Source organism: Micromys minutus (assembly GCF_963924665.1).
Source record: "Micromys minutus genome assembly, chromosome: 2".
Taxonomy (NCBI): Eukaryota; Metazoa; Chordata; class Mammalia; order Rodentia; family Muridae; genus Micromys; species Micromys minutus.
In genome coordinates, this window is record NC_137971.1 from 26,567,056 (window position 1) to 26,639,144 (window position 72,089).

The window sequence follows — 72,089 nt, forward strand, 5'->3', positions numbered from 1 at the left end:
ACCTCTCCCGGATAATAAAAAAATGAAACAAGATTTCCCTCTTGTTTCCTCTAAAAGAAACCAGTAAATACACAGAAAGATGCTCAATATCCTTAGCTATTAGGGGGATAAAAATCGAAATGACATAAGGGTTCCCTGCCAGCTGAGTCAAATGGCTTTCATTGAGGAAACCCATGAAGGTAAATGGTGGTAAGGATTCAGGGGACAGGGAAACTCAGGGACTAGCCATTAATGCAGCCACCGTGAGACTCTTCCAGAGATGCCTTAAGATACTTAAATTAGGACCACCATAGGGGGGCACTGAGATGGCTTAGTAGCAAGCTTGACAACCTAAGTTCATACCTGTGGTTCTTTCAGGAGTGTAGATGGAGGTTGCTTACAGAAACACATGCTATTTATAAGCAGCTACACTGCCAAACATGTCTCACCCTGGCAATCACTAACCACCTGTTCTTAGGGCTGGGTGGGAACTCTCTGCATCTTGTGTACTGACTTCTGAGCTACTTGTGACCCTCTCATGCACCCCAAATACCTCCCCTCATGAATTTCTTGTATGTGGTCTCTTGAGCCCCCAATGACTTAAGCAGAGCCTCCTGGACTTTCTTTAATCCCTTGTGTGCCACCCTTTAAGCCCTTCATGAACTCCAAGCCCCGATCCCTGAACTTTGCCTTTCTTTTCCTTTCACAATGGAACACTAGGGGCCCAGTCTTATGAGGATCTCTTGTGGGAATCAAAGCTGCTCTAATATGGAAAGCATAATGGCCTTGCCATGCTGGATAACAGTGTTCTACAAAATATATTTGAATATATCATATATATATGTATGATATATAGGTCTATATTTAACTCATAACAGTATAACTTGATATATATAAAGATTATATATAAATATGTAACTATGTAACTTGATGCCATGTGTATACCACAAGCCTGATTTTCTTGACAACCATAACTTACAGTGTTACAGCTAGGCAATGGCCACAATATATTTACTAAGTTTGCTTAATCTATTATTCCACTATTTTATTTGTCCTGAACCTTTTATTATTTGAATTATGCCATTTAATTTCACTATACCTAAAGAATGAAAATGAAAAAAAAGGTAGTTTAGTATTTTCTTCCATATCAATTCATTTTCTTTATAAAGGCCTGTGTAATAAAGGAAAAAGATAAAATGAAGTATGGATTGCTAAGTTAGAAATTCATCTTTCACAGGCTGCATTAAGTAGAGAATTGTTGTGGTAAATATTAAAAAGGCTGGCAACCAGTTTCAGTATGTCACTGCTTCACACTACCCCTAGGTACTTGCTGACCTGGGTAGTCTGTCTGAGAGCCATTCCGGCATGGCCCCTTGCGATGCTGCTCCCTGGCCTTAGTTCAGGCACTGGAGGGCTATATAGAACTAACATTAATTCATCTTGGCGGAGGTCTCTCCCACATTAGTTCAGGTACTGGCGGGCAATATAGAACTATGGTATATTTATCTCAGCTGCTGCTGCCCTCTGGTTAGTATCTCGCCAGGCTGCCTCTCTGCTCGCCGTAAACTCTGCCCATACTCCAACCAGCCGGACAAATTCAAAACTCCAGAAACTTACACTTTATCAATGGCTTTATCTCAGATTTACTCAGTAAATTTTACTCTCCATAAAACGTCCACACCATAAACTCAGAGCCTAATGATATAATTTTCCCATCCAGAGAAGACAAATTATACTGTACAAATTCATCTCTTATAAAAGATTCATAACAATATGTATTTGAGTAGAGATGTGAAAAGAAGATCATCTTCATCTTTCTCCTTCCTCCTCCTCCTCCCCAGCTCTGGCTTCCTCCCTCTTTCTCAAACTTAGTTTCTGCCTAACCTTCCTTCCCGTCCAATGACAGACATCGTTTTATCCTGTGCCTGCCTCCACCTGCATAAAGACAGCTTACAGAGACTTTCACCATTTTGGAGGCAGCTGCAGGTGTCCTATTTGAATCTGACTGGAAAAACCAAGTCAAGACTGTAACATTCTGTGAGACTCTCCCACCGCTCCCAAATATCCTTTGACTAATAAAGGATTTTTTTTTTTCTTCTCTATCTCCGATAGCTAGAAAAAGGTGAAACTTCCCGAAGAATCACTGCCTCCTGAATTTTGGTTTTCACACTGTTAAATATTTTATACAAATTCTGGTAGATTATATGTAGGGATCTTTAATAACAAAACATTTAGCACTGACAGAGATATACAGAGATGATTGGATTGAGGACATTCACTTAAGAAAAAAAAAGATCAGAAGCAATAGAGAGTCAGATTTCTGTGTTTAATTGCTCCATGATCAGAACTGTTGGGCTTATTGACAAGGGGTTATAAGGAACTTGAATAATGTTCTTGATTAATTCGTGCCCCAATTCCCCTTAAGGGAACTCTCACAGTGTTCATAAATCAAGATGAAAATGGCAGAAAACATGTGGGCACTGAATCCTGCAGAGGTCTTTGTTTGGAAAGCACACAACGATTGGTATATACATATGGTTCTCAGATCAATGTGTTTTCTTATTGGCAAAGAAAACTAATGACAAATTTTACACAAGGTTGGGGTCAAAGGTCTGGATTTTTTTTTCTACAATGGCCACGGCAGTCTACAAGTTTTAGATCTCAGACTTGAACTTCAGAGAGCAACAGTGACCATTGGATATGACCATGTTTTAGATCTCAGACTTGAACTTGAGAGCAACAGTGACCATTGGACATGATTCCTGTGCTCTCAGCATATTCTGTGTTCAAACCAGTTACATGTCTAAGATAGGATGTGTTGGTTTTTCTCTATTATTAATTGTGTTACTCTTACAGTCAATTTAACTTCCTTGTCTGTGTCATCAGGATCATGACTAACACCTACATGGAGACTTAAGATAATGCATCCTGTTGTAATACAGAGACGAAAGACAGTATCTGCAAAACATTGAACAATGCTTGCCTTTCAACAAGTGGTCACTTGTTATGTCACTCAGTGACTCTTTCAGATGTGTATATCTTGGCTCTTCAGCTGCTTCTTTGGTTTCTTAAGGAAATATAACCTTTATATAGAGAAACTTGCCTGTTTAACCCATAAATTATGTATGGACTGAGCTAAGTCATTAGTATTGTTATTTTCCCAGAGCTAATAAATGTCAACTTAGCATTCAGACAAGATTACTCAATTTTGTTTTCACTGAGTCTTACTCATAAAATTTTTCTCAAGATATTAACTGGTGTTAGACTGAATATCATGCAACACATTAGAAAATGAAAACGGAGGAACAAGATAGTCATAACAGGTTTGAACATAAAATTCAGTGAAAACTGAAAGATACAGGGTTTGAAGATATGGAAGCATTTTTTTTTTGTGTGTGTCTGTCATTATAAAAAGTCACTGTGAAGGCACACAAACTCAAGTCAAATGTATGGATGACAGCTTCCTAGCCCAACCAAGTTCAAAAACTGATATGTATGAAAAAGGGAACAATAATTTGATCTTTCTAGTTATTGACAAGTTACATCCCCCTTCCTCTCTCCCTTGTTCCCTCTATTCCATTCTCCCCCTTTCTGTTTGGTTCCCCCCCTTTGAGACATAGCCATGAAGCTCACTAGAGCAGCCCAGCCTCAAACTTGAGGTTTTATTGCCTCTATCTGTTGTGTTTGGATTACAACAGGTATATTGTATATATACCTGATTGATATTTTCTCCCTATGAAGAAAGAGTAATTTGAAGAGAGAGAGAGAGAGAGAGAGAGAGAGAGAGAGAGAGAGACAGAGACAGAGAGACAGAGAGACAGAGAGACAGAGAGACAGAGAGACAGAGAGACAGAGAGACAGAGAGACAGAGAGACAGAGAGACAGAGGCAGAAACAGAGAGAGGATGAAAGGAAAGAAAGAATGAAGGCATGAAGTAGGAAGGAGGGAAGTAGGAAAGAGGAAAGGCAGAAAATAGGAAGAAAGGAGGAAGGAAGAGGAATGAAAAGAATGAAAAATTAAGGAAGAAAAGAAGGAAGGATTGGTTATATTAAAACAACAGAAGTGTAGGCAACCTGGATGCTGGTTGTTTTTCAGTTCTTGGCTTGACTACGTCTGAGTAATTCCCAAGTTGAATACTTGGTAAAGGTGTTCCCATTAGACACAAAAACCCTTGAATTATTTATATGTCTATGCATCTCCCAAGAGATGCTGGCAGAAAGCACATGGGTACATTTTTAGCTGATTAAACTGCATTACTATTTTCATAACTTCATATAACAGAGGGCATAAACTATTCAATAATTTAGCATAATCCTACAGGAACCACAATAAGATATTAGCCTAGATAAAGAATAATAATAATAACAATCAAAGATTATAAAACATACTTAAACTATGTTAACATTGAAGCCCACTGGCCTGCTTTAAATAACACAGTCTAAACACCAGGGGTAATGGGTTGAAAGTAAAAGGTGTTAAATACACCACATAAAGAGTGACCCTAATGAAATGGGTGTGTTTATAACAGACAAAGCAGGCTTCTACACAGTCTTGTTAGAGATATGTCATAATGTTAGCCTACAAATGAAAGACAATAGTGAGTTCATCCCAAGGACAACGAAAACCTATACATAGGCATCTAATAATAGACCTATAGAAGTCATGACGTCTGACAAAACTAAAGGCATCTGCTTCTCAGTATCTTATCTTTGTTCTACCCTGAACCAAAGCACAGAAACCAAAATTCTTGCCTACAGCAGGTCATAGAAATTAGAAGACCTCTGTGAAACAAGGTACAAAGGAAAGAAAGACCTCTTTGTCCATCTTTCTCCTTTGTGGGTGATTATTCCAAAGAAGCCCTACCATGAAGGAAGGAATCTGAGAGGCCCAGAGGAATGTCCTCTAGGCTTTACTGGGGGTTTCCCCCTGCCAATCAGCCTGTTACCATTACATCATGCCCTGTGTCAAAACACCTTTCTACATAGATGTTCATTTACCATAAAATTCCAGCTTATGGTTTTTTTCTGTGTACTGAGCCCTTCATATTTCTCTTGTAAATCAGATATTCATACTCAGTTGTACACAAGGTGTGTGCCTGGAAAGTCAGAGGAGACCTTATGTGAATCATTCTTCCTTGGCACCATTAGGGTGTAGGGATTGAGCTGAGGTCACCTGACATGGAAAGAAGTTCCTCTACTTGTGGAACCATCTCAGTGGCTTGAGCGGTATTCATTTCTGTCACACAAAATATTGATGAAATAAATCCATATGCTTTTCTCTTGTCAACTTGTCCCTTACCATAAGTTCCAATCCCCTCATGAAGGGTGAGGAGCAGTGTTATACCTTTCTAGTCCCTAAAGCATGTTTGATATTCCACTTAGAGTGGTAGAGGCACCTGACTGGTTTAGAGTTTCAGATGAGATTGTGAAGCAAATGGCAAAGCCTAGCAGGAACATAAAGTTTTACTTTGCTTGTCTATCCAAACCGAAGTATTGCCTCCACCTGTAATGCTTCATCAAGAAATTCAGGTAACTTTCCTTCATCTCCTTCTCCCCTGATAAACACAATCAGAAGAAAATCATTGATTGAACTAGTTTCTGGCTTCTGACCACCTTGGTGACAGTTTTGGTATAGAATCAATATATTTTGCCGTTCTGATGGAGTTGTTACCTGAGACAGTTGTTATTTTCAAATTCTCTGTTTTCTGATATTTGTTCCAAAAAGAACCATGGGGCAAAATTATAGGCATAGGGCCTTATATACCTGAGGAAGCAAAGCTGTTGTAAGTTCACAGCTTTTACGGGGGGGTGGGGAGGCGTCTATTTTCCTGTGCCACTCTTTTCCTGTATCATGCTATTACCAATTACTCTGAGCTGCAAAAACATCGGAGGCACTCTAAGAGATGAAAAACCCTCACAGTTGACCTTGGGAGAAGAAAAGATGTCAATATAATACTTAATATTTTCCAATGGTAATTGGCCTGCTAATCAGTTTCTGCTTCTTTACTCTAACAGAAAAGTTGAAAGAAGGTGTCTTTGACTAGTTAGCAGGCAGATCACAATCTTTCTAACTCCCTGGCCCTCACTCCCTGGCCCTCACTCCCTGGCCCTCACTCCTTGGCCCTCATTTTGTTTTTCTGTATAGCCAAGGCTGGCCTTAAACTCACCACTGAACCCAGTACTTTCATTGATGCATTGCAGTATGCACACAGCTTCGGACAGAGCTTCAGACAGAGTTCTCGAAAGTAAATGGCTCAATTTGAACAGAGCTGGACACCACTTACGTATATTCAGACAATGGAAAAGATTAATGAAGAAATTTTATGGTGAAAGACGGCAGGTGTAAAACTTCTATGAAATTTTCATTTTATTAAATAAAGTGTTTTATTTTTCCCAGAAGAAGATATAAGGCATCAAATTACAATCTGCTGCAACAATTTAATTTTAAATTACTAAGATTAGGCAATGTACTATAACATCTATCCTTAGCTGCTATTTAAAATTATAACAAAGTGTTATGCCATTCTAAAACTAGACAAGCACTTATCGTTTTGAAATTTATAGATTAAATAACAAAAACAAACTTTAAGAAGTTCTCACAAAATCAATAAAGTTTTATTATTTTAAATGTCCAAGGCCAATAAAATGGTGAGATTTTTCCAGAAGCCTGGAGTAATCACTGTAAATGATGACAATTATATTTGGTTATTGCATATAATGTTCTTTCTTCTTTCATCAATATAATCATAGGTTGAATATTTCTCAATAACTTTATTAGTTTGAGTTACTTTCAAAATAAAATGCCATTTAAAATATCTGGATGTCAATGTAAAAACATAAACTTACCTTAAACCAGCAACCTCCGAAACTATCTGTGTGTGCACGCATGTGTGTGGGTGCGTATTTGCCTGAGCATGTGCATGTGTGAGTGTGCGTGTGTATGTGTGTGTACTTGAGCATGTGTTTGTGCAAGTGTGTGTATATGCATGCATGTATGTTTGTACAACTGTGTGCCCTGGAGCTTGTGCATTTGAGAATAATAGAGAGAGAGAGAGAGAGAGAGAGAGAGAGAGAGAGAGAGAGAGAGAGAGAGAGAGAGAGAGAGAGATATGTTCTGGATATATATATATATATATATATATATATCCTCAGCCCAGCCCTCTGTTTCTTATTATAAAGTGAAGTCTGTGAAATCTAGCACTTTGACCCTGTAATATTCACTTCAGTATTTCCTGATAGTGTTTATATATTTATTTGTAATTTTTTTGGCTTAAGTACAAATGTTTGAGTTTTTCATATATTTGTCTGCCACTTATTAGAATGTCAAAGAGGTATTAGTCTATCTTATAGTCCTTTCTTAACCCCAAAGGGTCTGTAATTGCAAGTCCCAGTAGTATGTAGCATCCTTTAGTGTCAGGTATCATGAGCTATTTTTTTCACTCCCCAGTCAGCAAGACTATTGCAAAGAAACTGGAAATACTGCCATAGGCTTCCTAAATGTCAGGAAAACATTCACAATTTTTATAAAAATGAGACAGCAGACCTGACCTTCACCCGTCAGTGAGACCCACATCTCCTGTAGATAATCCCTGTAATATTCATGCCAAGGCCTTTGAGATAGGCAATACAAAATTTTTGAAATCAAAACATGCAATATTACTAAAACACCATTTTCTAATCTCTACATGTACAACTCTGAGGAAAATGCAACTGAAATACCTACTAATACCTTTCACTGAGTAGAGAGTTGCTGAGTTTCCTCTTTCCTTTTGAGTTAGTTCTCTCTCTCCCCTCTCTTCCCATCTGGTTTTTCTTTTCGTGAATTAATGATTTCTATTAGCACATGGAAATGGCTTACACTGCTATGTTTTCATAGTCATCTTCTATATCTTGCTTAACCTGACAGACTCAAACACATCCTTGCTTACCCATACTTAAACTCTGGTCCCTCTAAGACCGCCCATGTCTCACTGACATACCGTCCACCAGTCCCTTCAAACACATATTACCAGATCTCAGCTCTTCTGAGGGTCAGTCTTCAAGTGATGAGAGAGCATCAGATTGATTCCAGCTCCTTCAAGAGTTTCCTATCAGTGAAACATTCAGAAGATGTTGCAATCAGAAAATTTCCAAGCAGAGGCAGGTTAATTATGGCTTCAATCATGACGGATGCTACCGGGACAATCTTGCTGGGTGAGTTCTAAGCGATGCATGACAACTAAGAAGCCTGCTCCTGCCAAGCCGGACTTTAAGTGCAGGGCCTCAGGGAAGGAGTGGGCAGGCAGTTTCTCAGCAGAATGCACACTCCTCACTCTGAAAGCACTTTTCACTCAAGAAAGGCGACTATGTATTGAGCCATATAAGCATCACCATCACAGGCCTGGTCCTCTTGGACTTCTGTTTGCAATACTATAATGTTATAAGCTTCCCAACCATTTTGCTGTTCCTACCTTGAGTATTAAAAGTGTCAAGAAATGCAGACAAGGTTGTATCTATTTTTTTAAACCGCTCCTGGGGAGATAATGCATGATTCAAGATCTTCGGTGAGCTCCAATTTGTCTCTTCCTTGTCCCATATGCCATTTATGCACTAAGTGGAGGCTTGGTGTTATAGAGACCATTAGGCATTAAGAGGTTTAGGGCTGAGTATATTTCTATTTTCAGCAGCGGCCTTGCATTATGAAAAGTTACAATTATACAGGTCTAGGCTGGTTGAATATATATACATATGTTCATGTATATATAATTATGCAATATGTATATATATGTATAGGTATATATGTGTGTATATCTCTATCTCTACATCTATCTATCTATCTATCTATCTATCTATCTATCTATCTATCTATCTATCATCATCATCATCATCATCATCATCAATTTTACATTCTTGAAAGTCTTGATGTGCTTACAGAGGTCAGAGAGGTTGTCAGAGCTCCTGGAGCTAGAGATACATGTGGTTGGCAGCCTCATGATGTGAGAACAAGGGAGTAAACCCTGGTCCTCTGCAAGATCAGTACACACTCTTAACCCCTGAACCACCTCACCAGACCCCCAGTTATGTGTTGTTTATATGCATCTTATACGTTCTGAGTGTATGTAGACATGTCTGAACTATGATAAATGTATACAAACTTATTCAGGAAGGGTCTTCCTGAATTTCAAATCTCTGGAAATGAAATAACTGGAAGGAGCTCCTATGTTAGCCACTGAGCACTACCTTTTCTCACGGTCACCTGCAACAACAGACTGTCAGTAACTAACATCTAATACACTCCAGAAAATACAGACATTCTTAGGCAAAGTAAATGAAAGCGTGTTCTGTAGTTGATCTTGAACTCTGTTACCAATGGTTTTCTGCATCACATACCTTGAAAACTTATGCATTGCAGTCAGCAGCACCTTTATACCAATGGAGTCATTCTTCTATTGAATGGTTCTTTGCTGTCTGGTTCATTTTTCTCTTAGTTTAATTTTAACTTTTGTTCCTAATCTCAAATTGTACTTAATATTCTAAAACATGAACATCTTCCTGTAATGTATGTAGCATGTACACTTTCATGTCATTTCGCGTATGTAACCATGTGGCCAACTCTTCTTACTCTACAACATGTTTTCAAATAGGATTTGGAGTTGTTGTTTCTGGAGCTCCTTGGTGAGAATTATTTAAAACTTCTCAATGGTAACAGGGGCGTTTCCTCCCTCCCTCCTTTAAAAATTTTATCCTTTAAATTTTTTTACAGTTGTGTCTTTATTCTCCTCATAATTCCCTCTCTGATTGTTGCTTATTCCATATCTTCTTCCCCTGTCTCCAAGAGTATGATCCCACCCTTCCACCCCACCCTACCAGACATCCCCATTCCTTGGAGCCTCAAGTCTCTCAAGAGTTAGGTGCATCTTCTCTCACTGAGGCCTGACCAGGCAGTCCTCTGCTGTATATGAGTCAGGGCCCTCATATCAGCTGGTGTATGCCACCTGGTTGGTGGCTCAGTGTCTAAGAAATCACAGGGGCATCCAGATTAGTTGAGACTGCTGGTCTTCCTATGGGGACTCCTTTCTCCTCAGGTTCTTCCAGATTTTCTCTAATTCAACCATAGAGGTCACCAGTTTCTGTCCATTGGTTGGGTGAAAGTATCTGTATCTGACTCTTTCAGCTGCATGTTGGGCCTCTCCGAGGGCAGCCATGCTAGGCTCCTGTCTGCAAGCACACCATAGTCTCAGTAATAGTGCCAAGCTTTGGGGCCTCCCCTTGAGTTGGATTCTACTTTGGGCTGGTCACTGGATCTCTTTTCCCTCAGGCTCTTCTCCATTTCCCCTGTAGTTTTTTAGACAGAAACATTTCTTGCTCAGAGTTTTTGACCATGGGATGGCAACCCCATCCCTCCACTTGATGCACTGAATTTCTACTGAAGGTGGATTGTACAAGTTCCCTCTCTCCACTGTTGCACATTTATTTCATCTAAGGACCCTCTCTTTGAGTCCTGATTGTCTCAGGTCTCTGGTACATTCTAGAGGGTCCTCCACCTTCTACTTCCCAAGGTTAGATGTTTCCATTTTTTTTTGCAGACCCTCAGGGCTTCAGTGCTGTCCCCCCAGCCCAGTATCTAAATGTTTCCTTTCCTCTTCCCTGTCTCCTTTCCCACCAATGTCCCTTCCTCCCCCCGGAAATGATTGCTTTCTTCTCCCTCCCAAGTGGGATTGAGAGTCCTCACTTGAGGGATTTGACTTGTTAATCTTTTTGAATTCTGTAGATTGCATCCTGGGTAATCTGTACTTTTTGGCTAATATCCACTTATTAATGAGTCCATATCATGCACGTCATTTTGGGTCTGAGTAAACTCACTCAAGATGATAGTTTCTAGTTCCATTAATTTGCCTGCAAAACTTCTTCTTAATAGCTCAGTAGTATTCCATGTGTAAAGGAATCACATACTAAGTTTTTCTAAACACAACACCATAGCCCTGCCTCTGAAAACACGGGGAGTTTCACCATGCTCACAAGGTTTGTACTGTAGTCATTTCTCAAGGAGTTATACATTTTGACCCTTCCAGTATTTTGTCCTATGGTCATTTTATTCTCTGCAATTCCCCACCATGATTAACACCATTAGGGAATTCTGTGAGAATTACTTTATGATATGAATCCAGACACAAGATCGGTTCACCATAGATCACATAGATGCTAACTTCAACTATCTTCTGCCATATTATTTTAGACTATGTAGTGTGTTTCCATCAGCATGGTGAGAGAACCTATGTGCACTTCACTACCTGTGATATGCAAATATCTCTCACAGTATGTCTTTTTTCTAATCATTTCGTTTATGGTTTAATTCATTGAACAGTCATCTCTGTTTTTATGTTTTCTTTTTTATACTAAATGTTATTGGAGGGTCCATATTTAATTTACTTCTCTTCGATTCCTCAACATACTACAGGACAGGTGTTTTATCAAGGTTCCTAAGGATCTATAAGGAGTTTGAGCAGAGCAGGAGAAAGTTAGAAGAACAAGCTCTACTTTGCTTATATTGCAAATATGGTGCAGTCATGGTATTTACTTAACTGCATGTGCTCAGAGTGTTGGGAAGTACTAAAAGATTCATATCACCTAGTGGCTTAGATCTAGGGTTCTCAGATTTTATGCGCGCACACACACACACACACACACACACACACACACACTCATATGCAAACACACACATGCAGACACAAAATGTGCCTAACTATAGATAGATAAATGCTTGATGAACTATCTTGGGTTGGTTAGCTGTCTTCAAAGACCCTCCCATGAAGAACATATTTCTGAGTAATCTTGTAGACATCTCTGTGTTGAATACCTCTTGAGAATACATGTGCATGGATATATCTGTTCTCATAAAGATGTTCTGTTGAAGATTGTGTTTGAGAGGAAAGCAAAACTCATAATCAAATGAACTTCTTCCCCATGTTAATGACTGTAACATCTCATCTATAGGGATTTTCTTAGAATAGTCTTAAAATGTAATATTTTATTGATTTCAAGGTGTTCATTTTTATAAATTATTTCATTGTATATTGTATGATTAGGAAACATAACAATTCTATTTTTGAGATATCACCAATTGTATAAAAGAATTAGAGTATAATTTTAATGTGCAATTATAAGTCAGTAAAATACAGTCTGTTACAATGGTAGAACAATAAATCTAATGATAAGACAATGCTCTATGATTCAAATTCATCTGTCAGCTAAACACTCCCATGCTATAGATTTTATGCAATGAAGGTTCCTAATGTTCTCCACTTAAGGATCATAATCCTTTAGGTTTCTTTCTTTTTCCTTTTTTTCTTGGATATTCTCTGAATTTACATTTCAGATGTTATCCACTTCCCTCAATCCCATCCCCCTTTTCCCTCCCATTGCCTCCATGAAGGAGCTACCGCTCCCAACCACCCTCTCCCACCTCAACACATTGGCATTGCCCTACACTGGGAGAACGAGCCTTCACTGGACCAAAGGCCTCTCCTTCCTTTGATCCCAAACAATGCTATCCTCATATACACCTGGGGTCATGGGTCTCTCCATGCAAACTCATTGGTTGGTGTTTTAGTCCCTGGGACCTGTGGTAGGTTTGGTTAATTGATAATTTTGTTCTTCCCATTGGGGTTGCGCATCCTTTCAGCTCCTTCAGTCCTGTTTCTAGCTCTTTCATTGGGGACCTCATGTTCAGTCTGATGGTTAGAAGCAAGCATCTTCCTCTGTATAAGTATGGCTCTGATATAGCCTCTGAGGAGGCATCTATATCAGGCTCCTGTCAGTAAGTACTACTTGGCATTAGCAATAGTGTTTAGGTTTAGTGGGTGCATATTAGATAGATCCCCAGGTGAGGCAGTCTCTGGATGGTCTTTTCTCTAATCCCTGCTCCTCTATTTGTCCCTTTATTTTCTCCCATGAGCGTTTTGCTCTCCCTTCTAAGAAGGACTGAGGTATCCACCTTCTGGCATTCCTTTTCTTTGAGCTTCATAAGTTGTGTGAATTGCTTTTTGGTATTCAAGCTTTTTTGTGTTGTTATTCACTTATAAGTGAGTACATACAATAAATATTCTTTTTGTGACTGGGTTACTTTACTCAGGATGATAGCTTCAAGTTCCATCCATTTGCCTAGGAATTTAATGAAGTCATTGTTTTTAATAGCTGAGCAATACTCCATTGTGTATATGTACCACATTTTCTGTATCCATTCCTTTTTTGAAGGACATCTGGGTTCATTCCAGGCTTCTGGCTACTATAAATAAGACTGCTATGAACATGGTTGTGCATGTTTCCTTGTTAGATATTGGAGTTTCTTAATGATTCCATTCATTTGGATCTCAAAAGATACCTCCTTCCCGGTTACCCCTCCACAAGCCCTCCACCCCACAACTCCCCCCTCCCCTTTGCCATTATGAGGGTGTTTCCCTACCTATGCACCCTCTCCTACCACACTCCTTCAGCATTGCCCTATGTTAGAAAGATGGCATTTCTTCTCCCGTAACTGCCCAGCTTTTTTCTTTTTCCTCCTTTAAGAAAATGGATATTTTCTTTATTTACATTCACATGTTATCCAGCCCACTGAGTTTCCCTCTGCACCTCCCATCCAATTCCCTGTCCCACTGCTTCTATAAGAAATATAGAAGCACCCACCCACCCACTTCCACCTCACTACCCTGGCATCCCCTACAGGACCAAGGCCCCTTCCACGATTGATTCTCAACAAGGTCATCCATCTACACATGTGGCTGAGCCATGTGTCAATCTCCGTGCACTCCTTGTCTGATGATCCAGTCTCTGAAAGCTCTGGGGGGTCTGGCTGTCAATACTGTTGTTCTTCATATGCAGCTGCAAATGCTGTCAATTTCCTCTCCAACTCCTCCACTGGTGACCCTGCTCTCAGTCTAATGGTTGCTGAGAGCATCCACCTCTGCATTTGTTAGGGTCAGGCAGAGCCCCTCAGGAGACAGCTATATCAAGCTCCTGTTAGCATGTACCTCCTGGCATCCACAATAATGTCTGAGTTTGGTCACTGTATATGGGACAGAATCCCAGGTTGTGCAGTCTCTAAGTGGACTTTCCTTCAGTCTCTGCTCCACACCTTGTCTCTGTATTTCCTCCTATGAATATCTTGCTCCTCCTCCAAAGAAGAACTGAAGCATCCACACTTTGGTTTTTCCTTTTCTTGAATTTCAAGTGTTCTGCCAACCCCTCTGGAAATCAGTCTGGCAGTTCCTTAGAAAACTGGACATAATACTACCTGAAGACACAGCTATAACACTCCTGGCCATATACCCAAAAGATACTCTAACATATAACAAGAACACATGCTCTACCATATTTATAGTACCCTTATTTATTTATTTTTCATTGAAAAGCTTTCTTTTAAGAAACTAAGATAAATGTACATTTTTGCATAGAAGTATACAAATACATTTTTAAGGTTGTAATTAAGTATTTGTGAGGACATATGCATACACATATGTATATATGTAACAATAATATAGGAAAAGAGGGTATTAGTTTGACGAGATGAGAGAGAAACTGGGAGGGGTTATAGGAAGGAAAGGTGGATGTGATACAGTTCTATTTTAATTAAAATATATATTTTTTTCTTGAACTTGACACAGTCTGTGAGTTGTTTCTAGGGTGTTCAGAGCTTTCTGGGGTTAGTATCGATTATCAGTGACTGCATATTATGTCTGTTCTTTTATGACTGGGTTATCTCACTCAGGATGATATTCTCTAGATGCATCCATTTTCTTAAGAATTTTGTTAAGTCATTGTTTCTAATAGCTGAGTAGTTCTCCATTGTGTAAATGTACCAAAATTTTTGTATCCATTCATCTACTGAAGGACATCTGGGTTCTTTCCAGCTTCTGGATATTATAAATAGAGTTGCAATAAACATTGTGGTGCATGTATCTTTGTTGTAAGTTGGAGTGTCTCTGGGGCAAATGCCCAGAAGTGGAATAACTGGGTCTTCAGGTAGTACTATGTCCATTTTTCTGAGGAACTGCCAGACTGATTTCCAGAGTGGTTGTATCAGTTTACAACCCCACCAACAGTGGAGAAGTGTTCCTCTTTCTCCACAACCTTGCTAGCATCTGCTGTCATCTGAGTTTTGGATCTTGGCCAATCTGACTGGTGTGAGGTGGAATCTCAGGGTTGTTTTGATTTGCATTTCCCTGATGGCTAAGAATGTTGAGCACTTCCTTATATGTTAGGAAAAAGAGAGAGTATCCAAATTAACAAAATCAGAAAGGAAAGGGGAGAAATAACAACTGAAACTGAGGAAATTCAAGAAATCATCAGATCCTACTACAAAACCTATACTCAACAAAGCTAGAAAACCTAGAGGAAATGTATGAATTCCAAGACATACAAGATACTAAAGTTAAATCAAGACCAAATCATCTAAATAATCCCACAACACCTAAAAAAATAGAGGCAGTCATCAGAAGCCCCCCAACCAAAAAAAGCCCAGGTCCAGATGGGTTCAGTGCAGAATTCTATCAGACATTTATTGATGACATAATATCAATACTCTCCAAACTATTCCACAAAATAGAATCAGATGGAACTCTACCTAACTCATCTTTTTGAGGCTACAATTACCCTTGTTCCTAAACTAAACAGAGACCCTACAAGGAAAGAGAACCTCAGACCAATCTCACTTATGAACATTGATGCAAAAATACTCAACAAAATCCTTGCAAACAGAATCCAAAAACACATCAAAACAATCATTCATCATGATCAAGTAGGCTTCATCCCTGGGATGCAGGGATGGTTTAACATATGGAAATCAATCAGTGTAATCCACCATATAAACAAACACCAATAAAAAAACAACATGGTCATCTCAATAGATGCTGAGAAAGCATTTGACACAATTCAGCACCCCTTCATGTTAAAAGTCTGAGAAAGAACAGAAATCAAAGGCCCATACCTAAACATAATAAAAGCAATATACAGCATACCAACAGCCAACATCAAACTTAAAGGTGGGAAACTTGAAGCAATCCCACTAAAATCAGGGACTCCACAAGGCTGCCCACTCTCCCCCTACATATTCAACATAGTACTGGAAGTCCTGGCTGGAGCAATTAGACAGCAAAAGGAGATCAAAGGGATACAAATTGGAAAGGAAGAAGTAAAAACATCACTATTTGCAGATGACATGATAGTGTACTTAAGTGACCCCAAAAATTCCACCAGAGAACTCCTACAGCTTATAAACAAGTTCAGCAAAGTGGCTGGATATAAAATTAACTCAAACAAATCCTATATTCAAAGAACACACATGTGGAGAAAGAAATTAGGAAAAAGATACCTTTCACAATAGTCACAAAAACCATGAAATACCTTGGTGTGACTCTAACTAAGCACCTGAAGGACCTGTATGACAAGAATTTTAAACCTCTAAAGAAGGAAACCGAGGAAGATCTCAGAAAATGGAAAGATCTTCCATGCTCATGGATTGGAAGGATCAACATTTTAAAAATGGCCATGTTACCAAAGGCAATCTACAGATTCAATGCAATCCCCATCAAAATTCCAACCCAGTTCTTCATTGAGTTGGAAAGAGCAATGTGCAATTTCATCTGGAATAACAAAAGACCTAGAATAGTGAAATCCATCCTCAACAACAAGAAAACGTCTGCGGGAAACACTATCCCTGACCTCAAGCTATATTACAAGGCAATTGTGCTGAAAACTGCATGGTACTGGTACAGAAATAGGCATGTGGATCAATGGAATAGAATAGAAGATCCAGTAATGAGCCCTCATGTATATGGTCACCTGATTTTTGACAAAGGAGCTGTAAACATTCAATGGAAAATGGACAGCCCATTCAACAAATAGTTTTGGTCCAACTGGCACTCAGCATGCAGAAGAATAAAAATAGACCCTTTTTTATCTCCTTGTACAAAGCTCAAGTGCAAGTGGATCAAAGATCTCCACATTAAACCAGGTACACTGAAACTATTAGATGAGACAGTAGGGAAAACCTTAGAACTCATAGGCACAGGAGAAAATTTCCTGAACAGAACACCAATGGCTCAAGCTCTAAGGTCAACGATTGACAAATGGGACTTAACGAGATTGCAAAGTTTCTGTAAGGCTAAAGACACTGTCAAGAAAACAAAATGGCAGCCAACAGAGTGGGAAAAAATATTTACTAACCCCACATCAGATAGAGGCCTAATATCCAAGGTATACAAAGAACTCAAAAAGCTAGACACCAGAGAATCAAATAACCCTATTAAAAAATGGGGTACAGACTTAAACAAAAAGTTCTCAATCAAGGAATATCGAATGACCAAGCAGCCTTATTTATAATAGTCAGAAGCTGGAAACAATCCAGATATCGTTTAAGAGAGAAATGGATACAGAAAATATGGTACATTTACACAGTGGAGTGCTACTCAGCTATTAAAAAATGACTTCATGAAATTCTTAGGCAAATGGATAGAACTAGAAGATATCATCTTGAGTGAGGTAACCCAGTCACAAAGAACACACATGGTATGTACTCACTGATAAGTGGACATTAGCCCAAATGTTTGAATTTTTTTTAGGCTTTTAAGAGCTTTAAGAAACCAAAAGTCTTAACAAGAGAATACTGAAACAGGAAACTCATTGTCTTTAATTGTCACCTGATTTAAATGTGAAGATAATTACATAAATAGAGAGAACCCAATATACTGGGAATTTAATTTTTTGAAGACATAATTTTGAGACAAAATTGAGTGGATATTTTCAGACAGTGCAGAAGCAGTGATTAAGTGTGTATGGTAGAACATCAGTCCTAGAAAACGATGCCATAAAACTGGGTTTTTTTTTTTTTTATATAAAACAACTTTATTTTACAAAACAAAGATAAATGTACAGATTTTAAACATTTTTTGCTTAAAATTATACATATTTTTGTCAGTACTTTTTTCATATTTTAACATAATTTTTACATAGAACTATATGAATATATTTTTTAGTCAGTACTTGATTTTTTTCAAGGTTTGATTGTATGCCTTGAAAACTTAATAGTTACAATGAGCTAAAGTACATGTAAAACAAAATGTAACATGGAAATAGTTAAAGTTTTCTTGTTTTGTAAATATTTTTTTTGTTTTGTTTTGTTTTCTTTATTTCTTGGACTTCATACAGTCTGTGAGTTGTTTCTGGGGGGGTACAAGCCTCTGGAGTTAGCATCCCACTATCAGTGACTGCATATTATGTCTGTTCTTTTGTGACTGGGTTATCTCACTCAGGATGATATTCTCTAGATGCAGCCATTTTCTTAAGAATTTGGTTAAGTCATTGTAAAACTGGGTTTTTTAAACAGTATAATTCGAAACCCCATTCATCAAGAAATTTTGACTTGACCCACATATGTAAGTAAATAAAGAAGTTACACAATTCAAATACTGTTGCTATCATTAGTTTATTTTAAAATATTTTGTATATAGCATCATGCCATTTACTAGTATTGAAAACATTTATAATTTGATTATATGGATTCCTTATTTCTTCTTATATAAATAACCAAAATTAATTGTATTTTTGATTTTTCAGTATATAGTATCTTCAACATTTTTCATAATCAATACTTCCTTTTATAATTGTTGGTGGTGCTGACAATACTGCTTCCTATAAATGCAACATACATATTAGCAGAAGTATCTTTAGTGTAACTTCGAAAATTATTGAAAAATTTGTCTTTATTCTAACCCACAATTTATTAAATGAGTTTAAATGAGAACTCATGTCAGTAACTAAAGATCAATACTTTAAAAAAAGTCAAGCATTCTAATACCACAGAACCCAAAGATACATTTAATAGATACTTATATGGCTTGGGGATTGGAGCCAAGGTGGCTCAAAGTGCATTAATTGGTGGTGCTTGGTTAACAGCTTGCCCAGTATGAAATGCACATGTGAACTCAGAACCAAAGCTACCGTGAGACTTAGTGGTGCAGCATGGGTCTACACCAACAGAAATACCTTTGATTCTTTTACATGTTTAATTTGGAATTTATTTTAACTCACTGCATTCTTAGTAACATTTTGTGTCAAAAGGTTTCATGATCCCCACATTCTGTGGCTCCTGCGGCCATGTAAAGATAGGTTTGGACCCACAGGAACAATACACTCATGAACAAGAGTGTTTCAAACATTTTTGGCCTTTTTTTCAGAGATCCTTTGTGAATATTATCTGTCCAGATGATTCTTGATAATGGAAAACTTTATTGTGAAATTTAAGCATCAAGAGAACACATGAATATATTTGAGAAAAACATAAAAGAATATAAACAAAATATGAATAGGATCTCAGCACACTTAAAGGAGGTGCAGATTATAGTCACATCAAGTCACATTTCTATTAAAGTGTATAAAATAATTATTTTTCAAAATGTGTAAATGTATGTGTGAATGAATGCATATATGTTCATGGGCATGCATGTTAAAAGATGAGCATATGGACTTGATTCTCTCCCACCACGTTGGTCCTTGGATATAGATGAGGTAGTCAGGTTCGATTTTCGGTTGTTAGGCTTGATAGTGCCTTTACTTGGTGAGCCATCTTGCTGACCTCATAAAAATGGTTATGTATTTGACAAACTAGAATAAACATAGGATTAAAAATTTAAAAGATACTTACTTAGAAATTGTGAAATTAATACAAAATAAAGACCTACAAATATATTCCTCAAAGTCAGGAACTCAATAGATTGAAAAATTTATCACACAAATACATTTAATATCAGAATATGAGAACACAAAATGGATTAAGATTGATTTATTATGGGCAGATTATTTTCCAGATGGCATTAGCACAGCTAGCTAACTATTTGTAACAATATAAAGCTAAACATCTACCTCATGCCAGACAGGAACAGAAATTGCACATAAATGAGGATTTAAATATTAAGCAAAATAACATAAAACCAACAGAAATGCAGGCGAGTGTTTTTAGGTTATTTGGATGAGGAAGGGATTTTCAAATATGACATCAAAGGCAAAAGTAACAAAACAAATCATTAAGCCATATAAGATTTTAACATTTCTCTTTCTTCAAGTACCACAAGAAATGTTTTCAAAGGCGACTCAGCTGATAGTTATGTTAAAGTTTTCCTTCACAGTTTGTGTAGCAAATATTTAAAGACGGTAACTATTTACCCTTGTTATAGCCAGCATCAGTGAGCCATAAGGCATTTGTGGGGGGAGGGTATTTTCATCTCAGTTGCCCTCCTGTCTCTCTGCCATCTGCTACTCTCTGGTCCCAGAAGTGGTCGCCCTTCTGGCTCACTGCCACTGAACTCTCTGGTTCCGGTCTCAATCTATACGCCTCTGTGACTAGTTCTATCTATCTTGCAGTTCTCTTCTGTGGACCCTGCTCCCATTCCCAGCAACCTGGTAAAATCAAGACCCTAGCGATCCCAGCAGCAGCTGGTCCCCTACAGCTCTGAGACACACTCTGGTCCCAGCAGCTGCTGCCCTTTTCTGGCTCCCTGTCATAGACTCTGCCCACACATCCAGCAACTGACCCCTATGGTCACCATCACAACTCACTCCAGCCCAACAAAATCAAAGCTCCAGAAACTTGTAATTTAACCATCAGTTTTTTTCTCAGTAAATTCTCACTCCACAAAATGTCCACACAATAAACTCCGAGCCAAATGATATGACACAATCGGCCCACCTAGACAAGACAAAACGTTCTATACTAATCCGTACCTTATAAGATATTCATAGCTACCTGCAGCTATTCAGATCTGCATGAAGATGGGTCATCTTTGTCCTCCTATAACTTGCTTTGCTTCTCCTCTCTCTTGGCTTCTCTCCCCTTTCTAAACCTATGTCCCCACGAAACATTTTCACTGCCCAATCACAGACCTTGACTTATTTTTCCAATTTTATTAGATATTCCCTGTATTTTCATTTCAAATGTTTTACCATTTCTCCACTCCCCTCACGCCTCCCCTGCAACTTGCTTCTAAGAAGGTTCTCCCTCTCCCAATCACCCTCTCCACTTCAGTGCCTTGTTTGGTTGATGATGTTGTTCTTCCCATGATGTTGCAAACCTTTCAGCTCTTTCAATCTTTTCTCTAGCTCTTTCATTGGGGTCCCCATGTTCAGTCTGATGTTTAGCTGAAAACATCCTGATCTGTATCTATATGACTCTGGGAGAGCCTCTGAGGAGGCATCCATGTCTAGATCCTGCCAGTAAACACATCTTGACATCAGCAATAGTGCTTGGATTTGGTGGCTGCATATGGAGCGATTCTTCAGGGGAGGCAGTCTCTGTAGATTTTTTTTCTTCAATCTTACCTCCTCTATTTGACCTTGTATTTCCTCCCCTCTTTTGTTCTCCCTTCTAAGAAGAACTGAGGCATCCACATTTTGGTCTTCCCTCTTTTTGAGCTTCATAAGTTCTGTGGATGGTTTCTTGGGTATTCTGAGCTTTTTTGGGGGGTGAGGGAGACTAGTATACGCTTATAAGTGAGTTCATACCATGAATGCTCTTTTGGACTGGGTTACATCACTCAGGATGATAGCTTCAAATTCCATCAATTTGCCTAGGAATTGCATAAACTCCTTCTTTTTACTAGCTGAGTGGTACTCCATTGTGTAAATGAACCACAATTTCTGTATCCATTCCTGTTGAAGAACATCTGGGTTCATTCAAGCTTCTGGCTATTATAAATCAGGCTGCTATGAACACTGTTGAGCATGTGTCCTTGATAGATGTCAAAGATACTTTTGGGCATATACCCAGGATTGGTATAATTGAGTCCTCAGGTAATAAATACTATGTCCAATTTTATGAGGAACTGCCAGACTGATTTCCAGAGTGGTTGTACCAGTTTACAACCCCACCAACAGTGGAGGAGTGTTCCTCTTTCTCAACATCCTCACCAGCATCTGCTGTCACCTGAGTTTTTGACCTTAGCCATTCTGATGGGTGTGAAGTGGAATCTTAGGGTTGTTTTTATTTGCATTTCTCTGATGACTAGGAATGTTGAGCATTTCCTTAGATGCTTCTCAGCCAATCAATATTCCTCTGATTGTTGAAAGTCTCTGTATAGCTCTGTACCCCAGTTTTAATGGAATTATTTGATTCTCTAGAGTCTAACTTCTTGAGCTCTTTGTATATATTGGATACTAGCTCGCTATCAGATGTAGGATTGGTAAAGATCTTTTCCTAATCTGCTGGTTTTAGTTTTGTCCTTTTGAGAGTGTCCTTGTCCTTACAGAAGCTTTGCAGTTTTATGAGGTCTCATTTGTTGATTCTTGATCTTAGAGCATAAGCCATTGGTGTTCTGTTCAGGAAAATTTCCCCTATTCCTATATGTTCTAAGTTCTATCCCACTCCCTGTTCTGTTAGTTTCAATGTACCTTGTTTTAGGTGGAGGTCTTTGATCCACTTGGACTTGAGCTTTGTACAGGAGATAAAAATTGATCCATTTGCATTCTTCTGCATGCTTGCTGCCAGTTGAACCAGAACCATTTGTTGGAGAGGCTGTTCTTTTTTCATTGAATGTTTTTAGCTTCTTTGTCAAAAATCAAGTGACCATAGGTGTGTAGGTTCATTTTTGGATCCTTGATTCTATTGCATTGGTCTACCTGCCTGTCTCTGTGCCAGGCAGTTTTTATCACAATTGATCTGTAATACAGCTTGAGGCCAGAAAAGGTGATTCCCTCATTTTTTTTTTTTTTATTGTTGAGAATGGTTTTTGCTTTCCTGAGTTTTTTATTATTTCAAATGAATTTGCAAATTGCTCTTTCTAACTCTATGAAGAAGTTGGAATTTTGATGGGGATTGAATTGAATTTGTAAATTGCCTTAGGCAGGATGGCCATTTTTACAATGTTGATCCTTTCAATTGGTGAGCATGGGAGATCTTCTGAGGTCTCCTTCAATTGCATTCCTCAGAGACTTGAAGTTCTTGTTTTGCTTTTTCTGCAGTAGGCTCTCTTTTTTTAAAATGATGTCACAAACTAAAGGTGCATGCAATTGGCCTAAAAAAGCACTTGATGGCTAATAGATAAGTATCAATTAATAGCACTTTCTCTCTAGATGGGGTCAATATTACATATTTAAATATGGTCAGAAAAATAACTTTAGAAATTTACAAGAATTGGGTAAAAGGGCAATTTGGGGAGCCTGTGTCTTTAAGCATCTATTTCTCTGCTCTTCTGGGTCTGCCCCCTTTGCTGGTGTGTGTGTGTGTATGTGTGTGTGTGTGTGTGTTTGTGTGTGTGTGTGTTTGTGTGTTTATGTGTGCGTGCATGTGTGTTTGTGTGTATTCATGTGTGTGTGCATGTGTGTGAGCCTGTGTGTGTGTGTGTATGTGTGTGTGTGTGTGTGTGTGTGTGTGTGTGTGTATGTGTGTGTGTATTCTGGGAGTAGGGTAGTATTGTGACTGGTAGCCATAATCTCTTACTATTCTTCCATGGAACTTGGTGAGATTGGTCATTAAAAATTCTCTAATCCTGTAGCTTTTCCTCTCCACTGACACCATCCCTACTCAACATCCTTCTCTTACTCTTAGTTCATTGCCTAAATCCTTTGTTTACAAATTAATTTTTATATATAATTTTATTTTCTCAATATATGCGCTGTCTTGCCTGCATGCTGTACGTTCATCAGAAGGTATTAGTGCCCTTGGAACAATGGTTGTGAGCCACCATGTGAATGCTTGGAGCAGAACTTAGGCTCTTGGGAAGAGCAACAAATGCTTTTAACTGCTGAGTCATCTCTCTAGTTCTGATTTTTTAAACCTTGATGTCTGGGTCTTCCCTTCCTTCCTTCAGGAATCTATTCAGTGCCATGGTTCATAAGAAAGTTTGAACTGGTTTTGGTTAGAGTTGTCAAAAATGGGATTACAACTGAGTATGTTTCCTATAGTTTTCTAGAACAGTCCACATTAGATTGCAAAAACATCACAGATCAGTATCTGATGACCTAAATAGATGCAGCATAGCTAATGTAGCCATCAGATTATCAAATAAGCTAGGGTATCTCAAAGATCTTGTTGAAGTGCAGTTTCATGAGCTTCACTCCAGACATACTGAGTCAGAGGCTCTGAACTTGGCTTTGTTTGTTTGATCAAGATCTCTAGGTTATAGCAGCAGCTGAAGTTGGTTCTAATCTAGAGAAGCATTTTTATATTAAATATGTTGTAAGTTTTAAATACACAACTTAGATGTTAACACTTAGAGACCCTTATTAACCACATGCCGCATTGGCTTTATGAAAATGAGAATGAACACTTCCTTCTATTCAGCAAAGGTGACATATATCATCTCTAAGTGGCAGACCACACCAGACCATCACCCTGCCTCCTACAGTCTTGTGTCATGAGTTATCTGCATATCTTCATGTGTCACTTCTCTATACACACTCGGTTGTGATAACAGAAAGAGCTATAGATGTGAAGAAAATGTGACACTGAAATTTTTCTTACAATCAGATTAGTCAAAATTAGTCCTGACCCAACATCTTTCCACAGCAATGGCATTTTCACTACGGAAGGGGTGAGTCATACTTAACATAAACAAATGAATTGTAGAGCATGTTATTCTTCAGTTCTAGCTTAGCTTAGTTAGTCCAATAAGTGTCTATCCTTATTCAAATCTGACTGACCAAAAACCACACTCAAGAGTTTTGCAGCCCCGTTTCTGACTTTCACTGTAGATTTTTTCCCCATGTATTAGATTCTCTGTTGGTTAGTTAGTAGAGGCAATTTTCTTTGCCCTCTTAAAAGAAATACTTAAGTTTAATATAAGAAACAAATAGCACCATGTCAAAGGAGAACTCTTAGAAGATGTAAGGAAAAAATAATATTTTAAAATCATCAAATTGAATTTTTTTTTTTACTTTGGTGCTATTTCAAATTGTTTCATTTCATCTTGAGGAATGACATAGGAATTCATCAGCAAAAGGTGAGATGGATTCTCTCCTGGAGTTTCTGTCTGAGCTCCTTGAGACTTTGAAAAACTTGCAGGTGATTTCAAAACTCATCTTTGAATAGTCACAGTTACACTACGAATAATAAAAATGGAAGTTATTTATGGAGAACTGCATATTACTTACAGGTATCGATGACATTGAGTAAGATGGAACAGTTAACATTTTTAGAGTAAATAACCTGGGAAATTGTTCAATTTTTGAAGATTATTGGACAAGTTTAATGAGACTTCAACCACAATTCTGTTGATTTTTTTAAACACTGAAAATGTAATTTTTTTCAAGAATGAAGGAGTGACTTATAGTGAGCCAACCCCTGGCATCATTAATGATACTTTACTATGCTTGCAGACAGGAACCTAGCATAATTGTCCTCTGAGAGGCTTCATTTAGCAGCTGAGGGAAACAGATTCAAGGAGCCAAACAGTAGGCAGACCTTGAGAATTCTGGTGACAGAGCTGGGGAAAAAGGATTAAAGAGCTGGAGGACTCAAAGACACCACAAGACGACCTACAGTGTCAACTAACCGGGACCTATCAGGGCTCATGGAGACTGAATTATCAACCAGAGAGCATGCATGGAACAGGCCTAGGCTCCTACACGTGTATAACAGCTGTGCAGCTTGGTCTTCATTGGGTGCCCTAACAAGAGGAGAGGAGCAGTGATTCTGACTCTGTTGTCTCTCTTTGAACCCCTTTGCCTATGCTGGGCTGCCTTGTCTGGCCTCAGTGTGGGAGGATGAGCAACTGTCTAGTCCTGCTGTGACTCGATGCGCCAGGGTGGGTTAGTAGCCACTCAGAGGAGAGGAAGAATGGAGGATGGGGTGTGTGAGAATGGGACTGGGAGGAGAGAAGTTAGAGAGGCTGTGATCTGTATATAAAGAGAATACATTAATAAATAAGTGGAAAAGAGAAAAAATACATTCGTAATGTTGGGCTGTAGGCAGACCTATAAGACATTTTCTTATTTCGTGATTGATAGATGAGGGCCTAGCTCTATTTGGGTGGGGCCATCCCTGGACTGGTGGTTCTGAGTTCTCTAAGAAATGAGTTTGAGCAGGCCAGGAAGTAGCACCCTCCATGGCCTCTGCATCAGCTCATGCCTCCAGGTTCCTGCCCTGCTTGAGTTTTTGTCCTGATTTCTTTTGATGATTAACTGTGATCTTGAAGCATAAGCCAAATGAACTTTTTCTCTCCAGCTTCCATTTTTGTTATAGTCTTTCATTGCAGCAATAAAAACCCTAAGGCAGTTAAAAATAACCATACAAGCATATTTAAGAATGTAGATTTGATGCAGAGTAACAAGACTTAACCATATTGTAAAACTGATTCTAAAATCTAAAGTGTTTGGTTCCATGTTATGTAACTAATTGACCACAGTCTATAAAGGAGAACAGACAAAATGGTAAGAAGAAATTACTGCATAACATGTGATAGAGACTCGATCATTTTGAGGGTTCAAAGGGGTTGCAACCTGTCTATTGAGAACTACTGATACAGATTCTATAAACATTGCCTACTATGAGATTTGTCCCTCCACTTTTATTTTTCCCTTCTCTCTCTCTCTCTCTCTCTCTCTCTCTCTCTCTCTCTCTCTCTCTCTCTCTCTCTCTCTCTCTTTTCCTAAGATGTTAATCCAGTGTTAACATACTAATGATATTTAAGATAAGGTTTTATCACATAAGAATTTCTGAATGTTTGGTTCATCTGATTCCTTAAGTACAGCCCTTTCTTCTCAAACCACAGGCCTCTTCAATGTGTTTCTTCATGTGAGCATTTAAAACTTAACACTTTCACAGGTGTCCCATATCAAATATCATGTACATCAGATACTTACATTATTATTCATAACAGTGGAAAAATTAGTTATGAATTAGCATAAAATAATGTTATGCTTGGGGACCCTAACAACATGAGGAACTAATTAGAGGACAGCAGCATTCGGAAGGTTGAGAAGCACTACACTAAACTCGTCATGACTTTAAGATCAACAAGTACCTTTAAATGTTTTATTAGTCAAATTGTTTATTTCTATTAATTTTATTTTGAATTAGGTGTTTGTTTCTGAGTATCTGTGTAGGGCTATAAGCATGTGAATGTAGGTACCTGAGAAATTCAGGAAAGGGAGTCAGATTCCTTGGAACTGGAGTCATAGGCAGTTGTACACCCCTGATGTGGGTGCTGGGAACAAACTGGGTCCTCTGGAGAAACAGTGTAAAGCTCTTCTCCACTAAGCCCTCCAAGTTTTAGCTGCAATGCCAAGGTTCTAAAGAGTTTTGAATCATTGATTTCCTTTCAGGGTAGCAGTGTCATTATCTAGATTAGTAGTTTCCCATCAATGGATTTACCAATCCTATTCAGTTTGGCTTTTGTGGGTTATATATTGGGCTGATGAGATCTAAAGTACAAGAGTATGTTTTAGGAGGGAGATTTGCCTTAGCAACATGGAAGCAAATAAGAAAGACATCGTGTAGTGGAGTTCTTGCAGAATCTGCAGTGAGAGCTTCGCTTCTACATCAATGACCTCCCTGTTCTTGAGGACCACAGCCACTATGGATGGAAATGCCTTTCTGACTTAAACATGCTGCCTATTCATGGAATACAATGAGGATTCCAGAAGGAGCTTTTAATTGTTAGGAGTGGTGCCCATGAGAACAAATCCTGACAAAGGCAACAGAGTAATCAAACAAGTCCAGGAAGAAGAGTCACTTCACTGTACACTAATTACTCCTGAAGGCATACCTTGATACTTTGATAGGAGTGTAGGAATTGAGGAAATTGTAATGCCTTCCTTGATGCACAAAGCTTTTAGTGATAAAACTCTGTCCTAGAACAGCATATGAATATTTTTCTAAAGAAATTCAGAAGTAAGGTAAGTTCTACTTTAGTAATCAAGCTCCCTGTAATCTATATAAGAGCCTCATTTGTTGACGTTGACCAGGGGAGATGCTGTGACAAACCAGTGCAGACATTCCAGCTCTCATTTAAACAGTTGAGTCCAGTCTTGTGGGTTGATTGGAGGAGGATATGGGGTGTGGCATATTATTGGGGATTTAGTACTAGCACAGATAGATTGAATGCATTCTTTAGTTACATATGAACTGTCTTCCTGACAGGCTTAAGTATTAGTATTTGATCTCCAGGTATTGTTGTGAGTTTAGAAGTTCACTGAGACTTTATGAGGTAGGAACTGGCTGGCAGAAGAAGGTGGGTGGGAACAGGTCCTGAGTCAAATCTTTGGCCTCTTCCTGTTTCTGGCCTCTTCTGTTTTCCATCTTCAGGGAGGGAACAAAGCTTCCCTGCCACAAGCTCCGACTTCAGTGATATTCTTTTTAGGTGCCTGGAGCCAAGTGGCTGTGGACTGAAACATCTGAAGCATGGGCAGAATTAACCTTTCCTTTAAAACATATTTTAGATACAATAATGTAAAAGTGATTGATCCAAAGCCATTTTGAGAGAAATCTCTTAAGGGTTGAAAACATAGGTACAAACTTAACAGAACAGATGCTCTTAGAGTAGAGGAATCGCTAATGAAGAAAATGATATGCCTCTGAGGCATTCTCAAGGACAGATTATGCTCTCCAAATGGAGGGAGGGAATAAGTAAGTAAGAGCAAGGAAAAGAAAACGAACAAGAATATAGTCTTAAGATACTCATAAACCAACGTGGTGTTATGTCCTGACTAAAAAGAGCAAAAGCAACAACAAAAAAAAAAAAACAACAAAACAAAATAGCAATGCAAAAAGCACACTTAGACAATAATTACAGAGATTTGAGCTTGATTGGCCAACTTAAAGAATTGTTTTATACCTTATTTTAGTGTTAACATCAGTAGTGTGATTCCCTTTGAAATATTTGTGTTTTACCTATGTAGTAAATTGTTTCTGGATAAAATAATCTGTGTCTGGAATTTTACTTTAAAATATCCTGTTGCTGGCTTAAGTGAGGCAGACACAAAGTGAAGGTGACCATATGTTAATTATTTGGGGGCACAAGACAAATATTTAGGGCTCACACTGGTTTCTAAATCTCATGTGTTTGAAAATCATAGTAGAAACTCACAACACAAATAATTATCAAAATGATTATTAGTTAAATCAAACCCAGGGAAATGAGATGAATGTTGTATCAAGTTTAAAAGATTTTTTTGATGTGTAAATCAATTTAAAAGTATTTGCTACTTAACTATATTCTCTAGAAGAATCCACCACATTGACAAAAGCAACTTGTCCACATACCAGAAAGCATTAATTTACTGAGCTACTAAAAAACTGATTTTGTAGATACATAATGGAGAATTTCGAGTGAATAATACTTTTCACATGTGTTTGTATTCAGCAAAGGGGAACTCTACAGAGAAGCAAAATAGGATCCACTAATTCATAGATTTTTTTTTAACACAACCAGAAGCAATAATGTAACATTTCATATGGATGAGACTGGTATCTAAGAAAGCAGATGTATCAAGGGATGTGATAACAGGAGATATGTATTTGCATTAAAGCTTTGATTTAGTCTCTACATACAGAAACCTAAATAAACCGGATTTCTGGGATCAGGTAAAATTGAATTCAAATCCTGATTCTACAGCTTATTCATTTGCAAAATCTTTGTAAAATGATCAGTTTTGTAGTATTTTTTGGGTACTATTACCAATATACAAAATTCTTTGCAGTGGCCTGGCTCTTATTAAATCCCATCTATGGTCGAGTTAATCGTTTTGTGTATGTTTGTTTTACTTAGTCAATATTTTCGTGACAGTATTTTAAAAACATAGTGACTTTATTAGTGTGTATAGTTGGAGAAAATAATAAGGTTAATTGCAATGTATTCATTTTATTTTCTATGTATGGATGTTTTGCTTGCCTGCATGTCTTGCATCATATGCAATGACCAGGAAAGCCAGGAGATGGCATCAGATCTCCCAGAACTGGAGTTACAGAGTCTGTTGGCAACTCTGGAGGAGCTGGGGATTTAGCCTGTGTCCTCTACAAGAGCAGTGAGTGCTCATAACTGATGAACAGTCTTTTCAAGCCATCATTACAATATTTTTGCACATATATATTACTTTAATCATATTCACCCCTAATTACCTCAATTACGCTATCATACTTTTGTGATGACCCATGAATCATTTAAACTATCACTGAATCTCCATGTTCATATAATATCTCTAGTTTCTCTTGTTTTTGATGTCTACTCTTTTTTCCATTATAACCTAATAATATACATAAATTTGTGTTGACTCTTTTTGTACTTATTAGTGCTTATTTTATAGTCTGAAATGTAATCGATTCATTGACCAAAATGCACAGAGGCCACTGCAGTTGTGCTACAAAGGAGCCAGACACTATCTTGAGTTAGATGAACTTGCCAATCCTATCTACATGATGGTAGTATTGTAAGTTTTTCTTTTATTTTCTTTTATTTTTTTGTTATTGTTGTTGTCAACTTGATGTAAGCTAGAGTCATATGGGAAGTGGAATGCCACTTGAGGAATTATCTCCGTAATATTTGTCTATAACCAAGCCAATAGGTCATTTTTTCTTCACTAATAATTGATGTGTGTAAGTCTAGTTCACTCTGGGCAGTGTCATCCATAGACAGGTTTTCCTGGTTTGTATTAAGATAGTAGCTGAGCAAGCCATGGGAAATAAGATAGTAAACAGCATTCCTCTTTGCCCCTGACTAAGTTTCTGCCTCCAGGTTCCTGCCTTGACTTCCCTTCATCATGTTTTGTGATTGAGATTTATAAGGTATAATACCCCTTTTCTTCTTAGCTTGATTTTGGTCATGGTCTTTTTTACAGCAATAGAATCCTGACTAAGGTTGTAGGAAAGAAAAAAAATGCAAAAGTTTTAGGGTCATGGATGCTTATACAAATGTTCTAGAAAGCTGCTGAGTACATACAGTATATAGCTGTTATAGCTCATTCAAGGAAGCTCCATGAGGCCAAAATGTCAAGATGGACCCTGTTAGATATAAGCTCGAGGACTGTGGAGATGCATGGATCTTCTGTCTACTGTCAGAACCCATCTAGGAGAGGTTAAAAGGCCAGCAGATGATTTTCCTGAGATGGTTTATGGTGGACTTTGATGAATGAGTTCTTGGAAAGAAGAGCCAGGGGACTTTGTCTCAGGATTGATTCCTGCTGTTCATATGCCTTTCTTGTTATTATAAAATTGATATAACAAGCCAAGGGCATTAGCCCATCCTTTTTTCTGCAGATTGACAAAGATGTACTCTCTTATGGTGATGCTATATAGACAAATAGATATTTTCTTAATTTCTAATGATGATTCTATAAAAATCCTTAAATTTATACTAGTAACTACTGAGACCTTTGTGAACAGGGCTACAATCAGGACCCTCTGTGATATGAAAACTGCAATGAGGAAATCTGCCAGTCTTCATGTGACACAGATTAAGTGAGGTAAGATATAGATTTATGGTAAGGTGATACATTATTAAACATAAGAGAGATAGGCGGAAAAAGGTTGAGGAGCAGAAGTGTAGAGGAGAGGAGATTCTGGGGGAAAATCAAGATGAAGCACGAGAAAGGTGATCTGGATCCAGGTGGACTTAATTGGCATTAGGTAGATGTGAATATTTTAAGGGATTCTATATGTCTTTTATCTCAAATAGAAGGCCAGTTTGTGTTTTTGTCCATTGGATAAAATCCTATGGTGTGGAGGGTTTGTGGGTTGAGAATGTAATATATAAACCAAAATAAAAAGTTATTGGGCTTTTGAGTCATGTTTGTGCTGGGGTGCGGTTAGTTGTTTCCACCTGGGACAAAAACAGTAGGGGTGGTGGAATGAACCTCACCTGAGTTCTTGCAGGCTGACTGGAGTGCCAAGTGTTGTAGGGACTGAATGTGAGTGCTCAGCTCCACATGGAAGTGTCCGTGGAGTGAGATGGTGTGGTTGGAAGGCAATAAAAGGTTAACTGCAACAGTAAGATAGCAAGCAGGCATGATGCAGATTTATAAATTAGGAAGTCAGGCCATAAATTCATAACTGAAGGTTGTAAAAGGAAACAAATGTCTTATTGTAGGTGCAAGAACAGACGATAAAATAATGACTAGGTTTATCTACACAAAATTTCAATATTGAGACACTAGGAAGATGATTTGCCTTTTGATATACCATGCTAACTTAGAACTAAGAATTATAGTTTTAGTTTTTCAACGAAATTGGGAAGCTAGTGGCAGACAATAACAGGAACATACACAAACGTAGCTGTTGCTTCTTGTTCAATTTATGATTTCAATTTATATTTGTATTTGTTGTGAACTCTTGAAATAAATGAATGCTTAAAAACATGTGATCATGTGTCTCGTAAAAGTATGATAATTAAAATGATGACAATAAGTGGTAGATGCAGAAAAAGAATAGTGGAGGTGCGGAAGGGAAATAAAAAGAAGCAGAGTAGAAGCAAAGTAGAATCTGACAAGAAAACAGGACATAACAGAATATAACAGGACATTATAGAGAGATGAGAAAACACAAAGAACTGCTGAGAAAGCCGAAAGAGCAGGCAGAGTTCCTCTCAACATGAGATAGCTTCTTTCTTCACAGCAAGTTTCTTATTACTGACAGGGACAGGGCTGTATTACTAACAGTTAGAAGCTTTTTCTTTCTCTATGCAAAACAAGATTGAGTGAGATCTGTGCTGGTGCTTTGACTTTTGCTTTATATGCATATGTAAGTATAGGTGTGTGTATGTGTGTGTGTGTGTGTGTGTGTGTGTATGTGTGACTATATGCCTAATTGCTTGTGTAAGAGGTTTTTATTCTTCTAGCAAACTGTAATTCTTAGGTCCAAATTAGCATAACATGTCAAAAGGCCAGTTATCTGCCTAGTGTCTCATTAATATTGAAGTTTTATATAAATAAACCTAGTCAATATTTTATCTTCTGTCCTTGCACCTACAATAAATCACACATATGCTTTTACAACCTTTGGTTAATGTGTTTATGGCCTAAAGGAATGTATTTCTAAGTTGTAAATCTACATTGTGTCTGCTTGCTATCTTAGCTAAATTAATTGGTAATACACGAAGACTGGTAGATTCCTATTTGTAATTTTCATATTACAAAGGGCTCTAATTGTCACCATTTTTATAAAGTAAAGATAATACCTCATGCATAAACATATGGAGGATGGTGGAAAGAAAGGAAGTAAGAGAAGCAAGGTTTAAGTTCTTCACTGATAAAAGAAAATGATGCAAAGTAGAGGAATAAAGGGGCTAAAACTTGGTTATGTAATAAAATCTTTAAGGAAAAATATTTTTAAAAAATGAAAGAAAATCTGGCCCTGTGCTTATATTCCCAATTACTCATAGGAATGAGGCAAGAATAATCATAAATACAAGTCTTGCCTATCCTAAGGAGTGAATTAAGGGCTAGCTTGTGAAAATTTGTCTCCAAATCAATAGTACAAAGTTGAGAAAAAGTTCAGTAGTAGAGGGCTTACTTACTCCGTGTCAGGCTCTCAGTTCAATTCTTACAAATAAGGTAAAGATACAGAGCCTAGCATGACTGCCCTTCTGAGAGGGCCAGCAAGCAACTGAAAGAATCATATGCAGATACTTACACCCAACCAATAAACAGAAGCCAGGGACCCCTGTGGTTGGATTTGGGAAATGCTGGAAGAAGCTGAGGAGTTCGACCCTATGGGAAGACCAGCAGTCTCAACTCACCTGGACCTCTGAGATCTCTCAGACACTGAGAGATCCAACTAGATAGCATACACCAGCTGATATGAGGCCCCCACCACATGTAGAGCAGAGACCTGCCTGGTCTGGTTCAGTGAGAGGAGATATATCTAACCCTTGAGAGACTTGAGACCACAGGGATTGGGGAGGTTTTGTGGTGTGGGATGGGGTGTGGGGACATCCTTTTAGAGATAGGGGAGGAGGTATGGGATAAGAAACAGTCAAAGGGAAGATCAGGAAGAGGATAATGACTGGACTTTTAAGAAGATTAAAGAATTTTTTTTAAAGTAGAGACACATAAAAAATCATGCACATGCACACACAAAATTTGTTAAGATTCTTTTTTTTTTAGTTTATTTGTTACTAGAGTTAATTAGTTAGTTCTGTAGGCATCAGGTCATACACATAATTTATCATAGTCTATTTTGGTTTCTTTCTCTTCCCACTCTGTGTAGGTTGGTTTTGTCCAGGACTATGTTGTCCACACCAGGCCTGCACTTGCTCAATTACTTCCTTTGTATATTTCTTGCCGACCTAAATGTCCTCTGTGGCCTGTGGTTCCAGGCAGAGTCCTATTCCCTCCAAAGACACCTGCTCCACCAGTCTCACACCCCATACAACCATTGTCCAAACTGAGGTATGGCCTGACTACACAAGTGTGTGGGGGGGGGGGCAGATTACTGAGTTCTGGACTAGAGGCACAGAGCTCAGGGAATAGACCTCTCTCCCTCCCAGGCTTGGATCTCTCCAGTGCCACACAATAGTAAACTACTGAGTGGATTCCAAAAGTTTTATTAAGAACGTCAAAGACCACATGAAACTTAAAAAGAAGGAAGATCAAAGCATCAATCTTTAGTCCTTCTCAGAAAGGTAAACAAAGTACTCAGTGAAAAAATAAGGAGAAAAATTATGGAACAGAGACTGAAGGAAAGGCCATCGAGAGACTGCCCCACCTAGGGATCCATCCCATATATAATTACCAAACCCAAGACATTATTGCAGATGCCAAGAAGTGCTTGTTGGCAAGAGCCTGATATAGCTGTCTCCTGAGAGGCTCTGCCAGGATCTGACAAATACAGAGGCAGATGCTTGCAGCCAATCAGTGTATTGAGCATAAAGTTCCCAATGGAAGAGTTAGAGAAAGGACTGAAGGAACTGAAGGGGTTTGCAACTCATAGGAAGAACAACAATATCAACCAACCATAGCCCCCACTCCAGTTTCCAGGGATTAAACTACCAACAAAAAAGTATACATAGAGGTACCCACGACTTCAGCCATATATATAGCAGAGGATGGCCTTGTTGGACATCAATGGGAGGAGAGGCTCTTGGTCCTGTGAAGGCTTGATGTAGGGAAATGCCAGGTCAGGGAGGCAGGAATGAGTGAATTAATGGGAGAGCACCCTCATAGAATCAGTAGGAAGAAGGATGGGTTAGGGGTTTCCAGAGGGGAAACTGGGAAAGGAGACAACACTTGAAATGTAAATAAATAAAATATCTAATTAAAAAGAGGGCTGGAGGATTATGTGGTCAATCACTCCTGCTGAGAAAAATCACAACCACTTTGCCCTCTAGTGGTGAAATGTATTCAGGGTTGTTCCTGAGAAAGTTTTCCTGTCTTAAATCATACACATTCAAGTAATGCTATATGGACTAAGCAGGTATTCATAAATATATGTATAAAAATATTCTAATATATAATAGGTTTGTGTGTATAAAACAATTTAAAAATACAGGCCATCGATTTGAGAGAGAGCAAGGGAGAGCTACAATGGAAAGTGATTGTTGGGACAAAAAGGAAGGCAATAGAACAATCTAAATAACTTCCAATTTTTTTAAAGAGTAGGTCCCCATTTGTAGAAGAAAAAGGTTGGGAAAAGAAAAATGCTATTTTAAATAACTGTTTTTGTCACAGTATTATTACTTATGTCTATCCACTTATGGAGTTAACTTTACTCCATAAAGTTAAATTTTGACTATTAGAATCAAAATTTTGTTATACTTTCAGTAATTCTGATATAACCACAAATCATTTACTACATATTTAGCAATGTCTCGACACATACTCATTATCATGACATGGGTGTGTGAGTGCTATTGGCATTTAGTAGGTAGGGTAAACTGTTAATAATACCTAGGGATGCACACACTTAAGTAAAGATCATAAACATACGTGTAGGTCTTGCATGAATTTTATCTCAAGCAGCTTAACACTTAGAAGATGACTGGATATTTGAGCTCTGACTGGATTTGAAACTTTAAGGGACTTTTTGACATAATAATGGTATCCTTTTATGAAGAAGAGACATTATCCTTTGAAAAATCTATCCTGAGGGTGGAGGGGCATGGCTGCAGTCACAGTTGGGAGAGGACTGACTGAGAAAATGAGTGCAAACAGTAAAGAATAAAAAGAAGACTAAATCTGAATAGATTTAAACTTTTATACACTTGGGCGGGGGGAGTTGCAACGTTGACTCTATAGTCGTGTTCCTGTGTACCCAGAAACACTTTATTTGCATTTACCAAATAAACACAAATTACCCAGAATGAGGTATGTTGTTTTGACAGTAATCAGCTTTCCATGACAAGATGTTATTCAAGGCATGAGTGAAGGAATCCTATGTGAATAACCCCCCAAACACTGTGAGATGTGTTCACTATTCAGAGAAGTCAATGAGAGACTGAAGCTGGGCTGTTGAGGAAGAAACTCCAGTGACATTACCTGTGTTCAGAGAACAAGAACAAATGACTATCTCTGCAGACATGCACTAAAAGGCAGTTAAAATAGAAAATTTCTGATGCTCTAGGGATATGGTGGTCATATTTTTCTCAGGTAGGTATAGACGACATTGTCCTTAACTGATTGTATCACTAAATATCTGTCACTATCTATTCTCCAAGAGCCTCCTGCCACTTTCATAGTGGGGCCCTACAAATTTCACTGAAATTTTAAAGGCTCCTACATGACCTTATCTGACAAATGTCTACATTAATAAAGATAAAGGAAAAGGTCATCTTTTGATACATAAGAAAGCTTCAAGATTTCTACCAAAAAATGTGGGTCAGGATAACGCAATAAAAAAATAACATTTTAGTGAATGGGTTCTGTATTTTATTCATTGTGCTATCAACAAACATGACTTACTTAGTTCATAATTCATAAATTAAACCCTACTATAAAATTAGAAATCAAAACATTAGTTACTTAGAATATAAAGTCATACCAACATTGAGAATGTGTTCATAAAATTCCCAAATTGGGGTGTGTTTTGGACATTTTTCAAGGCTTAGTTTTTTAAAAGCTTTTTTGTTTTTTTTTTTTTGCTGGCCCTCAAGGCTTCAGTCTTTTCCCCCCCACCAAACACCAGATCATGTTCTCCTATCTGCCCCACAACCCCTTTCTCTCCCACATCCCCCCTCCCTCCTCCCTGTGGTTGCTTTCTTCTACCTCCCAAGTGGGACTGAGGCATCCTCACTTGGGTCCTTCAGCTAATGATCTTTTTGAGTTCTGTGGACTGTATCCTGGGTATTCTGTACTTTTGTGGGGGGAGTAATATCCACATATTAGTGAGTACACATACCATGCATGTCCTTTTGAGTCTAAGTTATCTCACTCAGGATGATATTTTTTAGTTTCATCCACTTGTCTGCAAAACTCAGGATGTCCTCTTTCTTAATGGCTGAGTAGTATTCCATTGTGGAAATGAACCACATTTTCTGTATCCATCCTTCTGTTGTGGGACACCTGGGTTGTTACAGCTTCTGGCTATCTCAAATAAGGCTGCTATGAACATAGTAAAAAACATGCCCCTGTGGCATGGTGGAGCATATTCTTGCTATATGCCCAAGAGTGGTATTGTTGGGTCTTTAGGTATTCCGATTTGTTTTGAGGAACCTCCAAATTAATTTCCAGAGTGGTAATATCAGTTTAAAATCCCACAAACAATGGAGGAGTGTTCTTTTTTTCTCTACACCTTCAGCAACATATGTTGTCACCTGAGGTTTCGATTGGTGTAAGGTAGAATCTCAGGGTTCTTTTGATTTGCATTTCTCTAATAACTAAGGACATTGAACATTTCATTAGGTACTTCTCAGACATTCGACATTCCACTGTTTAGTTCTAAACCCCATTTTTAGATTGGATTGTTTGATTTTTGGTGGTTACCTTCTTGAATTCTTTATATATTTTGGATGATGTGGAGTAGTGAAGACTTTTTTCCCAGTCCGTAGGTTGCTGATTTGTCTTATTAACTATGTCCTTTGCCTTACAGAAGCTTTCCAGTTGCATGAGAAAGGTCCCATTTATAAATTCTTGATCTTCGAGCATGAGGCATTGGAGTTCTGTTTAGGAAATTTCCACCTGTGATAAAGAGTCCAAGGCTCTTTCCCACTTTCTCTTTTGTTAGATTCAGTGTATCTAGTTTTATGTTGAGGTCCTTGAACTAATTGGGCTTGAGCTTTGTGAAAGGTGACATATACGGCTCCATTTCCACTTTTCTACATACAGCCAGCCAGTTAGACAAGCACCACTTATTGAAGTAGCATTCTTTTATTCCATTGTATATTTTTTGGCTATTTTGTCAATGATCAAGTTTTCATAGGTGTGTGGTTTTATTTCTGGATCTTCAATTCTATTGCATTGATCAACCTGTCTGTCTCTGTACCAAAACCAAGTAGTTTTTAATCACTATTGCTCTGTAGTAGAGCTTGAGTTCAAGGATAGTGATTCCCCCAGAAGTTCTTTTATTGTTAAAAATTGGTTTCTCTATTTTGGGCTTTTGCCTTTCCAGATGAATTTGAGAATTTATTTTTCCATGTCTTTGAAGAGTTGTGTTGGGATTTTGAGGGGGATTGTATTGAATCTATAGATTGCCTTTGATAGGATAGCCATTTTTACTATGTTAATTTTGCCAATCCATGAGCATGGGAAGTCTCTCCATTTTCTGAGTCCTTTTTTAATTTCTTTCTTGAGAGACTTGAAGTTATTGTTGTCCAGATCTTTCACTTGTTTGATTAATGTTACTCTAAGAAATTTTAGATTATTTGTGGCTATTGTTAAGAGAATTGTTTCCATAATTTCTTTCTCAGCCTGTTTATTATTTGTATAAAGGAAGGCTACTGATTTATTTGAGTTAATCTTATATCCAGCCACTTTGCTAAAGTTCTTTAACAGCTGGAGAAGCTCTCTGGCAGACTTTTAGGGGTTACTTATGTATTCTGTCATGTCATCTGCAAATAGTGATGCCTTTGTTTCTTCTTTGACAATTTTATCCCCTTTATTTCTTTTTGTTCTCTTATTGTTCTAGCTAGCACTTCAAGTACCATACTGAACAGATATGGTGAGAGTGGGCATCCTTGTCTTGTCTCTGAATTTAATTGGATTGCTTCTCATATCTCTCCATTTAATTTAGGAGAACCCTCTAGAATGCAACAGAGATGTGGCAGGTAAGATACTTTCAGGACTCAAGGGGGAACTAGATGAAATTCCCTACAGTGGGGAGAGAAAACTTGTAAAGTTTAACTCCAGCAGAACGACAGGGTATCAAGTGAAGGATGGGGTTGCTATCCCACAGTTAAAACCCCGACCCATAATTGCTTCCCTGAAAGTACTGAAGGGATAAAAATGGAGAAGAGCCTGAGGAAAAGAAGGTCCAGGGACAGACCCAAAAGGGGACCCAGCTCAAAGGGAGGCCCCAAGGTCTGACACCGCTACTAAAGTTATGAAGCACTCACAAAAAGGGACCTACCATGACTGCCCTTGGAAAGACCCAACAAGCAGCTGAAAGAGTCAGATGCAGATCAGCATCCAACCAATCAACCAGCCATGTGGTTGAATTAGGGAAAAGCCAGAGGAAGCTGAGCAAGGCCTATAAGAGGATCCTGTAAGAGGACCAGCAGTCTCAATTAACCTGAGCCCCTGAGATCTCTCAAACACTGGGTCACCAACCAGGCAGCATACACCAGCTGATATGAGGCCCCCAACACATATACAGCAGAGGACTCTTGGGTTAGAGAAGATGCACCTAACCCTCAAGAGATTGGTGGCCCCAGGAAGTTTAGAGGTCTGGCAGGGTGGGTTGGGGACATCCTTGTGGAGACAGGGGAGGGGCAGGGATGAGGTATACTTTTCGGAATAGTAGGAGGATAGACTTGGAGAAGAATACAATCTTGAGTGTAAAAATAAAATAAAAAATTAACGAAATTTTTTCATCAACTTCTGGTAGTTATTAGTTTAGTTCATATGTCAGTGAGAATATCTGTACATCCCATAGTTACCAGAACACTGGCAGTAACTTTTAAAGTATTTTTGTCAGATAGTGACTAAACAGTGTATTAGGTCTATAATTAGATGGCAAGAGTATACCTTATGTCTTTCTGAATTTATACTGGGGGCTGTCTCTTGATTCCTGACTCATGCTCAGAATAGATGAATTTTTCATGGGTTCAGAAGAAAGAGGAAGTGGTACTTTCAGCATGTAGACGTGATGGTGGTCATGAATGGTGGTCAGAAGCAATTCAATTAGGTCAGACACATATAAGCAAAGTCGTTATTCAGCTCCATGACTCTTAATACTCTGAATCCAAATTGAGTTTATAGAACACTTTTTGAGATGATCCAAAGTGAAATTTTACCATGTCTCAGAAATGTATTCTCTCAAATGTTGCTAATAAAAGCTTCTAAATAAAAATATTGTATTTCTTTAATTTAAAAACTACAAATGACACATGAAAATTTTTTGATGCCAATGTATTTCTAAAGTCAAAATTACAATAATATGTCTTACATTTTTAAACACAAGGACAACTGTGTATGAAGGTAGAAAGGATTTTGGAATGAATGTAGATAATTCTTTTAGTCTTCTGCCATCATGGAAAGCATTTCATTGTAAACTTCTTGAGGTGCATTCATCCCCCAAATGAAGTCCAGGTGATTGTAGGGAGGAATCTCCTTATGGTACAGGAGGTTGGGGAGTTTGGGAAGCAGCATGGCGACATCTTGGGGATCAGCCAGGATGTCATTGCCACCGTTCCACACTGCAATTGGCACGGTCATTGTTGACACATCATATTCGGGAGGCGTTCTCTAAAAGATGACAGGTGAAAGAAGTTTAGGCAACCACAATTCAGAACCAGTGTCATTCATGTGTTAGTTCTGAATGAAGTCTAATGATCACATCAACAAAGTCAACCTTATTCAGAGAACAGTGAACACAACATAGTTTGGGTCAAATGCTTCTCTGTCTTTACTAGATCTGTAAGTTACCTAGGACTCTGAAAATGCAGAGTGACTCAGCAGATGGAGGAGGAAAGTCAGGAAATACACATTCACAAGGGATGAAATATTGTTGGTTCTAAGCTTGTTTTAGTTCAGATGAAGAAAGATTTCACTAGATTCACGTGGGTGGATAGGATGTGCATATGCAAACCACTGTGTGTATGTGGAGTGTAGAATACAGCCTTCATGTTGGTCCTTGTCTATCAGACAGGGTCTCTTCCTTTCATTAGTAAATATTCCAGGTTAGTTGGCTAAAAGGCTTTTGGTTGTTCTATCTCTGCCTCTATCTCCTAATAGGACACACTGAAGTTACAGTAGATGGGGCTTACATAGCAAACTCTTTACTCACTGATCCATCTCCTTAGCTAAGTTTTGACTAAATCCTGACTGGGGTAGATTGTCTCTACCACTCTCAAATAATCTTTGTTTCTGAGTCAAATGTTTTGTCTTTGTTTTGATTTCCACAATGTCCATTATTTTCATAAGTGTTTATACACTGTTTTACGTCACTGAGAAGCTGTTCTGCCTGGAGATCTCTCAGGAACCTGAGCCTGGCTCTTTGAATGGAGCTTTCCCAGGCATTTCTGTGGAATGTTTCAAGTGCTTGCTTCTCATATCTTACTCCTTCACTTGACAGTCTCACCCGAGGGGGTGCTATTTAGTTAGGTACTTCTGTTCAATCAATTATTACTTCAAGAACACTAATCTAGTAGCCTTTAAGTTTCTGTATTTAAACTTTGTGAAAGAGACAATTTACAGTCCAAAACATTTATTATATTTAATTATAATATAATAGTTTATATTATTATATAAATTTAGTAATTTATGTCTTTTTCTTATATTCCCTCACACATGTGTTAAAGTGTGATGAATATCTATAATAAATACACTTTATTTTACCATTAAGGAAACAACTTCCTAGATGTCCTCTTTTCCTGTTAGATTAAAGACACTGATTTCAATGACAGTTAAACATGTTATTCACTTGGCTGGAAGAAGGGTAGACTTGATGATTGGTACTCAGGATATCTATGATTTATTTCTTTGGTTATTAGAATGAGAGTCTAATAGAAAAGTAAATTCAAAGCACTTCTGTATTTTGTGAGTTGGTCTTACAATATTCTGAAAAAGGTCTCTTAAAGACTACAAATTAGTAAAATCCGTGGTGTGTGGCATTTCTCTATATGTAGAATTTTGTCTGAAAACATATCCTTCTAAGATTTGATTCAGGAGAACTAAGAAAAATGAGAATTATTCAGCTACTAATTGGAAGAAAAGTTAGAGGTGTTTAATAGAAAGAGTGGCTTATAAGCTAGCCTTGTTCACAATCCGTCACCGATAACCCAAGAGTTTTTCCAGAGCATTCGGTTACAGATATTATCCTTTTATAGTCTGTCAATAATTTCCTAGTCCATAAATTATTGTAAAAATTTGTATTAACCACTAATTAGATCAACTCCAGGTATGAATAATTTGAACCATAGCAAATGTGAGGACTACAAGGCACCTTGGTGCTCTGAAATATTTCTAACTTTGACTTGAAAACACACCACCTTTTCTTCCACATGGAACTGTGTTCCCATGAAATCATTTGCCCACCTGTCCAAACAAAGAGGGTGATAGAGGAGAAAACTGCTTACTCTTATGTATGGATATAGTTGATGACTGGTTTTAGCCAGCTGCACTTCAGGGAGAAGAGAAGAGAGTATTGTGTGAAGACTGGATTACAGAGCAGTGCTGTGTAACGGAGCTATACTGTTAATTTACAGAAAGTCTTTGCTTGTGATCCAGCATCACTCTGGGGTGTTATTTCCAGAGCATAGTAATGGGGTAATGAGAAACTGGGCATCAGCATTTATTGTGAAAATCAAATACACATTCATATTACTTTTCTTTCCAAACTTCATTGTTATTTAAATTATGAGCAATTTTAATCCCAAAAGAAAACCATACCTGTTGGTAGTGTAACATGTTCTGGAATGAGCTTCCCCAGTTAAAGGCTTGAAACTTCCCAGATCTAGCAAGCTAATGCAAATTTAGAGGTAAAAAAATTAAATAAAAATATAATAAGAAATAATTAAAATTAATTAGCTGAACATTTTCATAACCACATGAATATATAATATGTCCTAACCATTCAGGACATATGTGAGTAAAAATACAGCGTTTGCTTTAAGTAGTTTGTTTTTCCCAGTAAATCATAAAAATAATTATTTCTTTGTTACTGAAGTCACTTGTTCTCATAAGATTTTTATGCACATAGATTAAGGGCTAGTTTTGTAGGTTATCATATGTAGAAGCATTGCCTTACAGGAGTATCGTAATAATGTGCTTTAGGTTAAGTACAAAAGTTCATCACAAAATGATGCTAACAACATTGAAACACTGATACCTGTGCCCAGTGGAGAAGGTCTTGAGAAGATGTTCCTGCTGGATTATGTCCTAGATACACATCAAAACGACTCTAGAAATTAAAAACACATACACATAGGCTTAGACATACTTGGTATCTGAAAAACAATTGGGGGCATGTTTTCTGATTTCAGTTCAGTGCTTTGGGGTAACCTTCAATGGAAGGATGAATAGTGTGGTTAGATATCACCTCAGAATCTACAAAGGACAGAATGTATTTTCGCTGTGATCAGCAATGTGAATGGCTTATTAACTCCATATTATTTCAAAGAAGAGTTAGACAAATATCAGGTTCACACAAATCAGTGACAAGCATGCTGAGGCCAGAGAGTTTTACTTACCTTCTGAAGCTAAATCCTTAATGTTCTATTTAATGTCAGCATTCAAGAGATTAAACACTATACATAGATTCATCATGTTGTATAATTTTAATATATTGAATATGTATACACAGGCATGCATGTGTATATGATAACCATTGCTTACATTTAGCTATAGTATTCTACTTGGTTCCTAGATCACCTTGCTCAGACCCTTTAGCATTCTGAAGTTCTATTTTCAGGTGGCATAGACTACCTGAGTCGTAGTTCTTAGAGTGTGACAAAGACAAATGAACTGACTGTTATCTAAGGAGCTATCTTCTCCCTCTGTGTAAGCAGCATGCAGAAGACAAGCACTCCAATCTTGTTTATTCTCTGCATTTCTATATTTCTATTATCTTTCTCTGAAAACTTTTATTGATAAAATATAAGAATCAATCAGCTTATTGCTAAAATAAGGACAGGCTGCTTTGCCACAGTCCTCATGCATAATAGAGACACAGCCTCAAGTTGAAAAGAATAAGGGGCCCTTAGCACTGTAAGTGGAACCTAAAGGACAGATATAAACAAATGTAGATGCATTTATTCAGCTATAGTGTGGATCTTCTGTGCTGAGAAAGGCAGTTGAACCTGACTAGTCTCCACAGAAACAGGAACTGCATTTTCACAACTATGTTCTCAATGAGTATAAAAATTAATATACACTGTTAAAGATAGAATACTGTATGTGTTTAGCATTATAATTCATTTTTTCTAAAGGCTTTAAAGGTATAAATGTCAGGAATAGGAGTACAGCTCTAATTCCAGCTACTTGGGAGACAATATATACAGCTATAGATTAGGTGGCTGGGCAATTTAACAATAAAATGCTATTTTAAAAATACTGACTATATATACATATATATCAGTGGTAGAGCATGGTCCTAATATTCCTTTTCCATCCCTAGAACGACAAAAAGACAAAAGAATAGAAACAAAGCAGCAGAGGTGTGTCTATATATAGTATATAGCATAAAATAGCATATAATGTGTGCAAGGAAACAAATACAGAAGCTCAAATCAAAGGTAGGATTTAAATTAGGCTGACATGAATCCATATGTTTAAGGACCATCTGGTATTGAACTTTCTCATATAGGTCCTAAAACTTCAACTCAGGGAGTAAAAATGCAGATCAAGATATCACAAGCTGTAACACTCTTTCTCTAAAGTGTGTTTTACAAAATTGATGGGAATGGCCAGCAGGATTAAGAAGCATTTGCAGCATTTATTTGATAACTAGGCATTGTTCCTCAGAAGAGCCTTCCCATTAAGGTTCATTCCCTTCTGTCACAGAAGGCAAATGCCATGCCAGGCATTTAGGTGGTCAGGGGCCAATCATATTTTTGAATGAGAGCAGTAGATAAAATTGGAGTGAGGCGTGGTTTGTAATTTCTCTGGTGCCTACCACAATGTTCTGGGCACAATTGTCGGGTGAGTCTTAGTTTTTCTGAAGTATCATTTCTAAGGGATGATGATGACACAGAGGTGTTTGGGGAAATCTCTTGGGTGGAGGCCACAATGCATACACACCACATTTAAGTTTTGCCTGTCAAATCCACAGAAGATGAACAAAGCATTGCTGCAGAGGTGATCAAGAAGCTCCCGTGAGCACACTTCGACACCCAGGAACTGATCAAAGTAGTTGTGGGCCATGAACATTTTGTTACCAAATATAACCTGAAAAATAAAAGCATTGTCAGAACAAGGCAGCAGCCTAGCCTCAGAAAGCCCACGCTGTTGAGGAAGCAACTCATGCAGGTGTGAGCAGCATGCATGTATGTTTCCTCAGTTCTAGAAGTTTCCTATTCTTCAGACCCATTACCATGTAAAAACTCAACTCTGAATAATCCAAGACTTAGTTATAAAGCCCCAAACACTGAAACTTCCAGAAAGAAGCACAGGCATTACCATGCATGGTATAGATGTGGGAAGGAATGTTTTGAGTGGGGCTCTGTTTGTTCAAGAATTAAAGCCAACTGTTGTAAGTGGGACCTCATAAAACTAGAAAGCTTCTGCATAGCTAAAGAAGCAACCAACTGGGCAAAGCAGAAACCTACCGAACGGGAAAGAATTTGTTAGATATACCTCTGGCAAAGAATTAGTATCCAAAATATATAAATTATTTTAAAACAAACAAAAAACACCAGCAAATGTCTTGTTCAAATATTAGAACTAGAACCTGGATACAGAGTTCTCAAAGAAGAAAAAGAAAAGGATAATCAAAACAAACAAAAAACAAACAAACATCAAACCAAACAACAACAATAAACATCATGGCTAAAAAAAAAAATCTCAAAAAATTGTTCATTGTCTCTAACAATTAGGAAAATGTGAATCTAAAAGCTTTGAGATTTCATCTTACCCAGTTAGAATGGCAAAGATCAACAGAGTAACAGGAAATACAGGGGAAATGTAGGAAAAGAGAGTCCCTCACACACTAATGAGAGGGTTGCAAACATGAGAAGCCACTCAGGAAGTCAGTGTGAAGAATTCTCAACAAGCTAAAATGAGTCTGTTGGGTTATACCACTCAATTCACATGTCCAAAGGATTCCATTTTTTACCCCATAAATAAATGGTCATTGCTGCTCTATTACCAGGAGTTAAGAAATGGACACAATCTAAATGTCCTTCAGGTGACAGATATTGAACATACACACTTCGAAACACTATTCAGCTACAAAAAAACATGAAACCATCCACGCCAGTGATACACTGTTTCATTGCCTCCTCCTTTTCAACTCTCTGCCCGGGTTGTCTGAAAATCTGAGTGTAAGTGGGAAGTGAGAGGCTCAGAGCAGCAGGAAATGGTCACAGTCATCTTAAAGCCTTAGATTTTGCAGAAAAGTTCTATAAATATGTTTGACTGCAGCCAGTGTCTTTGACTTTCGACGTGTGTGCTAGTTTTGAGTGCAAGTAAACGGACAAGACAACACAGAAGGAAAAGACAGGATTACTGTACTTAGAGCCTCAGGCTAGACCGCTCTTCTAACGGAGATTGGGCAAATATGCAGGAGTGTCTGCACGGTTGGCTTGGGTGTCATAGAAGCAAGCATTGGAACACGTAAATGCAATCTATTCGTTTCCATGTGTGTTCAGTGAGGCACTAAATATTATTGTCCATTGAAATCCACACTACTGTCCTATAACCTTTCCATTTCTTAGGATAAGAATTCATAGGCAGCCCAAGAGCACTGAACTGGAAGTTTCACTGTATTTACTGTGCTCAGTGATTGCTATCTTTTTTCCTTATTTCTTTTACCCCTCCTCTTCCAAGTTTCTTCCCCCCCTCAACACAGTATTTTCCTTTGTTTCTCTTTTGCTTTTCATTTTCTTTTTCTTTTTTCTTTCTTTCTTTCTTTCTTTTTTTTTTTTTTTTTTTTTTTTTTTTTTTTTTTTTTTTTTTTTTTTTTTGGGCTGCTGGGTGGTGTATGGGTTGTCACAGAAGGCTTTAATATCCCCCCTCTGGTCCTACCTGAGATCCTTATTTAACTATTTTTCTCTGCTTTTAACAATCCATTCCCTGTTGAAGGAGTGGAATTGCTATGTCTTGACACGGGTGTGTGGAGTGCAAACACTTACTGGCGTTGACAGCCCACTGTAAGCTAACCAAAACCAAACGAGTAAATGCAAATTTCAGATGCAAGAGGGGATCCACATATAACAATGCTTTGAGAGAGATAATATAGACATGTACGGCTTGGTTTGAGGATATGAATATGTAAGGTGCATTTGTTTATGTTAACCTATTTGAAGTCCAGTGGCAATTGGGTACCTTAGTCACATACCTTGAAGAGAAATGTAGGAATGAATGAAATCTTTTTCAAGGGACTTTGTGCATACTTTATAGTAGCAACTGGAGCTAATGCATAAAATGTCTTGATTTTTTTAGCCAGTTCAGGAATGGTAGAAAAGGCAATAAAACCTGAAAGAGAACAGACCATCAATAAAGAATGTGTGTGAATGTGTATGGTTTTCTGCTTTTAGAAGTGTGAGATTATCTTCGACATGTTAGAGATGCCATCTTTTTTTTTTAATTTTAATACCTTTACAAGTTTATTTACTGTTTTTCATTATTTCTTTTCGCACAGTGAACTGAGGCCCAATGAACAATTTACTTGGAAGTAAAAACTGGTTAAATCACAGAATGTTCACATTTTAAAAGCTATCAGAGAAATAAAAAATAATCATTATTTAATTAGATTTTAAAGTGTGATTATTTTTATACCTTTTATTTATTTATTTTTAGAGGTGCCATCTTAAGCACACTGAGATGTTGGCACAATGGTTTGTTGAGATAAGTGAAAGCACAATTTAATGATCTTCATTAGCAGAAAAAGGCGTGATATGTTCAGTCTTACGGTAACTCAGAGGGAAGCAGAGTGGATAAATTCACCATCAAGACAATTTTATTCACCTTAGTAAGTCCTAAGGAAACCACTGCATTGCATCTCAATGTAATAATTTTATAGCCTTGGGTTACAGACACAAAACTAAGTTATATTAAATATGTAATTGGAAATGAATGTTATAAGAGCCCCAGTAGCCAAGCACAGTTACTGGCACTTACTAGTACCCTGGAGACTGGGTCAAGAGGAGCTGAAGTTTGAAGCCAGCCTAATATACCCAAGGCAACCTTGTTTCAAAAATCCACCACCACCAGCAACAACAAAGAAGCCTTTGACTTCTAGGCAATTCCAACAGTTACCTCTGAGAATGCATTTCACTTGACTTCTCAAATACTAGTACATACTTTCTGTCTTTGAATTCCAGAATTCTAGCTGCCCTTGCACTTCACTTCCCCTGAATTTGTTTTCTCTAGCACAGAACTCTCATCTTCTAAATACAGAATAATGCAGGCTTGTCCAAAGATCTGTCCTCTTGGCCCTCTGAGCTGACTCCTTGGGATGTGAATTGCAGTCTCGCTGACTGGTGCATTCTATTGAGTAGTTTCAGTCTAATAGTCTACCTTGAACTTCATACTGTTTATGATTGACTCCCTGATATTTTTACCCACCTCTTCAACAGATGACTTACAATATTTCCAAATTGAGCCCCTGATGTCCTTTTACAACAGCTCTTCTTACAGCCCTTTCTTCCTCACTTGGAGTAAAGGCTCTTTATTGTTCCAGAAGCCCATGCCACAAACTCTGGCATTGTCTTTACTCCTATTTTTGCTTCATATACCATAGATCCAACATTTTAGTAAAGCTTGTTGGCAGTTTCTCATTTGTACACATGAACGTGTATGTATGTGTGTATGTGTACTCACTTATACTGCTTGATTGGGCATCATTATTTACACATCTCTCTTCACCCTTCAGTAATCCAGCTCACCAGAATCTTTGGCATGACTTACTGTACGTATTCTCTTGCTGCTTCTGAGGTCCTGCCATTATTACCCTTCAGCAACTAGAAGGATCATACCATGGATCATGCAATTCCTCTATTCGAAATCCCTTTACGGTTTCCTTTTGACTTATATTAAAGGCTGATACTCTTAGAATATCTGGAGAACCCTGAATAGTTTGTTCTTTTCAGCAGCCACAATGTCATCTCACACTCTTTCTCCCTGTCTCTTACTCTGAGTCATCCCATGATGAACAGCATTATCGCTGTCCCCTGAAAATGTTCTCCATCTTCAGATTTTTTTACCCTTGCTGTGTTCTCTCCCTAGAACACCAGGCTGGCACAGATACACACGAATCTTCTACATCTCTACTCAGAAGATATTTACAGGCTTTGTCTGTTTAAAATGACATTAAAGCCCTCTGAGACTCCTTAAAATCCCCCCACCACGTATATTTCCCACAGCATTACCATGGTTTGGTGAACTGTATGTTATTTTAGCCCAGTTATGTTTTGCCCTCGCTCCTATCTAAGTGATATTACAATAAGAAATTTTAATTTATCTTTTTTGGTATATTATTTGGGCAGATGATCTGTTTTCCATCAAAAACAGCAGAGTGAAGGGAACAAATTCATCTGGGCAGCTAGAACATGCTACCTTGAGAGTCTGTTGGCCTGGGCTGGAATCTGAGCCACACTATTAGCCTATTGATGGAGACGATGCCACTTGCTTGAGTTATTTATTCTACTGTCGCATTTATCCATCTCTAGGGTAGGATGATAAATTTCCTTTATATCACTGGATTTCAGTGGCCATGGCATTTTGTAAAGTTGCACAGCAGTGGCAATGGTATGGGTAGAGACATAGAAACTGTGCTCAGTCTCGGAGCTTCACTTACCAATAGTGGTGCCCTGAGAATGACCAACATAGTTTATCTTCTCTTGTCCAGTTTTCTCTATAATGAAGTCTATTGTGGCTGGAAGGTCATATTTAGCCATTTCATCAAAGCTGTAAGAAAAAAATAAATCAAACAAAAATATATTTTTTTTTATTCTAAAACTCAAGCCCTTCACCCTCAGCCATGGTTCTTAGGCCCACATTTACAAATAAACTATATCTAAGCCAAAAAAAAGCATATTTATAGAGAAACTTCTATTTCTACTTGAGGAATAGAAAACTAGACACTTTAATTATTGCCAGTTATATATAAACCCTTAACAAATGCCAGGTGTCTTTGGGGTAGTTGCTTATTAGCAAAGGTCATCATTTTCAAACATGCATAATGGCTGTAATCTAAATATGAACAAGATAATGTATCTATGGGTGGGTACTATTTTTATTTCTTAAACGGAATGTCAGGTTGAATAAGCATTTGTATCCTACATTCCAATTTTATTTAATGAGGTCCATCTCTGTAATGGCTTCTCATTGTGCACAAAATGAACTTCCAACACCCTCACTAAATTTGGTTCCTATCATTATGCTAGTGTTCGATTGTGTTCTCTCTACCTTTCTCACTACACCAGATACACATGGGCTTCCTACCTGCTTTTGGAACCATCAGAACTCTCTTGTGCTTCAATAAGATCAGCGGATCCTCTCTGTCAACTATCTTCCTCAGTCATATTCCAAGGACATAAGAAGGTATTGGGCATCTTTGATAACTTTTCTGCGCCCAACCTTTGGGCTTTGATGTTGATGAAGACCATTGTTCCCCTTTACCCCAATTCTGACACTTCTCTAGTTTATTGGCTTCTCCCTTTGTAACTTTCTAAGAACATGAATTGCCTTGTATCCTAACTTTGGCTGTGCTGTGTTGTTCGCTTTATTTGGAAAAGTATTTTAGGCACCCCTTGATCTTTGGTATGATCACAGCAAGATTAAAGGAAAGAATACCCCTAGAATAAGGTATATAGAAAACTCAAGTGTTGGAATTAATGATGCAGCTTTCTTCACCTACTGCCTAGAATATAGCTAGCTGTGATGAACATGAGAATGGCCATGCTTGTAAATCCCAAGTGCATGTCTATTTTAAATTCTTTTTCTTTACCTGAAAGCCCAGAATTCAACAGAGTCAGGTGAGTAGTATATATTTTTCCGGGACCACGTATTCCCTCGGCTGTTCCCCAGCCACACATCATAACCAGCATCTGCCAGGATGAAGGCCAGGCTGTTGTTTGGCAAATTTGTAATCCAGTTTGTGGCTGATGCAATCAAACCATGCTGCAAATACACCACAGGTCTCTTGCCTAGGGAAAAAGATTATTCAGAATGTTATAAACGTAATCTTTATATTAGATAGACATGTAGTCAGAAGTAATATGTTCACTTTGTTGATGTCTTAATTACCTTTTTTCAATTGTGTCTCATGTGCCGAAATTGATGATATTGTACATTTTATTTATATTTAAGGATTTATAATTTGTATGTACGTGTATTTATGTATTATGTGTAATTATGTAGGTCTGTACATGTTTTTATGAACCATATATGTGCAGGAGCCCTCGGAAGCCAGAAGAGGACATCTGATCTTTTTGAACTGAAATTATAGAGAGTTGTGAGCAGCCAGAATGTGGGTACTGAGGATTGAATCCAAGACTTATGAAAGTAGCTTTGAACTACTAAGCAATCTGTTTGGTACATACATTTTATGTTTATTTTTTGCATCTGTATTTATTAACACAGGGCCCTGCATATGCTAGGCAAATGTACCACTGAGCTATACCTCATCTCATATTGTACATGCTGAAAGGGTTTTCTGTATTATATGTCAATTGTGTGTAAATTAAGGGATTCAAATGATAGTCCAAGGAAATTAACTACTGTGTAAATGTAGGTTATGAGTAATAATGTCATGTTGTACATTTTTCTATAATGAAAAAAATATGGAAATTTAACAATAACACAAAAATAAAATGACCTTTATTCATATAAGAAATAGATCTTTAGCTGCTTCCCAGTTTTCCCCTCTACAAAATAACCTGGCTAGTTTTCATGTGCTAGGATTCATCTCAGTTACTTTAGTAAAAGAAACTTTCCCTTATTCCTTTAGCTGGTCAGAGGCTTTGAAGGGTTTGGATATAACAGTGGAACTACTGTTTATCCTGATCGCTCTGTCTTCCCCCTGTCTCACTGCCATGATTTCTATCTACTGGATTGGAACTAAAATCTTCTGTTGCATTTCCAGAGTGAAATAAACTTCTTTAATCCTTAGAGAGAAATGAAATGGGCGGAGTACAAATAAGGGAAGGTAGAGAGATGGGAGAGAGAAAGGGAAGAATTTCAAGAAGAGAAGAGAGAAATTGGAGATGAAAGGAGTTTGTACCTATATCCTCAGAATTATTCTTCCCATAAGGAATTCTGTAGACCCCCAGAACGTAGCCATCTTCAGTAATAACTTCATATTCTTCACTTGGATATCCCCAGTAAGTTATCATCTGACTCTGAGGAAGAGAATTAGAAAAGAAGAGTCTTGAGTATTAATTAGTTTAAAAATGCATGTAATGGACATCTCTAATGAATTTTAACTGTTCAGTAAACGTTTAGACCCATCCTGACAATAATGCTTGTCAGTAACTCACAATATTCATGTTTGCTTCAGGGTTTGCAGGACCCAGTTTTCCAAATAGGCCATGTGCACCCCTGAATGTAGATATCACACATGCAATTAACAACAGCCACATCTTGTACTGCCCTGAAACAAAGGGAAAAGCTGTGTTATGGTTTCATAAACAGAGTTTGAGGTGATTTTTACCTCCAAGAAAAGGACAGGGATTATTGAGCTTGATTATGTTCTGTTGAGCAACAAACATGGGTAATGTATAGGCAAATTCATCTTACTGTTTAAAATGTTTATTGCTGGGATTGTTTTTTCTTTTTCTATCCATGTGTACATATGTGATAATTTTTATGTTTGTGTGTGCATATGCATATGTGTGTGTGCATATACCTATGCGTTTTCAAGTAGGTATATGCAGCAGGGCAGAGGATAACCTCAGTTGTTGTTCCTTAGTAGTCAGGGTCTTTTACTGTAGTTTACTGAATGGTTTGGGTCATTTGTCAGATCTATTGTTTGTCAAAATGATAACATGAAAAGACAAAGCTTCACTGTAGATATTTATGACATTAAAAGACAAATTCACCTATCAGTAAATAAGAATATAATTTATAAACCACAGAGAGAACTATAAGCAAAATTCTACAAGGATAATAAATAGATTAAATGGACACATTTATCTCATGATAGTTGAACAAAAGAAAAAAAGGACTAAAATTTCAATTAATTTGGATCATCAGATGTACTTACAGTGTCCTCAGAAACAAGATTCTGCTTCTCTGGATGCCTACTTTAGCTAACGGACAGTTGCTCCTTATATACAAAATATTAACAATGGCCAGACATGATTATTCATTCCCTTATTAAAGTATCGTAGGTTCATCATATCTGTATGTCATCCAATATTAAAGCACAAACCTTAAAGTCAAATATTTCAGATGACTGCACATGGCACTGGTTCCTCAACCTTAACCTTTAACAAATGCAAACATTGTCTAAAGGACTGTTGATTAGAAGTAATTTAGGAAACAATAAAAGTGATAACTGATGGCATATAAGAGCCCTTGAGCGTGACATACAATGCAGATAACTTTGTAGTTGGGCTTAGATGAAAAGGCTCATGGGAGTAAAAGACTTGATCTTTTGTTAATTTTAAAAATGCCTGCTACTGGCTATTCTGATCGGATGTGTAAGCCATTTTTTTTTTTTTCTGAAGTTTAAGATTTATCATGAGTCTTAGGTCATTGTCTTTTGCCTTGAAACTAATATATGAAACTTGGCCCCTGATTGTTAAAAATAATTGAGCCATGTCATATAGTTTTTATGAAATTTCCTGTTTAGAGTTTGAACGATGTAAATTATATTTAGCATCCATATTTTCATAGCGGTACTTAAATCTATACCAAAAATAATGAAGAAGTAATTATTGTTGGGAGGAAAAGGCTAATCCAGAATCTAATGCTTCTCAAGGCTCCTCAACACAACTAACTAGGAGGAAAATGGATATCTAAGGCAACATTTGGAATTATCCAATACTAAGCATGTTCATATATTCATATAAGCTAAGGTTCCACTTCCCTGGTGCTTTGGTTGTCATCGACAGCCACTGAATTTGTAAAGGCAAATATGATACTTTATTATAAAGAACAAGTTGGAAATGGAAAGCTTTACTCATCTACTTACTGTTAGAAGATGATTTGAGTTCAGTTCATCAGCAAATAGCAAGCTGATCAACCATGTTCTTCACTCGTTTGCTTAAATAAAAGGAAAAAAACATGGTGTGTTCCTTTGGTCTTTCACGGTAACTGAAGAGGATTTTGGTCTAAGAGTTTGGGGGGAAAATACAAATTCTACTAGTTGTTAAAAGGTCCATGATCTTTATGAAGAGTTCAGCTGAACAGCCAACACGTTCCTAATTCCTTATGAAAGCCTTAAATGAGATTATTCTCCGGCAGCCGTTAATGCTGTCATATAAACTATGCAGGGCAATTGTGTTTCCCGTTCGCAACATGATGTTTTTTTTATCCATTGTCCTTGCAAACTCTTTTCTCTGCCATTTCTCCCTGACTCATGTTGAGCTTAAGTTTATAGTGCTCTTTATAAAGTATTGGGCTAGGAATCTATTCCTACATTCCTGTGAGACTTTGTACTTCTCTGTATTTGAGGACTTAATTTATGATTAATTATTATGGCTCTTCACTTGGCTACACACACATAAAGAGACACACAGACACACACACAGACACACAAACAAACACACATAGACAGAAAGACACAGATACACAGGCAGAAATACACTAACACAGATAGACACACAGACTCACAAACACACTCTCAACACACACATCCACACAACTATGTGCCAAACAGACACACACAAACATGCATAGACAGATACATAAACACACAGAAAAAAACACACATATATACACATATGGAAAAACAAATACACATTCAACATACACACACACACAGGCATGCACACAAACATATACTACACAGACACATATACAGACACATAAATACACAGATACACATACAAACAGGCACAAAGACACACACGCACCCCCCACTTCTTAAGTACAAGGACTGTATTTTGTTCATTTACTATTATTCCTTAATACTTAGTATTTATATGGAATAAAATATATACATAATTAATATATGTGCATAATATTTTTATTTAGAAAATATTTAAAAAGAGAAAAATAACTGCAAATTTTCTGTAGATATTTATGCATATGCTTAAGTAATATATGCAAAATATACTTTCAGTAACTAATTCTATGATACAGAAGACTCATGCATTTATTTTCATTGATGTATAATACGAAACATGATGCTTAAGAATACATGGAAAAGTCAAAATTGAACATAATTATCTTACTGAAAATATCAACAACAATAACATGCTAACAATGATCAGAGACGACTTTTCTTTAAAATTTACTTTAATTATGTAAAATTATGACATATAGGATGGTAATTCCATAAATGAACAAGTTCATAACTCTATAAACATAAATCATGTGTAATGACAAATTTTGGGGAATTAATTTTACTATATGCGTCACATATAAGCTTTCTAAAATTTTTGGAGTATAGTGCACTGATTTTTGCATGTATTAATTATGTTAGACAGGTATTTTCATAATATATATGATATACTTTGATTGTATCTATTTTCAAATTATATCCCTGTTCTTATTATAATTTTATTATTAAAATCAAATTCAAAGCCTCTCATATGCTGATCCAGCATTCCCATTTTTAATCTGTAGTTAAATCCACTGAGGCCACTCCTAGATCATATTTCAAAATGGAGATACAAATATTTCCTGATATAGTTGAATAATTACATTTCTATCTCTCTCTCTTTCATTATTTTGTGTGGAGGCCCTGGTTTTCTCTTCCATTTATTCATTACATATATAACATAATATTTCATCATGTAGTCTAACCCTCCCAGTGTTCTGCAGCTTACTGTAACTCTACTTTTACATACTTACATTTTGGTTACCAGTCATCTAACCTTTCACTAATACCTCTTCCTACACTTCTTCTCAGCTTAGAGTTATCATCCCCATCATACATCCCGATTGACCTTTGAAAATATCTGCATCTGAAAGAGAGCAAATGTAACATGCTTTAGAAAACAATTCATAGACCTCTAAAAGACATTATTTAGACGTATACAAATTGTTCCTTGATTCTGAAATGTTGAGACAGGCACTAACAAACACCATTCATGTGTGGAACCCAAGGAATCTACTTTTTGACAAAAAAGATGTGCAGATAAAAACATGATGCAGGTTGTTGTTCATGGGAATCTGGAGTTCAAGAAAAACACCAACATAGAAGACATGAATTGTGTGTGTAAAACAATGACTTCATGAAATCTTACACAAATGGATGGGTTTAGAAAATATCGTCCTGAGTGAGGTAACCCAGATAGAACACCCATGTTATATACTCACTGATAAGTTTGTATTAGCCCAAATGCTCAAAATAGTGAGGATATAATACACAGAACACATGAAGCTCAAAAAGAATGGAAAGCAAAGTGTGGATGCCTCAGTCCTTTTTAGATGGGGGAGCAAAATACTCAAGGGAGAAAATATGGAGACAAAGTGTGGATCAGAGACTAAAGAAAAAGCCATCCAGAGACCACCTGGGGTCCTGTCCCACTTACAGACACCAAACCCAGGCACTATTGCAGATGCCAAGAAGCACTTAGTGACAGGAGCATAGCTGTCTCCTGAGAGGCTCTGCTAGAGTCTGACAAATACAGAGGGGGATGCTCACAGTCAACCATTGGACTGAGCATGGGGTGCCCAATGGAGTTAGAGAAAAGGCTGAAGGAGCTGAAGGGGTTTGCAGTCCATAAGAAGAACAACAATATCAACCAACCAGAACCCCCAGAACTCCTAGGGACTAAACCACCAACCAAAGAGTACACATGGAGGGACCCATGGCTCCAGCCACTTATGTAGCAGAGAATGACCTTGTCAGGCATCAATGGGAGGAGAAGCCCCTGGTCTTGGAAGGCTCGATGCCCCAGGGTAGGGGAATGCCAGAGTGGGGAGGCATAAGTGGGTGGATGGGTGGGTGAGCACCTTCAAAGAAGCAGGGGGAAGGAATATGGTATGGGAAGTTTCCAGAGGGAAAACTGGGAAAGGGGATAACATTCAATATGTAAATAAAATAAAAACAAAGGCAACTAACTTTGGGATTAAATGAAATTACCAAGGGAAAGTAACTTAATTTTGGCTCTGTATTAGAATCTTCAGGAGAAAATTTTAATATATAAGGCTGAATCTTATTCATTCAGAGGATTTTCAGGGGAGTATTACTGTGATGAGATAGAAGACATGAGGGAGTGTGTGGTTCAATATCTTTATAATTTCAGGAGTTTTAAGATCTAGATATGGAGTAAAAACCATCTTCCTGTGGCCAGTCAAAATGAAATAAAAATTGCTCCAATTTCCCTCTTGTCTTTTATTGACAAATTCCTAGCTGAACAGACTATTTGGTTGGTAGTATCACTTGCTTAGAGCAAACGGGTAACTGATATACCATCAAAGGATCTTTGAATGGTTTCTGTCTCTCTGCATTCTGGCCTAGATTGCTTCCCTACATCCTCTCACTGTGATATTCTGCACTGTCACACATAGTGGCAAAGAGCAGTGGAGCCAAGTGGCCCCTGGAAACCAGAAGCCAACATAAATCTTTCCTTCCTTCATTTGATTTTCTCAGACATTTCTTTTGGAGATAGATAAACTGACTAACACAATGCCCCTCTACACCAAGATGCGATAGGGAAGAGAATGTGTTTTTCTTCCTAATCCTTAAGGCAACAGTAGCATAGACTGTTGAAAATCTAGCAGGATCTGTTTTGTTGACTTCTGTGAAGAGAGTAAGATAGGTATGTTTTAGAAGTTTTAGACAAAGACTAGTCTTAGGAAGTTGGCTATGACTTGGCCAGTTAGTGTTGATTTAATCTCTTAAATACAGAGAGATAAGGATACTGATCTCAGTCCCAGAATCAACAAATTCTGACCTTAATGCACAGAGGTTTGATTCCCACCCCAGGTTTGGTTGTTACATAGGTAGGAAAGATTTTGATGGACTTTATAACACAGTAATGGGAACTGAAGAATAAGAAAGACATTGAAGAGGCTTTATGTAAAGACTCCGAGGAACAGAGTGAAAATGAATAATGAAAAAGTGAATGGAAGAAAGAAAAGTCTGCGGTGTCTTGACTCAAGCTTTGTTCATTTTGCTGCTTCTTGCACTACCCAAGTCACAGAATTATGAGGTTATTATGACTCTATTAGAGGTTAGAGAGATGGCTCAGCGGTTAAGAGCACCAACTGCTCTCCCAGAGGTCCCGAGTTCAATTCTCAGCAATCACACGGTGACCCACAACCATCTGTAATGGAATCTGATGCCTAAACCACCAACCAAAGAGAACACATAGAGTGACCCACGGGTCTAGCTGCATATGGAGCAAAGGATGGTCTTGTTGGGCATCACTGGGATGAGAGGCCCTTGGTCCTGTGAGTGCTTAATGCCCAGTGTAGGTGAATGCCAAGGTGAGGAGGTGGGAGTGAGTGATTGGCTGGGGGAGTACCCTCTCAGAAGCAGGGAGAAGGAGAATAGGATAGTAGGTTTCCAGAAGGGAAACTGAGAAAGGGGATAACATTTGACATGTAAATAAAGAAAATATCCAAAAAGAAAAAAGAAAAGAAAGCCAAACTTCATGATAAAACAAAAGCAATTTACTAATATCTTGGGGGAAAAGTCTATTAGACAAATATACTTTTCATAGTATATAGAATTTTACTTGCATTATTATGCATTGTGTGCAATTTTGGGGGCCATTCTCATGGTAGCATATTAGGTGCTAACTTCAATTTACAAGTAAGAAAAAAAGCTTGAGTACACTCAGCTACTCACTGGTGATAGCTGATGCTTTCAGCACTTACACCAACCACCTATGATTTTTATTGACCCTCCATCAACCTTTTACATTGTCTATTAAACTTTTGTACTGACATCTGTAAAATTCAGCTTCGGTACTTTTTGGCCTTGTCTTTTGAGTTACATTCTTCCTAAAAGATGTTAATATTTTGATTTATTTCAGCTGCATAAAGAGTCACTTGCAAAGATTAGTAATGAGTAGTAGCAGGTGTGTCTACTTATAACCATTTTTCGGACTCTGGATATTGAAAAGTAGTACATACCTTCCTCTAACAATTTCTCTCTTTCCCATTTTATGGTTCTTTATGCCTTCAAGGACTACTCCATTTGGATTGAAATCTCTACTTGATGGTACGTACACTTTTGGAATACAGTCGCCATCATTTTCTCTACATTAGTAATTGATTATGACCAATTCACATGGATTAATTCTTCAAGCTTCCATTCAGAGTTAAGCAATGAAAGCATGAAGAAAATAAAAGACTGGAGGATGTCCTTTTCCCTGGCTCTCCTCTCCTCCTTGTTCATATCTTCCCTTTCTCCAGTACATCTTTTCCTGAGTAAACTGTCTTTAACATAGCTTCAATTCCAGGATTAAAATAGGCAAGAAGTTGAAGGTCTTATCGATGGAAACCATTGGAGGCATTTGATGACTTTTCCCAGGAAGTGACAGAATGCAGTTCTTACTGTTTTCCCAAGTAGGAAGTTACTGACAAAGGGAAGGGGGCATGGTTTCCTGCAATGTTCAATAGGACGTTTCTGATAAAGGGAAGGGGGCATGGTTTTCTGCAATGTTCAAGAGAACCTAGAAGGGAAACAGGGAGTTTAAGAAAGATAATTATAACAAGACCTGAAATCCTAATAACAATTGGTTCTCCTTACAGAGCACTGGAGAATGTCAACAAAGATACTTGACCTTCTAATCAAATTTTAAGAGACCTAGGCTCTATTCCTAGCTCTCAAAAACAAAAAAGAATTTTTCTGATTATGTACTATATACATAAAATCCTACTTAACATGGAATAATTGAACACTGTTTCTCTTAGAACACAGACGAGGTTAGAAGGCCAGGGTCTCAAAAGCTACTTCAGTGCTATAGCTTCTTGTTTCAATGTCTAAGATCCACACATGATCTTTTGGGCTCCTTGAAAGGGTTGGTGTCACTTCTCAAGCTCTGCCCTCTGTAGCACTCTAAGCTCAGGTTGATCCTTTCTACTGCTGCTGCTTTTCTTGGTGATTATCCCATAGCACTGGCATCTCCTATAAGCTTTAAACTCAGAGATCTGCTTGTCTTTGCCTCCTGGGATTAAAGGCTTGCACTACATTGCCCGGATTCAGACTTAGCTAGGTGGGATCTTTCCCCAAGATCACTGCTCCCTTAATTCAATTGAATATCTTTGAGCACAGGATTCAGTTCCATTTCATTTCCTGTGTTTTATATTTTTCCTTGCTCAGCTTGCTATGTTAGTTTAAAATGTTCTTCATGAGACTTAGCCAGAGAACAAAGCCTATGATGGGCATTTCTGAGACTTTCTTTGTTAGTGCAATTATTCTGAGTCTCTTCATGTCAGCCTCAGACATACTTTTCAGACAAAGGCACATTATTTATCAAAATACCACAAAAACAGTGTCTAGGCCACCTAATGAAATTCTCCATTGAAACCTCTTGGACCAGGTCTGCAAAATTCAAATCATTCTCAGTAAGAAAGTCTTTTATATTCCTACTAAAATGGCCCATTAAGCCCCATTGAAAGTTTTCCACTGTTTTCCCAAAGTCCCAAATCCACATTCCTCCAAACAAAAGCATGATCAGACCTATCACAATAATACCCCAGTCCCTGGTACCAACTTCTATCTAAGTTGGGGTTTTACTGTTGTGAACAGACACCATGACCAAGGCAACTCTTATAAGAACAACATTTAATTGGGGCCAACTTACAGGTTCAGAGGTATAGTCTATACTCTAACATATAAAAAAATCACAGATATATTTCTATTTTTATTGTGTGTATTTTTATGTACATGTACATATGTCTGTGTCTCTGTCTCGCCTCTGTGGGTATGTGGATGTGAGTACGTATCCCCATTGAAATCAGAAGAGGTCATAAGATCTCCCGAAGCTGGTGTTGCAGATGGTTGTGGTGCTGGGAATTGAGCTCAGGTCTTCTGCAATGGCAGTACACTCTCTTAATAGCTGAGTCAGTTCTGTAGCCCCTATTATATTCTACAAAGGGAAAATACTCATTATTTGAGGAATTTTTTCCTAAGGGCACATAAAAAAGTGCTAGGCCATCAGATAAAGAAGGATCTATGTAAAAAGTGGTTTGCTGAAGTTCATATGTGTTAGTAGAAAAGTCAAGACTAGAAGTCTAAGTTAGTAAGACATAGTGCTGCCTTCAAAACATACAAAATAACAAAGAATAAAAATCCATTTAAAACAAAGATTTGTTAATAAGTGAATTGTGTGCATTATTTTGGTTCATGGTGTCATTCCAGCGTCCACTTACTTTCATACACTTTAATTTGACTATTTACATAAAAATCATCTTTTAGTTTACTCAAGCTCAACCTCTCCCCCCTCCCCTGCCCTCTGTGTGTGTTTTTGTTTTTCTGTCCTTCTCTTATGATTGAAACTAAAACTTAGAACCATGCACATGTGTGGCAAGTACTCTACAACTGAGGTATACCCTAACTTTACTTAACCTGTTGTATGCTCTACCCCATGGTTAATGTGGCCCTCATTTCAATTCTGTTGTTTGTAGTTTGTAAGGTCCTGGACACACTGTTTAAGTGCTAAAAGGTTTGTTTTGAAATCCTGAGATCAAATTATAAACTTATTTCAGAGCATAAGAAATTCAGTGAAGTTTTAAGTATTAAAAGATGACACATAAAAAAAGCAGTTATTGATAGAGATTGTAACTGGTCAGATCTTCATAGCATATGAGGGAATTTACTCTGCTGTTGTGAAAACTACAACCATTTCTTGGGATAACTGATTTACATGTGCTTTCAAAAGCCTTGAAGAACAGGATGTAGGGAACAACTCTTACAAACTATTTCATGGTTTGTGATGTTAAAAAAAAGTGTATGTTAAGAAAAATCCCAATGAATATTATCAAAAGCAAAGAAAGAAAAGAAAGATTATTCAATGTGACTTTATGTGATTCTAAAGTAAGCTTTTGTGTGGCACACAGAAGATTCTTTCAAAGTCTCTTCATTGTTGCTGAGACCGTGGAGTTCATGCTTGAATAACAACAGAGATTTTACTTGCTAACAATTCTTATTGTTGAAAATTAATCAAACACTACATCTCTAATCCAGACCTGGGTCTGAACACAAGGGTTTCTTTTAGGTATCAAAAGCTGTATGTTCTGGGTCCCAGAACCTCTCTTGTGAAGAGTTACATGAGGAAAACGAGTCAGATACACTTTCCTCTAAAATCTGGTCTTGTTTAACTATTTTTAAAATTTATTTATGCATTCATTTTACATCTCAATATAAGGGCCATTCGAAGTGGTATTTATTTAACTGTTTCAAATTCTGTTCACGAAGTGAACTCTGCAGTTTTCTTAACCACTTTTACACTGCCAGTTCATGGCTGACCACAACATGATAACCTAGTTTCTTAAAAATATTTTATGTGTTGCCTAAGCAAGACTGAGAAACAATAATAAAGGGAGTCATCCCTTACTTGGAGAAAATATTCACTATCGTAAAATGTTCATGTTGAATTTATTGGTGATACAAAACTCTAATTAAAAGGCTTAGAGTTTAAAAGGCTTAAAATTGGACTCAATTTAATTCTTTCAATAAATTCTGCTCGTATCTTATTCTTTAATAGAACACATACCCTTTAAGTTGTAAATTACCTTAACAGTTATGTTATCATCCTAGAAAAAATTTTGATAAGTGTTCTGTCTCTCACACGACACTCTGCAAACCAAGATGAAAATTGCTTGCTTGTTTGTGTGTCTGTGTGTATGTTTGCTTACATGCATGCATGTTTGTATGTGAAAATGCTAGTGCGTGTATAAGTACACATTTGTGCTTGTGCTCTGGAGACCAGACAATGCTCTCAGAAGCTTACAGCACCAGGTCTCTTAAAAACTAAGATGGGGATTTTGCCACCAGGAATAGTGGAGATCCAGGGACACAGGCCTGGCAAGACTGTGCTGTGAGTAGCTGGGGCACAGAGAGGGATAGGCCTAGCTTGCATTAGGTGCGGACCTCCAGCTGGTCCAGGGGAGCAGGAACTCTGCTGTAGGAACTCAGTGTCCACCCGGAAGGCCCTTACATGAAGACCAAACAGCGGAGATCCAGGGACACAGGCAAGGTACATGGGAGAGACAGGAACTAATCACTGACAACAAGACCATGTATAATCACAGACAAGATGGCAAGAGGAAAGTGAAAGCGGAGAAAAAAATTAGGAAAAAGATACCCTTCACAATAGTCACAAACAATATGAAACACCTTGGTGTGTCTCTAACTAAGCAAGTGAAGGACCTGTATGACAAGAACTTCAAAACTCTGAAGAAGAAAATCAAAGAAGATCTCAGAAAATGAAAGATCTCCCATGCTCATGGATTGGAAGAATCAACATTTTAAAAATGGCCATCTTACCATCTGTAGAAACAATCTACAGATCCAATGCAATACCCATCAAAATTCCAACCCAATTCCTCGTAGAGTTGGAAAGAGTAATGTAAAATTTCATCTGGAATAACAAAAGACCTAGAATAGCGAAATCCATCCTTAACTACAGAAAAATATATGCAGGAATCACTATCCCTGACCTCAAGCTATATTACAAGGCAATTGTGTTAAAAACTGCATGGTACTTGTACAGAGATAGGCAATGTGTATCAATGGAATATAATAGAAGTTCCAGAAATGAACCCTTACATATATTGTGACTTGATATTTGACAAAGGAGCTGCAAACATTCAATGGAAAAAGGACAGCCTCATCAAGAAATCATGTTGATTCAACTGGCACTCAGTATGCAGAAGAATGAAAATAGACCCCTTTTTATCTCTTTGTATAAAGCTCAAGTGTAAGTGGATCAAAAATATTTACATTAAACCAGGTACAACGAAACTATGTGAACAGAAAGTAATGAAAACCTTAGAACACATAGATACAGGAGAAAATTTTCTTAACAGAACACCAATGACTGGAGTTCTATGGTCAAAGACCGACAAATGGGACTTAATGAGATTGCAAAGTTTCTGTAAGGCTAAGGACACTGTCAAGAAAACAAAATGGCAGCCAACAGAACCCCACATAGATAGAGACCTAATATCCAAGGTATACAAAAAACACAAGAAGTTAGACACCAGAGATTCAAACAATCCTATTAAAAATGGGGTACAGAGCTAAACAAAAAGTTCTCAACTGAGGAATATTGAATGGCCGAGAAGCATCTAAGGAAGTGCTTGACATCATTAGCCATCAGGGAAATGCAAATCAAAACAACCCTGAGATTCTACCTCACACCAACCAGAATGGCTAAGATCAAAAACTCAGATGACAGCAGATTCTGGTGAGAATGTGGAGAAAGAGGAACACTTTCTTGGTGGGGTTGTAAACTGGTACAACCACTCTGGAAATCAGTCTCTGATTCCTCAGAAAATTGGACATAGTACTACCTGAAGACCCAGCTATTCCACATCTGGGCATATACCCCAGAGACACTCCAACATACAACAAAGATACATGCACCATAATGTTCATAGCACTCCTATTTATAATAGCCAGAAGCTGGAAAGAGCCCAGATGTCCTTCAGTAGATGAATGGATACTAAAAATACAATAAAGTACTACTCAGCTATCAGAAACAATGACTGTATGAAATTCTTAAGAAAATGGATGCATCTAGAGAATATTATCCTGAGTGAGGTAACCCAGTCACAAAAGAACAGACGTAATATGCAGTCACTGATAATTGGGTACTAACCCCAGAAAGCTCTGAATACCACCTGAAACAACTCACAGGTTATATGAAGCTCAAAAAAACAAAGGCCAAAAGAAAAAAAAAAAAAGAAACAAAGAAAGAAAGAAACAAAGAAAAAAAGAAACAAAGAAAGAAAGCCTCAGTCCTTCTTAGAAAAAAATTAAATGTATAGCACCCTCTCAGAGTGTGGTACACCTGAACCTCAAATCATTAATAATCCAAGAGCTAAGATAATAGCCTTGTGGCAATTTTTGGTCTTCACAGATCATTATGCTTAATCTATACCCAACAAAACTCTGTTTCCATGTTACGTTCTGTCCTACATGTGCTTCATGCTTATGGTAACTAGTGGAATTTCTATTTATGTTATCAAACCTCTAAAAAATTATGTACTGACAAAATTATTTATATAATGTTATACCAAAATGCCTTTAAATATCTGTAAATGTATCCCTCTTTTTAAAAAATAAAATGATAAGGAATAATAAAAAGAAAAAGAAAAAAAAAGAAAGATGATAATTTTACACCTGACTTAAAGAAAACAAACAAAAAACAAAAAACAAGCAAAAAAAAAAAAAAAAAAAAAAAACCTGACTAGAACTCTACCATATGGCCCAGCAAACTACTAAATGAAAGTTCTTGCTCATGTGTTTTGACCTCCATACTAGTTCCTCTAATTGCTACACTAACTTCCATCAACACTGTACAAAAGTTGTTTGTTTACATCCTTGCCAGTATTCTTATCCTTTGGTTTTTGACCATAGACATTAAAACTGGAGTGAGGCAGTAGTATGTTGTGGTTTTGTGTTGCACTTCTTTGATGAGATGATAAAGGAAGATTTGTGGGTTTGTTGAGGCTCATTAAGACTCTCTCTTAGTCAAAAGAATAAAATCTAAATTCAGGCTTTAGCCTTGGAAGATACCTGGTATCATTCTCCTCCTCCTCCTCCTCCTCCTCCTCCTCCTCCTCCTCCTCCTCCTCCTCCTCCTCCTCCTCCTCCTCCTCCTCCTCCTCGTCCTCTTCCTCCTCTTTCTCCTCCTTATCCTTCTTTGTTTAAATTTTGCTAGGTTTCTAGGTTGTTTTTCTTCTTTATGTATATCTATGTGAAACAAACATGCTTTGTGCCTGCAGAGAACAGAAGAGGGTATGAAATCCTTGGAACTGGAGTTACATATGATTGTAAGCCACCATATAAATGCTAGAAATTGAACACAGGACCCAAGGAAGAGAGGTCCATGATCTTAAGCCATCCTCCATCCTCAATACCTAATATTATATTATAATTAATAATATTTATTATATATATTTTATATCATGTTGTATACTTATTGTATGTTATATATAATTAATATAATATTTATTATATTGAATAAACTATTATATTCAATTGACCTCTCTTTTTATGAGTAGTTTAATTGGGAGGCTTGATCTCAAGTCTACGGGCTGGTTCACTTGAAGTCATACTAAGGAGATAAAAAGAATAATTACCCCCTTAGTGAGATTCTTCCAGAGATTTATGCAAGCTGTTGCTTCCAAGACTCATGTCATGAAGCACTGTATTCTGTCACTTTTCTAAATAACAGAAAATGGTACTTTCTTTTCCATTGTTTTCTTTCTATCCCATTTGGATATTGGCCAAACCTGTGCTTGCTTTCATCGGAACTCTCTTTTTCTTTTCTATTCCTATCCAGTATGTAACTGAATGGTCTACACCTGTGTGGCCTATATATTCCATAATTCTAAGAACATGTGTGCTTGGTATTGGTAAAAATTTGCTGGTGAATTGACTTTCACTTTAATTGTACCCAGAAGTGGTCCAAGATTTAGTTCCATCAGGACACTAAATATGCACAGGAGAAGAGGTTCTCAGTGTTGCCATACAAAGGTGGGGCAGAAAAAGATTTTCCCAATGTGTGTGGTGCCCCAGATTGCTGAGCTGTTCACTGTGTTTATTTGCCTCACAAGCAGACACATTTCTGTTTCCTAGAACTACATATCTCTGAATAGTTATTCCATTCTAGTAGTGTCCCAATACTGATAGTAGAGCTAATTCATCATGTGACATCAGGTACTGCAAAGTGACCCAGGGCAATTCCAAGTGGCTGCCACTATTTAAGCATGGAGAAAAAGTTTAGACCAAAATCCAAACACATGTCATACTGGTCTACCTAGTGGTGCAAACAAGCCAAACGGGTGTTCTGTCAAATAAGACCTCAGTCCTCCTGCCACATAGCTCTATAATCATTCAGCAAATGGATCAGTATAATCTTCAGAATGACAGTCACTTCCAAAGTACCTGGACTCTCTCAGGAGAATCTTGTATCAGAAACACAAAACAAAATCCGTCAAGGTCTGGGCTGAGACAGTTTGCCAGCAGCATCTGACGTCATGAAACAAGTAAATAGAGTTTTTTTCATGAAGGAGGCCAAGCTGCCTTCCAAACAGCAAAATATTACCTCTGATGCTTTACGGAATTATATTTACGTGCAACAATTACATAAGACTCAGGAAGCAGGAGGACAGGACCCGTTTGCCATCTGTTTTCTTACTGGTTATCTATGCCAAATTTTTATGGACATTCTGTTACCCGACCCTTCACCTCAGCTTCCCAGTATTTCAAGTGAAGTTGTGAGAGTAAATTAGCAATTTTGATTCATTTTATCTAATGCTTTGCCAGTCCGGAATAAAGACACATGTTAGAGTCTTTGTCCTTTTGATGTAGCTGTGTTACATTTTTATAGAAGAGATAAAATGAAAGCTGGCACATGTGTGTTAGTGATGACACACTGTGAGGTTGGTTGTGAGAGCTCTGCAAACACTCTTCCTGGGATGCAAGTTATTACTTTGTTATCATTGATTCCAAAGATGGGGCTACTGGGCAATTTTGATTCTTAGGGTCTATTGCTTCAGTGTCTCTCTTATACCGTTTCCATTTCTTTGGAGGTTTATATTAATTTTCAACTTGGTTGGATTGAGATATAAATTGTTAAAGGCTATCAGTGGGTGTCCATGACATTTTTACAGGGCTAAGATTGCATTAATCCATTAGCTGGGGTCTGGTCAAGTAAAAGGGAGTTGGGGAAGAAATATGTCACTAACACAAGCAATCTCTATCTCTACTTCTTGGTCATGATAAGGTGAACCTCATCAGGTACACACTGCCAACCCGCCCCAGGACTACAGAGTCAACTGTGCTAGACTGAGGCATCTGGAAATGTGAGCCAAAATAAGAGCTTCTGCCCTTTGACACATTTTTCTCAGATATTTTGTTTCGGAAATGGCAGAAAGATTGGAATTTCTCAGAGCCATTATATAAGAAAGTCTTTTAATTTTCATTTTATTATGTTTTCTCTTTTTTTTATTTTTTTTATTTTTTAAACGACTTTATTTTGCAAAACAAAGATAAATGTAAAGATTTTAAACATTTTTTGCTTAAAATTATACATTTTTGTCAGTACTGTTTTTTCAGACATTAAAATAAATTTTACATAAAACCATGTGAATATGTTTTTTAGTCAGTACTTGATTTTTTTCAAGGGCTTGACAGTATGCATTGAAAACCTACTAGTTGCAATAAGCGTAAAGTACATGCAAAACCAAACGCAACATGGAAATAGTCAAAGTCTTCTTGTTTTGTGAATATATGTATATTTTTTGTTTTCTTTATTTCTTGGACTTCATACAGTCTGTGAGTTGTTTCTGGGGGATGTTTTCTCTTTTTAAAAGTCTATTCTCATCCAAGTCTGAACAAATTTCACGTTATATTTATATGGCATGCTTAACTTTCATCCACCAGTGCCTCTTTCCTCTATATTTTCTTTGAAATTTCTTTTTTTAATTCAATTCCCCTTTATTACAGTTTTTTAATTGAAAACTTTATTTTAAAAAACAAAGACAAATGTACATATTTCAAGCATTTTTTTGCATAAAAGTATACGAATACATATTTTGTCAGTACTTGGTGTTTTTAAAGGTTTGATAGTGTGCATTAAGATCTTACTAGTTACAATGAGCATAAAGTACCTGTAAAACAGGATGTAACCTGGAATTAGTCAAAGTTTTCTTGGTGTATAAAGATTAAGCATAATGGTTTTTCATTTTTTTTTCTTTTTTCTTTTTTTCTTGAACTTCATATAGTCTGTGAGTTGTTTCTAGGGTGTTCAGAGCTTTCTGGAGTTACTATCCAATTATCACTGACTGCATATTATGTCTGTTATTTTGTAATTGGGTTACCTCACCCAGGATGATATTCTCAAGATGCATCCATTTTCTTAAGAATTTCATAAAGTCATTGTTTCTGATAGCTGAGGAGTACTCCATTTTGTAAATATACCACAATTTTTGTATCCATTCTACTAATGAAGGACATCTGGGTTCTTTCAAGCTTCTGGCTACTATAAATAGGGCTGCTATGAACATTGTGGTGCATGTGTCTTTGTTGTATGTTGGAGCTTCTCTGGGATAAATGCTCAGAAGTGGAATAACTGGGTCTTCAGGTAGTACTATGTCCAATTTTCTGAGGAATCACCAGACTGATTTCCAGAGTGGTTGTATCAGTTTACAACCCCACCAACAGTGGAAAAGTGTTCCTCTTTCTCCGAATCCTTTCCAGCATCTGCTGTCATCTGAATTTTTGATTTAGCCATTCTGGTTGGTGTGAGGTGGAATCTCAGGGTTGTTTTGATTTGCATTTCCCTGATGGCTAATGATGTCAAACACTTCCTTAGATGCTTCTCAGTCATTTAATATTCCTTAATTGAGAACTTTTTGTTTAGCTCTGTACCTCATTTTTAATAGGGTTGTTTGATTCTCTGGTGTTTAACTTCTTTGTATACCTTGGATATTAGGCCTCTATCAGATGTGGGGTTAGTAAAGACCTTTTGTCAATCTTTTAGCTTCTGTTTTGTTTTCTTGACAGTGTCCTTAGCCTTACAGAAACTTTGCAATCTCATTAAGTCCCATTTGTCAATTTTTGACCTTAGAGTATGAGCCATTGATTTTCTGTTTAGGAAATTTTCTCCTGTGCCTATGTGTTCTAAGGTTTTCCCTACTTTTTCTTCTAATAATTTCAGTGTACCTTGTTTAATGTGGATATCTTTGATCCACTTGCATTGAGCTTTGTATAAGGAGATAAGAAAGGGTCTATTTTCATTCTTCTGCATGCTGAGTTCCAGTTGGACCAACACCATTTGTTGAAGAGGCTGTCCTTTTTCCATTGAATGTTTACAGCTCCTTTGTCAAAAATCAAGTGACCATATATGTGAGGGCTCATTTCTGGATCTTCTATTCTATTCCATTGATCCATGAGCCTATCTCTGTACCAGTACCATGCAGTTATTAGCACAATTTCCTTGTAATATAGCTTGAGGTCAGGGATGTTGATTCCCGTAGATATTTTGTTGTTGTTGAGGATGGATTTCGCTATTCTAGGTCTTTTGTTATTCCAGAGGAAATTGCACATTGCTCTTTCCAACTCCATGAAGAATTAAAGGTCTTCTTGTGGGCATCATCATCTCTGTTTCAAGCTGTACTAAAAAGCAATAGTAATACAAATTACTATATGGGATGGGGCACCAAAGCCTGACACTATTATTGATGATAAGATGTGCCAACAGACCCAAACCTAGAATGGCTATCCTCTGAGAAGCTGTACCAGCAGCTGACTGAGACAAATGCAGATACTTACACCCAGTATTCTTGGTTACCGTACTATCTACTAAGACTCTATTTTGAAAAACACCAAACACTCTGAGTGCAGGACCTAAAGAAGGCAATCTCACACTTAGGAAATTTCTTTCCTACTAGTGAGGGTTCACAGAGTCAGATTGGACTATGCAGGCAGATAGAAAAAAAAAAAAAAAAAAAAACAGATATCAGTGCTCTTACCCAGCCCTTGGCCCCGAATGTTGTAATACTATCCTTCAAGACAAGAGATGCTCCCTGATGTGAAAACATTGATATGACAATTGTGGGGTCTAGAAGATGGGTAGGTTTGCTATAAAAGTTTGTCTTCTGAACATGACATGACTATTCCACTTAAGAACTCACAGAAGCTTGGTTATCAACATTATACATGCTCAGGATATCACCAGCAAAAACTCCAGCCTATCTCCAGGACCACCCGTTCCTGAGGTAATTTTGGCAGTTAATAGTTTCTGGGGTAAAGAAACATTCTTTAGGAGAACATGACCATAGACAGGGTTTCTGTGCTCCACACCCATGCACACATGGGCAGGACTAACTGGGTTTAGTATGGACATAACAGATTATTTTAAAAAAGACAAATTTTGTAGGAAAAAAAGGTATGAAATGAGAGTAGTTGTAAGAGGAATTAGGTGTACATAAGTTAATATTTTATCATAGACACTAAATTCTCGATGTTAAAGACAAACATGTGTAAAAAAGATTGGGTTCATAGATTATTAGAAACCAGTTGCACGGTTGGACAATTAGCTTTTTGTGCTTCACTGGATTTTTTTTAAAAAAACAATATAGTCTTTTGAGCTAAAAAATATATAGAAACAAACAGGAGGTATTTATAGCCGTTAAATTGAGAGGTGAAACCTACTTCGTATTGGAACCGGACTTCATCTTTTCTTTGATTAAAGTGATATCTTATTTATTTGAGTCACTATTACCTTTTTATAGTTGCTGTAGTAAAAATAAATTAGATTGCAGGTTTCATTTTAATGACAAGAGAATAGGAAAAAAATTTTCCCAAGAAACAAATGTTGATAATGTGCTTTCAGATCCACTGCATATATGTTGATACATCACAAAAGAAACAGGAAGCTGTTATCACATTAACAGGAATCCTGACAAGATGCCAAAATAAGTAATCTCTCCCTCTGGGCTTGTTCTGAAGAAATAGCATGTCGTTGTTTGCAGGTACCCAGTGCAGCAGGCAGAAAATTGAGTTGCTCACTGGTGCTGTGGTTTGTCCTGCCTTCAACTTGATGAAACTAATTCCCATTTACTTTCTTCTTTTATGAAGAGCTCAATTACACATCCATA

General features: G+C 37.5%; 1 protein-coding gene across 1 annotated transcript; it reads right to left on the reverse strand.

Annotated features, from left to right (window-relative positions):
- Positions 1–40,535: 40,535 nt before the first annotated feature.
- Positions 40,536–52,762, reverse strand: LOC308416503 (gastric triacylglycerol lipase; the record flags this gene model as incomplete). The annotated part of the gene is made up of 9 exons (XM_080911517.1): positions 40,536–40,766; positions 42,912–42,983; positions 43,351–43,422; positions 45,261–45,407; positions 47,518–47,654; positions 49,978–50,087; positions 51,130–51,328; positions 52,405–52,522; positions 52,661–52,762. The coding sequence occupies 9 exons, from the start codon at positions 52,760–52,762 to the stop codon at positions 40,536–40,538; spliced, it is 1,188 nt and encodes a 395-aa protein (XP_080767643.1).
- Positions 52,763–72,089: the final 19,327 nt, after the last annotated feature.